This window comes from Orbicella franksi, chromosome 7 (genome assembly GCF_964199315.1).
Source record: "Orbicella franksi chromosome 7, jaOrbFran1.1, whole genome shotgun sequence".
NCBI classification, from domain to species: domain Eukaryota; kingdom Metazoa; phylum Cnidaria; class Anthozoa; order Scleractinia; family Merulinidae; genus Orbicella; species Orbicella franksi.
In genome coordinates this window covers 30,608,489-30,678,970 of record NC_138151.1, presented here as the reverse complement: position 1 = coordinate 30,678,970, position 70,482 = coordinate 30,608,489, and the positions used below count along the sequence as shown (strand labels likewise).

General features: G+C 38.2%; 5 protein-coding genes, 1 long non-coding RNA gene and 1 pseudogene across 9 annotated transcripts in view; 3 read left to right on the top strand and 4 right to left on the bottom strand.

Annotated features, from left to right (window-relative positions):
* LOC145493943 (uncharacterized) overlaps window positions 1–15,587 on the top strand; it is a 28,254-nt gene extending 12,667 nt beyond the window's left edge. The window contains exons 8-27 of one of the 2 annotated variants that reach the window (XM_081473438.1): window positions 2,055–2,097; window positions 2,522–2,556; window positions 3,013–3,058; window positions 3,913–4,001; window positions 4,252–4,294; window positions 4,963–5,042; window positions 5,894–5,933; window positions 6,013–6,152; window positions 6,312–6,342; window positions 6,989–7,053; window positions 7,854–7,914; window positions 8,087–8,259; window positions 8,656–8,683; window positions 9,311–9,384; window positions 10,148–10,311; window positions 11,002–11,147; window positions 11,614–11,669; window positions 11,793–11,829; window positions 12,338–12,482; window positions 13,165–15,587. In XM_081473438.1, coding sequence (XP_081329564.1) covers window positions 2,055–2,097; window positions 2,522–2,556; window positions 3,013–3,058; window positions 3,913–4,001; window positions 4,252–4,294; window positions 4,963–5,042; window positions 5,894–5,933; window positions 6,013–6,152; window positions 6,312–6,342; window positions 6,989–7,053; window positions 7,854–7,914; window positions 8,087–8,259; window positions 8,656–8,683; window positions 9,311–9,384; window positions 10,148–10,311; window positions 11,002–11,147; window positions 11,614–11,669; window positions 11,793–11,829; window positions 12,338–12,482; window positions 13,165–13,432 — 1,764 coding nt within the window. In that variant the 3' untranslated portion in view covers window positions 13,433–15,587. The remainder of the gene's footprint in view (window positions 1–2,054; window positions 2,098–2,521; window positions 2,557–3,012; window positions 3,059–3,912; window positions 4,002–4,251; window positions 4,295–4,962; window positions 5,043–5,893; window positions 5,934–6,012; window positions 6,153–6,311; window positions 6,343–6,988; window positions 7,054–7,853; window positions 7,915–8,086; window positions 8,260–8,655; window positions 8,684–9,310; window positions 9,385–10,147; window positions 10,312–11,001; window positions 11,148–11,613; window positions 11,670–11,792; window positions 11,830–12,337; window positions 12,483–13,164) is intronic. The other variant, XM_081473437.1, reaches the window with a different exon arrangement.
* A 6,325-nt stretch (window positions 15,588–21,912) lies between these two features.
* LOC145493722 (melanocyte-stimulating hormone receptor-like) lies at window positions 21,913–23,070 on the top strand. Its single transcript, XM_081473182.1, has one exon. The coding sequence runs from the start codon at window positions 21,913–21,915 to the stop codon at window positions 23,068–23,070; it is 1,158 nt and encodes a 385-aa protein (XP_081329308.1).
* Window positions 23,071–24,352: 1,282 nt separating this feature from the next.
* On the top strand, window positions 24,353–25,576 carry LOC145493721 (trace amine-associated receptor 5-like). Its single transcript, XM_081473181.1, has one exon. It carries the CDS (start codon window positions 24,353–24,355, stop codon window positions 25,499–25,501), a length of 1,149 nt encoding a protein of 382 aa, XP_081329307.1. The 3' UTR covers window positions 25,502–25,576.
* LOC145492000 (polycystin-1-like protein 2) lies at window positions 25,572–33,662 on the bottom strand. Its single transcript, XM_081471308.1, has 6 exons — window positions 33,517–33,662; window positions 31,763–32,482; window positions 30,874–31,110; window positions 29,161–30,420; window positions 28,288–28,456; window positions 25,572–27,924 (listed from the first exon to the last, which is right to left on the bottom strand). Exons 2-6 carry the CDS (start codon window positions 32,480–32,482, stop codon window positions 26,684–26,686), a joined length of 3,627 nt encoding a protein of 1,208 aa, XP_081327434.1. The 5' UTR covers window positions 33,517–33,662; the 3' UTR covers window positions 25,572–26,683.
* Window positions 33,663–34,355: 693 nt separating this feature from the next.
* Window positions 34,356–42,580, bottom strand: LOC145493720 (sperm receptor for egg jelly-like). Its single transcript, XM_081473180.1, has 10 exons — window positions 42,547–42,580; window positions 41,758–41,907; window positions 40,990–41,298; window positions 39,241–39,531; window positions 38,144–38,549; window positions 37,087–37,684; window positions 36,346–36,510; window positions 35,575–35,700; window positions 34,932–35,108; window positions 34,356–34,463 (listed from the first exon to the last, which is right to left on the bottom strand). The coding sequence occupies exons 1-10, from the start codon at window positions 42,578–42,580 to the stop codon at window positions 34,356–34,358; spliced, it is 2,364 nt and encodes a 787-aa protein (XP_081329306.1).
* Window positions 41,849–48,139, bottom strand: LOC145491999 (uncharacterized). 2 transcript variants are annotated; one of them, XR_014049908.1, is made up of 4 exons: window positions 47,592–48,139; window positions 47,417–47,464; window positions 44,175–44,226; window positions 41,849–42,881 (listed from the first exon to the last, which is right to left on the bottom strand). It is a non-coding gene; the product is annotated as an uncharacterized LOC145491999 (long non-coding RNA). The 2 variants fall into 2 exon arrangements; XR_014049907.1 differs by having other exon boundaries at window positions 47,417–48,139.
* A 1,763-nt stretch (window positions 48,140–49,902) lies between these two features.
* On the bottom strand, window positions 49,903–59,031 carry LOC145492741 (tyrosine kinase receptor Cad96Ca-like; annotated as a pseudogene). Its single transcript, XR_014050048.1, has 11 exons — window positions 58,784–59,031; window positions 58,095–58,161; window positions 57,436–57,584; window positions 56,656–56,772; window positions 56,282–56,472; window positions 55,476–55,604; window positions 54,524–54,612; window positions 52,392–52,432; window positions 51,955–52,054; window positions 50,887–50,983; window positions 49,903–50,172 (listed from the first exon to the last, which is right to left on the bottom strand). The product of XR_014050048.1 is annotated as a tyrosine kinase receptor Cad96Ca-like (transcript).
* Window positions 59,032–70,482: the final 11,451 nt, after the last annotated feature.

The following is a 70,482-nucleotide window of genomic DNA, read 5'->3' as shown; positions in this document are numbered from 1 at the left end:
TGCTTTTTACTTTTTAACTTTTTTAGCCTTGTAAACAGAAATTAAAGTAATAAATGTTTGTTTAATGCTCCACTCTTTACGATGTATCTCCTCCCCTTCCAATCTGTGGTTCGCTCTGTGAGCCTAAGTAAGGGCTTTTCATGAACCAGCGTTTGACAATTGTGGATCATTGGTTTCTTAGTGATACGTTTTGATTGCTGATCTTTGGTGTACATGACTTCCATTGCTTTCAGTTCTTCGTCCTTTATGGTAATTAATGGTTATGGGAGACGAACGTATTCAGGTCACATAATGTATCTGTGTTCTTGTGATAGTGCCCGGTGTATCCTATGGCAAGCTTGCTGTCGATAGCTCCATGTATAACCAAATTGTACTGCCTCTACTTACCTTTTGGACGCGTATACAGAGCTCATTTATTGGTTTTGAGCGTAACTAGTTTATATCTCTTATTATTAAATCGAGTTCACTGTCCGCACTTTAGGTCGAGGTCTTTTCCTGTAGATTTATCCTTCTGGGCTTAGAGCGGCGTGGCGGGGTTAGATTAACAGTGTTAAGCCCAAAGGCACAGCTCAAAGATAATTTTCAGATCTGATCACAGGGCTCCAACCATTAGCCCACTACGTTGTCCATAACTCTATGGCATTTACTCACCCAACTCAAGACTTTATACTCTCCTTTTGGTGTTATGTGCTTCTCCCTGAAATCGTCCCTTCGCCTTGTCATTTTATGATATTTAAGACGGCAGTTTGTATATTAGCCTGGATGGTCCTATATCAGACAACATGTATTTAGTCTTCATTAGTTTATCCCGGTGTTTTCAGTTTACTCGTAATCAAATAACTGACCAATGACTAAAATACCCAAGTGAAGTTGGAATGATACTGGAAGAAATTTCCAGCCTTCCGCACGACAGAAAGTCAATTATAAACTTATTTTTTAAATAAAATAATCCAGTTTATTTCTCGCTTACTTTCAAACAAAGGCAAAGTTGTAATGCGTGATACGCGACATTTGATAGGAAGTAAGATAGGCACGCGGAACCCAAACTGAAAGTCAGGTGAAAATAGTCGGCCTGGTCTATAGCTGAGGTATTACCAGATCATAGATAAAATAGGGCATAATTCAACAGTAGGAATAAATAAACCCTCTCTTGCGTTTACCTTATTTCCCGGCATGAAGAATTCTAAATGTACAGTTGCTTTCAGGTTATCCTTGAAAACGTTAGCCGGTGATAGTCTTATAAACTTAAACATATAATTCTAGAAGAAATGATTATGCTAGCAGCCTGGACACTTGATGTGCATCATAAAGTCTTACCGAGTATAAACCTCAGGCCAAAGAAGTAAAGTTCATATCAAGGCTCAAAAAATAGAACTTGAAAATCGCATATCACACTAAACGAATTTCGTCAAAGTCTTGACGTAAATTTATTGGCATTTCTTGCTAGATCGCAGTTGCCATTTCTTTAGACTTTACAATTAGATTATGAGCTCGAGATTTGTATCGCGCGATAGTTGACGAAGACGCAGCCCGAGTCAGCTATTACGCATAGAAATCGAGTTCAAATATCTAAAGTGAGACGATAGATAGCCTACGATGACCATTTCATTTCTAACAAGCGCAAGTGGAATAATCGATTTATTAAAAACGTCCTCAAAATATTGGAAAACTAAAATGAAATAAAAATAAAAACGCCCCAAAAATCACGCGCACGCTTACTATATTTGTAGAGCATGATATAATGGCTCGTATACTCTGATGGCTAAGCCAATGTTAACTCTTCAGTTACATTATCCAGTCGTCCAGTTTTTAACAATGTTCAGTACATATACATATGACAACCTTGCTAAAACTTATTATGATTATAGCCAACTCGGCTAAATGCGCCTTGTTGGCTATCTATCATCCAACATACGTTCGTGGAGTAATTATTAAGTCACATTAACATATATTTTAGACAGTTGTTTTTGTAGCAATATGAAACTTTTCAACTTTCAGGTACATGTAGAAGTTGCTTTGTCTTTTTCATTTCCGTTAATTTTATTTCGTTGCAGGATAAACAAACAACAGTGTTAAATGGTGCCAAGAAACAGTCAGGTAATACTATAATCTATCTTCATTTTTATCATATTTATCTTATTGACAGCGTTCAATTTGTTTAAAAACTATTTTTAAAAGAGTTTTGTTTTGCAACAAATGACATCATAACGGTAGCATTTCCAACTAATTGTTGCGAAGGAAACTAAGTAGTGTTTGTCGCTTACTCTGCATGTTAAACAACAAAGGCGAGGAAACCACAATAATGTGTTCAAAAGTATGCTTGGACTTGTTTTCTCTAAAGGACTAAGTAAAATGATATTTATTGTATCATCACGTTTGTTTTCCGAGTTATTTTCTAATTTCATGAACGAATTTTGTTGCGAATGTGTTGTTGCCCAGTTCCCGCTGTGGTTTTTGCAAATGATTTGCGATAACCTCTTGTCTTTTTTTGTTTTTGTTTCTGGTTTTTTTTTATTAACAGGAGCCAATGTTTGGTTGAAAAAACTGAAACGTAGAGTGAGTAACAAGTATAAATGGAATGTAACCTAGATTTGTTAAGTTAGTTAGTAGTTCATACATGAAGTTCGTTAAGTGAACTAAATAAAATTAATAAAACTATTTATTTATATGTACAATGTACCGTCGATTTTTCTATTTATTTTTCAACTAACATTTTCCCCTTAAAATTCAAGTGGCTTTTAAGTGGTTTTGTAGCAACTGGTGCGCAAAATCGCGCGAATATAGCCGGGCATAGTGCGATTAGCTTATTTTGTTAAGATTCGTCCTACATCTTTCAGAGTGCTGCTGAACCACAACTTGCATAGTGCATCTACAGGCAGCAGCAATGGGCTTCGTTGATGTTTTGTTGAATGATAAAACAAAATAATAATATTCTGCTCAATCTTGAGGAATACCTCATTAGTTTAGCCAACCAGTTTAATTTTTTTTTCTTGCGGGATTATCGTTTTGCAGAGACTGTGGTTTTCACAGCGAAGAAGCGTAACTGTTAAATCTACAGGTACTGTATTCACTCTACGAGTATTTTTCGATTATTGCTAGAAAAAATGTATTTCTTGTAATGTGGAGTGCACTCGAGAAATCAACGCGTATGATTGTCATTTTATTGCAATGTTTTAGTATTTGTGTTAGGGTGCACAGTTTTCTTGTAATGTCGAGATTTCGAAAATGTCTGTCCTGAATGATGCTATAATATCTCCCTCTATTTTACAAATATTATGATCTTTTGTGACTTTAATTTTCTCGACTTTTTCGTGAGTCGCAATATGGCTAGAATTTTTTGGGTCTTTGATCCGTGTATATTTCATGCAGTAAAACTCGTATTCACTTTCAATTAATTAACAATTGATTCGTGCGTTTAGATGTGCGTCATTAAGTTATGATGCACACAGGAAGTTTGAAGAGCACGAAGGAAGCGTACGAGTTCCTAGAGGTGCAGCTAAGAGTAACTCTAACTTCTTGAGCGCCAAAACTCCCAAGTGCATCTATAACTCGAAGCTGTACAACTAAGATCGCCAAATGATTGTTTATAACATTGCCAATGGTAGTGTTAGCTTTGTTCACGTCAAAAGCGTGTACCATTGGAATATTTTGCACGTTTGCGTGTACTATGTTTGATATTCAGGCTTTGCTGGCTAATTTACAACTGGTTGTAGTGCACGGCTATTGTAGTAATGTATGGAATCAGATTTGGACTCGGATTCGGGGCCCGAGCTAGGAACCGAATGAATAAATCGAGTCTGGAAAAAGTTTCCATTGTTTTAGATCCATGCCGATACGTAGTCATATTAACAAATCTTGTAAGCCATTCCTGTTAATAACTTGAGTTTGCTTTGTTTTGTCTTTCCCCGTTAGCCCAAGAGGATAACAGGACTGCAAAAAGTAGGGGACCTCAAGAAACAGTGGTTGTTAAAAGGAAACGTTTGAACTCGACAAATGCCAATGTAAGTTCTTTTCATTGCTTGTAAGACCATATTTGTTGTTGTAAAACGATTTGAATGACGAAAGTAATCAGGCAATTTGAAAGTAATTTTTTTACATCAGAGCAAGATTTAAAAATGTCGTAACATAGCCCCTTTAAAACCTCACTGAGATCTCAAAATTTAAATAAGAATTTAAGAAAAGCGAAATTAATTCTGGTGGGTCAAGTCATCATGCAAGTGTGCTATTTTAACATGTTGTTTCTTTTATTAGAAGGATGAACAACCTAAACGAAAAAGAAAACGCTTGGAAACAGGCAAGTTCTTTTCTTTAATTTGATGTTTGTAACTTAAAGTTGGGGCTAGGTGACGGAACATTGCTTGTCAAATTATCATTCTGGTAAAGTGTAGTATTCGGTAGGTTTCTTTTGTTTATAAGCCAACGCAATCTTTGCAAAGCGTTTCTTTCGTTAGGGATTCCTTTGAGTCACTGATACGGGCCGACCGCTGTCTATCAATGTTTCCAGATCGACGCTCAAAATTTCTTGTAGCCACCTTAACTGTTTGTGATATGATCGAATTTCTCGAGGACTAACTCAACTGTTTAGCTTAGTTTTATCGTTACTAATTTAGTTTTCGTCGCTTGGAAAGTGTAGTACAACTGCACAGAAGTAACAAGTATCCTGTTTTGTTGGCTTGCAAGAAAAGAACTTGTTGTCCCCTCGAGACAGAATTTAATTCTTTCCTTTTTGTAATTTTCTGCTAGTGAAGTCGGAGCTCGATATATACGTAGTAATGCCTTGCCAACAGGAAAGCTATTAAGAGACGTGTTATTTGGAAATTGTTTTTGTTGTCCTTGCTTTGTTTAATATCGTGTTGCGTGACGTGACTCAGTGTCGCCTTACATGTTGTGACAATTGCACCTATTTGTTGAAGCCAGTCATCACCTGTTCATGTTGTTAATATTTAATGATTTTCTTTTTAGTTACAGACAAACGAACCTTTGATGCCAAACCAGAGGATACTTCACAAACAACAGCGGTCTCACAAAGCCACAAACCCGCGGTAATGAGAACTTAAGTTTGGGATGTTTCATTTTTGATCTGCATTCTTTGTGTTTTCGGTGCACATTCGCGTTTTTCGAAAATGTCACATTTTTTTTCCTATTGCATAAATAGCCCGATAATCGCAGTTGTTTTGAGTTGGCCGCCGAACCGACAATCGCTCTTGATAACGTCATCACATGATATATATTGTATGGTTTTAGAACTTTACTTTGCGGCCATATTTGTTGAACACCGCTCCAATATTTCTAGAGATATTCTTGATTCAGTATTCTACTGTTTAAGTGGAACTGCTTATGACATCATCATTTTCCTCATTTGCATAATGCAGAAACGTAGATATTTCAAGAACCAAAGAAGGTATTCCAAAAAGAGAAACGCCATTCTTCTTTATTTTGAGAAGCCTTTCAAATAAGCAGCAATTATTTTTCACTGCATATGCACGAAATTTGATAGGAAATCGAGCAATTTCAGTTGCCATGTACCAGAATAACTTTAAGTTTATTTACAGTCCTTTTTGCATTTTCTAAAAGCTAAAGATACAAACAGTTTCCTGAGATAACACCAAAAACAATTTCCCATGGGAACTCGAGAAAATAAATTTCAGATTTCAGAGAAATTGTGCAAACACAGCGAAACTTTCATCACCAGTTTCATTTCACTAGTACTTTCAAGTGCTTCATATTAACTTCGAAATTTGTTTTCGACATTTTGTGTCGTTAGAAATGATTTTTCTTTAAAGAAGATATGTGAAACATCCACGTTTTTGTCTGCTTGTTACTGGAACTTAATCGATTCCTTCTTAGTTTCTTTGTTTTTACTTATATTTTATTTTTTTATTTGTATTTGTAGGATAATAAACCGGCCAAAGTGAGAAGACATTCCTCTGACAGTAAGTATTGTTTGTCTACTTTATTGATGTGTTTTCTGCCCTTAAAATGAAGTCTAAACTGTTTCGTTTCCATGTCTAGCGCGTGCTCCTCAAGAAACCAAAAAGGAAAACGTCCCACATAGTACTTCACATAAAAGGTCCATTTCTACTGGAGACATGGGAAGGAAGGTTGTTAAACGTGCAAGGGTAGAGATAGAACCACTGCGGGTTAATAGACAGGTCAGTTGATTGAGGCTTACATGAAGCTCCCAATGTTTGCGTGTTCTTGTTTCTTTGGCCGTGGTGTTTCTTTTGGTTTCTCGTTGTTGTTGTTGTTGTTGTTGTTGTTCTTATCGTTGCTTTCTTATTGTTGGAGTTTTGCTTTCTTTTCTTTCACAGGAAGTCGCTCTACCCAAAAATGCCGACGGCGGTAAGTTTAACCATTACTTTTCAATTTAAACATGAAAAATCACCTGACTCGTTACTCACGCTTTGATAATGAGTGTTCACCTAAGTTTGAACAAAATTTACTAAACAAAAACATAAACAAAACAGAATCTATTTGTCAAAACAAATTATTTCACGTCGTGGAAAATTTGGTACTCAGTGGAGTGTAGAGAACGGTGAATCGACTTTCATACCGTGTCGTTCAGATGAATGTGTACCCAGTCCTCTCTCTGTAAGGATGTAGAGTGAGCATGATCTGGTCTCCTGGTGGTGATCCACAATCTCGTTCACAGAGCCCGCGATCTTTTTGGTTAGCAGTAGCACCAGTCATCGAAAGGGTGCGCCAGCGTTAGTCACAGTGGTTACTCTTTGTGCGCATGTTCAGAAACCTTTATTGAACGTGAGCGCATAAGTACAATCAACCAGGAAACAGAATTCAATGGTGTCAGCTTTTGATTTTGTCCTGAAAATCGGAAGTTCGGTCATTGCTAACCGATTGCACGTGGGCTCTGGGAACGAGTTTGCTTGAGTATTGGACCGAATCTGCCGTCCTTTGATTAACCTGGCACGTATTCGAGGCCTTGCTTTTAATCGAGAAAGTATGATTTTAAATACGTCATTATTTTCAGGAAAAACAGACAGAAGTCACCGTGTGAAGACATACATGCTTGTTACTGCATATCAAGGCTTCAGGGTACGTGTTCTCCCTTCGTTAAATAACCAAGAAACTAAAAAGGCCCTTTGCCGGATCCGGTCACATGGTACGGAATAAATTATTCTGGGACGCAAGTTACACAGTGAGACTGCCAAAACAAGGCAACTCGTACCAACCCAGCCAGGCTTTCCTTTGTTTTGAAAGTCCCACTTTGTAACTTGCGTCCCAGCATAATTTATTCCGTACCATGTGACCGGATCCAGCAAAGGGCCTATTACTACAGCAATTTTCATGTTAGTGTCGTGCAAGCAAAATCAATGCACTCTGAATGGCCCATCACAGCAGGCGTAAATAACACAACGAACTCATGAAAACTCGAAGTAAATACACTTGACCAGCACCAAGCGTGGGAAAACTCTTGTGACCAACTCAGGATTAGTTTTGGTTTATATTTTGTATTCGTCGAATCATACAACGTAGTAAAGCAAATCCATAGAAATTCCAATTACTCTCGACACTTGATATCCTCTCGAACTTCGCCCTTGGTACCAATTATTATTGTTGTCATAGTAAGTTAAGCTGTTTTGTTATTTATTCAGAAGATACATACATATAATCCGCTCGATTACTAGATTCGGTAAATTGTTATTTCTTCTTTATACTGTAAAATATCGATAACAAGCCAACGAGCTTATATTTTCGTTTATCGAAAGTTTACGCTGTTTTCGAATTTCCTTTGTGCGTCGAAAAATGGTATTCGCCTTTTTAAAGCAGAAAGTAAACTGGGGTTTCATCAGCCAGATTGATGCATACTTAAGGCCCGTTTTGTTTTTAAATAGGATTTCAAGCCAATAGTTCTCGAATCTCGAACACGCGGGAAGTCGAAGCAACCAGACAGTGGTAAGTGTGCAATCATCAGGCATAGCAGCGCTTTTATGTGGTGCTGTTCATTTTAAAAACATTCCTTAAAATGAAATTTGGATCTTATTAACGGGCACTCGTGGGTGTGAACGGGTATCACCATGTCACAAACTTGCTTATTGATCTTGCTTCTTAATCTATCAATATTTAGAACCGCCACAGCAGAACACTAAACCGTCAGAGTTCCCTTTACTCGTGGTGGAAAGCGTGAATTCAAAACCTGTGAAAAACAGTATCATTGCCGAGAACGAAGAAGTCCAACAAATAGTAGAAAATTGCCTGAAGGCGCGCGGTAAATGGCGAGTTGATGAGGCACTGGAAGAGGTACACCTTTGCATGAAAAGTAACCCATTGTTTAAGTCTTGGAAGCGTTAAATTTATTTAACACAATTGCTTCTTAGGGTACCAGCCAAACACGAGAGAGAGAGTGTTTCATAACGTTTGAAAACACCGAGAAGAGGGTTAAATAGCATGCATGGGTGATAGTTGTTGCCGAGCTTCGTTGTGTAAAGAAACAGTGTAAAGTATTTGAGTGATTTTCTGAGTCGAATCAAAACTTGAAGAGAAAACGTAGAGGTAAACTCGTAAAAAGCTATGCCAATTAAAGATACATTTTCAATCACAGTAACGTTTCTGATCTCTCTTCCTGTAACTTGATAACTTGAGGTTTAGAAAGACGTTTTCTGTACGTGTAATTATTTTTAATCCCTTTTGCCACAGGATACCATTGAGGATGATATCCTAAAAGGTAAGACCAAACTCGCACCATTTCAAATGCTCAAATGTTATTTCCTAACCTCGTCGAATAGTTATGCAATTTAAAATTGTCTTCTTAGGTTGGAACAATAGTAGTTAAAATAAAGTATGCAACGGGCAAAGTATCCCGTACCCCGGTTACTGTAGCATTAAGCGACTATGGAGAATTTCTACTCCCTTCCCCCAGTCTCAATGTAATGTTAGTCCATCTCAGGGTTACCCCACAGCATTAAATTCTCCGATGTCCGTTTGTTTGCGTGGGTGGAGAGGGGTATTATAAGACTACTGTGTTTCATAAGAAGACACCACACTTTTACTGCAAGGCACAAATCTTGAGAATTGCTAGGATTTAGAGTTGGAAGATTTCTGAAGAAAAATGGGACGGTCTATAATTTGTATTTAATAAATTTGTCATCAAATAGGAGTGGGGTAGAATTAAACATATGGATAATAAAAATGTATTGAATTAGGTAATAACGCCAGTGAAAAACAAACAAAGAAAGAAACCAAAAGCAGAACAAAGCAAACAACAAACAAAAATGCCAGTCGCTCTCGGTTTCTATGTGAATTTTAGTAACCATTTTTTGTGTTTGTTTTTCTGAACAATCTTTGATTGTAGAAGCCAGGAAGCTTAACGTGAATCGCAACACAGGAGAAACCATTTTACACAAAGCGGCTCGATTAGGTTATCACGTGAGTATCACATGTACCACATTAGCACTGTTTGAATTGTGTTTTACATGTAGGTGATTCCCTAGTAACAGAACCCGTCATAGATTACCGATGAAACTTGGTAGCTTTTGTTACAGGACATGGAGATATTAAAAACGTAGTAAAAAGAGGGGGTCACCGTGCTTGTTTTCACGCCACAATGCTGACAAATACGGTTATTTAGGCAACTTTTGGTAATCTCCGTGCACAACAAATAAGCTCGATTATTTTTCAATGCAGCGTGTTATACCACACAGAGTTTGACTTTCTTTGATTATTTATTCATCTACGTCCCAGAAAAAATGTCTTCAAATACCCTGCATTTTTTTATCCTTTAGAGGAAACATAATTTGGACATGCGCTGTTGGGCCCGTTATGTTTCCCTCTGTAGTATTTATTTCATTTGCCAAAAATGTAGCCATAGATTTCTGCTAATTTTTTTCTCAGTTATTGAGGATATTGTCCTCATTGAAATTATGAAATAAAAAGTGGTCACCGTGCTCGTTTAAGAGAAAAGGAGCGTCTATTTCGCTATCGAGCTTACTTTGAGGGAAATCTCTCACGTTTTGTACGCGCACGCGCTCATGTGCGCGTGCTAATGACGCGAAAATCGTGCGCAGTATGGATGCGCAATGCAATACTAAGGAATCACCTTCAGTCTACTTCAGAGTGTTAACATTTCACCAGATTGCGAGGCCGACACAGTACTCAGTAGTAATGTTGGTTTTCCGTCTTTTCTTGGCAGGAAACGGTTCATCATCATATACATCAAGGTATCGATCCCAACGCCAAGGACAACGCTGGTTGGACGCCATTACACGAGGCTTGCTCCAGAGGCCAGATTGACGTCGTCAAGGTCTTGGCAAAGTACGGTGCTGACGTCAATGCGTGCTCTAATGACGGTATTCGGTGAGTCGTGTACGCGGTATAAACGTTTCACGGGGATGTTACAAAAAGCGTTGTAAAGAACCATTTTTCAATCCAACATTGTTGCATTAGAAGTCACAGTCAGTAACGTAGCGGGCTGCGCGATTGTCATTGCTATGTGTGTTGTTACATTCGTTGCGGCAGCATGCTGTAGTGTTATCTCCCCACCTCCATCTCTCTCCGCCCTGCAACATTGTCGCCAGCGCAGAACGCGATGCGGAAAAAATCGTCCTGCGCGACAAAGGTTGCTTCCGTAGTGTTGCCTCGTGCATCAGCAACTACATATTAACCGAAAGCGAGGTCATTACGGCAAGGCCGAGGTTTGAGTTATTTTCCCGTAAAGACCGAACGTTCGAGGCTAATACGTTGTTTACTATATGGCTTTATGTTTTATTTTTGCAGGTCCGTAATAATTTCCTAGAATGAGCCCATCATAGCGCCCGTTATGTTGGCTAATAACAAACACTATTAATAAATCCTTGTAAAATCCTTTGCTTGTTTACCTTTTTTGACTCACGGGCGTAGCATTTAACTTGATGCATGTGGTGGTCTCATGTACCGTACCTAGTTTCAAAGACGCATAACTCAACAAAATGTTGATTATTAGTGGATGATCCATTTCCAACGTCATCTGGTCTATGTCCCTTGGTAACTCGGGTTTTTCGTCACCAGACCCATTCACGACGCGGCGGAAGGAGGTCACGTGGACGTACTGAGAGTTTTGTTATCGTATGGCGCAGATCCCCTTCTCGCAACGTACTCTGGGAACACTGCACTCAGCTGCACCAAGGATCCGAACGCGAGGGCGTTCCTAGAAGGTGCGTGTCACATGACACAGGCTCACTGTCTTGTGCAATAATTTCTTGGGAATCAATGGACATATTTGGGTCGGCTTTTCAAAGTTATTTTGGATGACCAGTTTCATTATGTAGTTTGGTAAAAAAAAAAAGTGTTGATATATTGATAAGTTGCTGGTGAAAATTGATACGGAATAAGGTACGCACCATTATTTTTTTGAGGGAGGCATAGGGGATGGGCAATTTCAAAAAATTCCTACACAGCAAAAACGACTGAAAAAAATAATCGTGCAAGGGGAGCCATGGGAAAAAAATCGAGCAAGTGTTTTCTACTATCCATTTCCTATATTTGATGTTGAAAAAATTCTTGCCCAAGCTATTGCTATTGGGTGAGAAAAAAAAATCATGCCCCTGAAAATTGCCCCTTTCCCTCCCCAGTTTATGATCATTTTTCGTTGATATCTTCTTTTGTTTTGATTTTCTTCAGGTTTCCTGGAGGATGTCGACTTGAGGAGCCCTACGTTACCTTCAAATGAAACCGAGGTGACTAGAGTTAGTAAAATGTCGCAGATGACTTTACCAGGTTGTATCTCGGATGTATAATGAGTAAATGCACTTTTTAGGCAATACTATTTTTTGAGGGCTTTTGGTTCTTGTTTCTTTTAGGGATGTTGGGAATTTGGCGGATCTTGTCCCGTTTTGGGTAAGTTACAAGTAGTTAGAAGTAATGTATCAATTGCGAAAGACCGTGTTTGGCCACATTTCCAAACACCTCGAAGTTCATCTAAAATACCCCGCTAGGCGTCATGTTATCAATTCTTTTCTCAGTGTTTGGAAATGTGGTCAAGCACGGTCTTTCGTGTTTGATAAATTACCTATAGCACCAACTTCAACCAGTGTTCTTTGCGTGCCTCTGCTGTTGTTATTATCCGGGTTGAGCCTTAAGATCGGACTAGACATTTCAACGTTAAGCGAGCCGAAAGGTTAGTCAAGATACACACGACGAGTAATCGCGACGTTGGATGAAAGATTTAGTATCGAACGTTTCTTTTTTTCCCCTCGAAAACCAAACGCTTAACCGGCTTGGTTTTGTGTCACGCGCTCTCGCGAGACTGAATTAAGAAAAGTGAAGCTAACTTGATAAAGTGGTCGGGTGTTGTACAATACTGTTCGTTCTTGTTTTCTGAATCGTATTCATCTTATTCTAATAGATGCTTCGCCAGATCACACGACGGGTATTTTTGAAGCAGTTCCAAAAGATGGAAGTATTGTTGATGGGGAATTTGAGATATGTGACAGGCCACACCTGCCGACCTACAATCTGCCAGTGATGCAGAACGACGAATTAACATCCGGGTATGTAAGCACTTCCTTATTAGGGACTCGCAAGAGTGAATCAAGTGTAAAGCTCTTGTAGTCTTAAATTGATAATAACCAGAAAATCAGTTGAGTAACAATTGTAAGGGAGCCATTTCACGACAGGGGGGAATGTTTGTTTACAATAGTTGCCCCATTAGTGTAAGCACTTCAGTTCGTTATTGAGCTACGAAAATATCAGGTCAGAAATTCGAAAGGACATCGCTCGATTAACCGCCCCCAAGAAATTTATTCTGATATAGATGCGGGTGTAAAAACTGATAATTCTACAAAGACTTTTTGGGCTTATTAACGCTTTTACCACGCCCAAATTTTGCTGGGTTTGAAATATGATATCTCCTTTAACAATACTGCAAAGAGCTGAGTATTTATTTGGAAGCAATTTGTCCTTAGCAAAGCGCCTTCTCTATGCAAAGTCTTATGCTATTGAGGTCTTTCTACCGCTTTTTTTTTTTAATTTTTATTTTTCGTTAAGCAAGACCCGTTAAGAAGTTTATTAAAAATTTTTATGACTTCTTTAGCATATAACGTGTTCTCGTTTCTGTTCATTCCGTATTTCGTAATAGATGTTTGTGTTCATTCGCACTGTTTTGCGTACAGTGATTTGGTCGCGTTGATTAGTCTTGAACCTTCTTACCACATTTTTGTTTTGTCTTTCTAGGCGACGAAATTACGTTCTCCTCTCCGACATTCTAGAGCACCTCCGAATAGGCCGAGGTGCACTTTTGAAAAAGGCCAAAAGACTCGACATACGTGAAATGCCCTGGTCTCAGTTCATGAATGAAATCGCTGACAAACCCTTGTGTGTCGTACCCAAGTATTCCCCGCCAGATAGCAGCACACAAGAGGGTGTGGCGGAGCTTGTACCGATAAACTACAACCTTAGAAGGCTTCTAAACATCAGAGTGGAAAGCGTAAATATGACGTGAATCATTCCTGGATCACCCATCCCACCCTAGAATAAATCGAGGCGCTGGTGGCCCCCCCGTCTCTCCCCTCCATCCTACCTCCCCCATCAGGAATAAATGCCAAGCAGGAAGGAAAATTGTTATTTTTTATCAATCACCAAATGCAGCGAAGTGTGTAAGGATTGAGATTAAGAGCAGTGATAATGCATTTTCCGTCGAATGGAAGTTAAACTCGTATCGCTGTTATCTCTCATGGCAAAAAAGCTAACAGATACAATGAAATTGTCGGAGAATAGAGTAAGTTTCTGGAAATCGAACTAGTCGCGTTTCTCATTGTATGCAGTTGGTCCCCGATATGAATCCTCTCAAATGCTTTGGCTGTGTAACTCTACTAAGGGTAGCAAAATTATTTGTGGTGACGAACGAGTGTCTTTAAATGCAAGAATCGTCGCGCAAGGAACTTATCTTTTAATCTTGAACTGTCATCAGGGGCGATACATCTTTTCAAAGTACATAAAAGATGTCGTACTCAAATTATGTCTGTTCCCAAAGTTATCCCCTTGTACAACTTACAGATGCGACCTCCTTGTTGTTCATTTGTGATCGTACAATTTGAGAAAATTGTTTGTGATTTCAAGATAATTCTGTTTGGTGTTGTTATCTGGTCATTGGGTAATGAGGTTAAATTAAGGCGATAAATATGCTTTTGAGTTAAAATTCTTTGGTCCTCTGGAGTTAAAATTACTTTGAAATGTCAATAAATGTTTCCCTTCGTTTCTTTTTTTTTTTTTTAACAGTTTGTTAATGTTTCCATGGCTAGCCGTAGCCTCAAACGCAGTCTTTTTCAGGGCTCGTCACGCGCTCCTCTGCGGAGGGGAAATGGCGTGACGGGCCAAAGAGGGTCTGCTCGGAGGCTGTGGGCTACTTACAGCTAAGGTTTTTTTGAGGAATTTTCAAAGAATCGCTGATGTCAAGATAAATGTAGAAAAGTTGGAACAAAATGTTCTTAGTTTCTCGTAGTTCCCCTTTTAGCCTCCGAACGCAGTCGGTGTCGGTTGTGTAATACTGTGAAGGGCTAATTTTGTCTCATTCTTTTATCGCCTCACTCGGCTAAAAAGCAATACAATATTTATATGAGTCAGTAGATCAGACTGAGATTCTTTTACGGCATTGTTTACATCATCATCATCGTCATCATCATTATCGTCAAGAACGGTCGTTTCTAGTTGTTTAAAGGGTTCGTCGTCTTTAATTTCAAGGTGGTTTACACATTGTTATTTAAACAGCCTCTTAAGAAACTTGTCAGCTCTTTCTGAACAAGAGCCTTATTTTTCAAGGATTAAATAGTTGATATTTTTAGTAAAGTTTTATTTGTGTGCACTTTCTTTGTCTGGTGGGAAATGAACGCGAGTGCTGTTTTTCACGGGTGCTCCCACAATCTCAGCTAACACTGATGGGACATGGGGTATTATACGGTAAACTCCCCCTCCCCCCCCCTTCCTCCGTATATATATCAGACTAACACTGCCAATGATTAACATCATTCTGTTTTTCACCCGTTGAAGAGATGGGATTCTACAATCGAGAGATGAAGTTTTACGTTACAATTTTATATTTTGATATCCCCACAAAATCTACCCAGCTTCTACATGAAACGTTTTTAGACGAGAAAAATTACACTTCCTTTCAAGATGGCGGCCATGTTAGACTATCATTGCTGTTTTTTGGACTTCATCCTCTTTTCAACTCGTGAAAGAGATGGGGTTCTAATATCGAGAGATGAAGTTCCAGGCGACAATAGGCTGCCTTGATGTAAAGACAAAAACTAGCAAGTTACTAGGAAAAACGCTATTAGACCTGAAATGTTGGTCTTCGTCTTAAGATGGTGGCTACATTACACTAACACTGTCGATGTTTAACATCATTCTGTTTTTCACCCGTTGAAGATTTGACTACGGAAGCATTAAGTAGATTTATGAGTAAAACGAAACAACACCTGGCGTTTGGGGGGAGAAGGGAACTTGTTGCTTCAAAATGTTTTGCCTTGGGTGACAGCTTTCGTGTTCAGCATATCTATCTAGTTTTAGTATGAATCCACTAGTGCTCTATCACGAATGCCGTTCTCTGATTGGCTACGCTACTCACTTTCTATTCTGTTTTAGTGTAAATCCGCTTGCGTTCTATCACGAATGCTGTTCTCTAATTAGCTACGTTACCCACTATCTATTCTGTTGTAGATAGTGAGTAGCGTAGCAGCGTAAGCTGGGGGCCGCTTCTTTGTGTTCTCGAAGTGTCTTTGAAGAGGATTTAGATAAAGTTTTGAACTACTAGTAGATCATTATACTAAAACAATTAGATTATTCGCTCTCCATTCCTATGCGCGATAGAATCTGGAGCTCATAATCTAATTGTTAAATAGATGAAAGCGGAAGTTTCGAGGGTACGCAATTATTATTTTCACGCCTAAAAATGAAAAGCTATAGAAAAAAAATACAAAATTACAGGAAGACATTTTATTTATCAATTTTACCTTTAACGACATTTTGTAGATATCAATATTTCTCCATTTGTGTAAAACGTACAAGTTATCCGTGTCCCCAGTATGAACAATTCCTTATAGAAAAACAGGTGTTTGTTTCACTACAGCAATCGAACATGGTTTATAGTAATACGCTTTATAAGTGGATGGCTGAATTCGCGGTCGAGGACACTTTATTTCTACTATCTTGCATCAATAATCTCAAGAAACGGCTCCGAATATTTTTATAGCACCAGTGTTGTATGACTAACGTCCGTAAAACATTCAGAATTAGCCGAGGATAAAACACTCGTCATATGAGTTGCGAATAAAGTTTTTCAATTTTTTAAATCTAATTATCCATTTCCTCGATATGAAGAATTTCTTCGGCCTTGAAATGACTCAATGACAGTAAAACTGGTTCTTGCTTTGCTACAGCCATCAGCCATCGAAAAAGCCTCGCTAGCAGAGGGCTGAATTCCAGGTCGATAAAGTTGTCTTTCTATCAGTATCAGAATTTCTGATCATCTGTTTACTGTTGTCTGACATGACAAATCTGAAGGAAAACGCGCAGAATTTCTTGATTGCGCCAACAGTAGATGATGGGGTTAATAAGAGAACCCAGCAAGAAGGAGGCCGAGGCCCAACTCGAGAAAATGACTCAATTTGCCGGGTTTAATGTGTTAGGAGGGGCTGTTTTCCATAACATTAACGCACTTAAAATTATTCCTAGGGTATAGGCTGCCTTGATATTTTTCTTTACTCTTTTAGCTTCTTTGTGACACACCAGACAGCTTACGTGACGAAAACAGATACCTTGAACGTGTTTTTCACAAAAACAACTACAGCGCTGACTTTATTAGACGAAACATTTACCGACCTACTGAAGCTGACGCTACGAACAGGAACCCTACGCCTGTTACTACAGTGACTATACCTTACATTAAGGGCACTTCTGAGACCATCTCGCGGATCCTACAGCCCTACAACATTCGTGTAGCCCACAAACCTACAACTACGTTACGACACTTACTGACCAACGTGAAAGACAGAGACGAACCTAACGACAGACAGGGAGCAGTTTACAAGATCAAATGCTCCGACTGCCAGGCTTCCTACATTGGTGAGACTGACAGAAACCTTAACACGAGACTGACTGAACACAAACGAGCCACGAGAAATGGTGACGCCAACAATCACATTGCTGTACATCATCAACTGACAAACCACAACATTGACTGGGACTCTGCTCAGTGCTTAACCTACAGTACAAACTATTTTCAACGACTGACTCTGGAAAGCTGGTACACTAACCTAGAACAAACGCCTCTTAACAGATGTCAACAACTACCAGCGCCTTACAAACGACTTATCCACGACAGAAACGAAACCGACAAACGGACTTCTAACAGACCGACTTAACAATACACGGACCAAAACCGACCTACTTGACTAACAATAGACGGATCGAAACCCACCAATGACTGATGACAAACTTTACACGAGTCTTTCAGCCAATACCATCATGGCTATACTGACCAATCACGTTCAACGGACCAGACTTATAAGATCATCGACTGACAAACACTATTCACTTGACTCTGAAGATGACTTCCGCTCAGGTTGTCGAAACGTCAGTCACCAACAACAGTTCTTTTCAGAACTACACTCACCCGGACGATCACACTATACGAACTACTTTTAGCTTCTTGTTGCGTTAAGTTTTCGGTTAGCAGACGTTTTTTTCTGTCGTCGTGTTTCTGAGAAAATATACACATAATAAACAGAAACAGATACCACCACTGTATACCAAGCCGACAACAGCATATAATACAGCTGTGAACGTCAAAAATACTGAGAACATTTTTGTTCCACTGTCTATTATAGCCAAATTGCCCATGCCACAAGCACGTACATTTTTATCTCCTGGTACCTCAAAGCATGCTTGAATGCAATGTAGCGATCGGTGCTGACTAAAAAGATGATGACTGAACGAAACCCAAGCTTGCCGAGAAAGACTAACGCTGTGCACCGTTTGCAGTGTACAAAATGGTTCGATGCCAAAAGCTGCCTTCACGTTTATCGCGATAGCAATTGGTTGAAGAATTAGTCCAGCCGGGAAATCTGTTCCCGACAACGCCAGGAGTATATTGGAGTTGCTTCGCAGTGAACTTCTTGTTGCTACGGTAAAGATGAACAGCGCGTCCAACAGGATGGTTGGAATATATAATTGCTAGGCGATTGAAAAAAGCTGAGGCCATTATACTTCTAAACGTATGTTTTGTCACATACTCCTTTCGCCAGAAATATTCTTGCAAATAATAACAGTCTTCTCTATCTGAGCCAGAAAAAATCATCAACGGAGAAACGATCGTCATGTTGTGTTCACCATTTTCTTAAAATACTGCTGGTGAGAAAAGAAAAAGTGCATTGAAGTTTGATATTCAGAACAATATTTTGCAGCATTTCCGTTTCATATGTTTGTTAATATAAGAACATGAATATGAATACGTTTATGAATACTTTTTGCCATTGGTCACCTCAACTGTACGTTTTTCTTTTGTATACAAAACTATAGAAGCGTTGAAACAGCTTTTAAGATTAATTGAACTTTCTTGTCGGATTAAAATAAAGGATTTTAAAGGTGCGTGCAGCAAACATCTGAAAGTGGCCATTTCCTCGCGTTTGTGTTTATCCCAATGAGTACTGTTGTGTCCCCGAGACAAGCAGAGGATTACGCTGTACTTCTAGACAAAAAATTATTTGCAACTTTATTTAATTAAGTAAGTAAGTAATAGCACGGGAAGTATTTGCGAAATTTATCTCCCGAGCCAGCAAAGCTCAGTAAAATTTAGTTGGGAGACATTTAACTTAGTATTAAACGATCGAATATTGACACATCGCCGAAATTACCAAGAAGTAAGATTCTACCATGAAAGAGGTCTGTTAAGGGTAATTTCCGTGATTCACGAATCCCCTTACTTTTTTCCTGTAAAATATATGAATTCTTTTTTGTCGTGGCTCGCGATTTCGTTGGTAGACCACGAGTTTTCAAAATAAGTTTCGGTGAAATGATTTATAAACGTTTCATTCGTAAACCGTTATTTTTTTGTTTCTGTTATTTTCGACACCCATCGTAACGTAATCGTAACGTAATAGATCTGACGTACATCGTTTATTATTTATCAGCTCGTGTCCAACGAAGGTTAAATTGTGAATAACTCAATTTACAAATAAACTCCATAAAAGCGATAAGTTGATCACTATGATCACTATCAAATTAGAGAAAATCAATACGTCATTTTAAAAATAAGACTTTTGCGAGAATATCCAAAAAAAAAAAAAATAACATCCGTATCGTTATTCGGAACGAACGCTTACCTTTTGCTAAAATCAATAACTCCAAATCTAACCCCTGCTATTTCTGATATTTTGTCGTATTTATTATAATTTGGGCTTTACTGGTCCTACATCTTGAAATGGTTGTTTGGTAATTACCTTGTAATGCACATGTTCTTTTCTGAAAGCTTCTTCATTGAAAAGAATAATAAGTTTAAAAGCTTTTACTCTTTTGTTGACACTAAGCGGTTGTGGCAGCCGAATTCGATTTATATTTTGGCTTAGCAGATGTTCGGCTCTTACGTAAGAATAACATCTATGAATTTTTCTACTACACTGAAATACCGCTTCACAGAATTTACCCGACTTCTTCCATGCCGTCTAAAAAGAATGTCTTTATTAGCTCATGCGACTTTGATCAATGGTTCATGATTAATTGAGCATTGGGCAATTTGGAGTAAATGCACATGTTAAGTTTTCCCATAGAAAAGGGTAACCGAATAGCTGTCTTTGGAGTAAGGAAATAGCTGGTAGTAAGTATACAAACTTCTCTGTGTGGTTTGGTTTAGCAACACGATCAGAATTTATCACTCACATCGAATTGGATGCCTGAAATTTGATAAAGTTGAGACGTCGACCACGCAAACCGATTTCGTATATATATATATATATATATATATATATATATATATATTTTTTTTTTTTTTTTTTTTTTTTTTTTCGGAAATGAAAGGGGTGCTGGTGAGAACAAACTATGCTTCAAAATTTTATTTTATGTTTTAATTTCTACATAAGGTCACTCATTTGATACTGGAGGTCTTTTCTCACTGGATGTAGTATGTTTCGCTTTCTGAGTGAATACTATTGGAAATAATTATATTGAAAATCGTTTTGTAATTTTTACTGAAAGTTACTTTCGTGGAAAAGATCAATTTTCAACGCTTTTGGGCCTTGAATTCGTAGATACTGGATCTACAATATTGTACAACCGAATATGCCTGCACAGCTGTTCTAATCTCTTCTGCACCAGAATACTTGCCATTGTGATTTAAGTAGTAAATTTGCAAGTTGAAGTAAAAAACCTTCGTAGTTAAGTTTGAGATAGAAATACGAACCAGTTACTTTCTTTTGCCCAGTTGTGTTGTAGAAATAGCTATTACATTACCATTTTCCATGGCAAAACTCAACATGTGCAATTACTCCAAATTTCCCAAAGTCTAATTAACCTATTAAGCATTGATCAAAGTCGCTCGAGCTAATAAAGGCATTTCTTTTAGACGGCATGAAAGTCGGGCAAATTATGTGAAGCGGTATTACTGTGAGGTAGCCAAATACATCAAATTAATGTTATTATTACAAAATTATAAAGGGCCGGAACCTGTGCTTGCATTGTACACACAGGAGGCGAAATTTCCTATATCCAACCAGAAAAGAACTCCGGTGTCAATTAAGCGACCTCGGCTTATGTTGAAAATGAGCGCGGCAAGAGTCACTTAACTAGAATTTTTCAGCGGTGGACGAAATATGACCGAGTGAAAACAGCAGATTTGGTGAACTTTTAGCCTCGGAAATACAATAACGAGCAATACCATCCAGTAAAATTCAAAATAACTATTTTACTCAATCAGTGAGACAGAGTCATCGTAAAAAAATTCTTCTCAAGGCCAGAGTGAAATACATCAAGTTAGACCATGTGTTTTTATTGCTGAAAAGGAAAAATAAAGGTAAACCGAGTAAAATTTTGATTTCGTGGCGGAAGCTAAAAAATAGATTTTTTCATTGTTTGCTTATCAATAGCTGTTAAGAAGATAAAAATCTGATACGTAGTTTGTTTTCATTAGAACTACTTTCATTTCCATGAACGAAATTGAGACTTCGTAATCAACTTCTCAAATTTATCAAATTTCAAACCTTCAATTCGCTGTTGAACTCTTCTTGTGTTCCTAAACCAAATCACTATATGGCAAACCCAAACATATGCAGTAACTCCAAATTAATCAATGTTCAATTAATCATGAAACTGTCAGCTGTTCTGATCTCTTCTGCATCAGAATACTTGCCACGGTAATTTAACAGTAAATTTGCAAGTCAAAGTGAAATAAAAGCCTTCGTAGCCAAGTTTAAGACAGAAAAACGAAATATTTTCTCTCTTTTGCCCAGTTGTGTCGTAGAAATGACTATTATATTACCAGTTTCTATGGCAAAACTAAACATATGTAATAATTCCAAATTTCGCAATGTTCAATTAATCATAAGGTATTGATCAAAGTCGCTTGAGCTAATTATCGCATTTCTTTTCAGACGACACGGAAGTCGGGCAAATTCTGTGAAGTGTGTAGTAGAGGAATACGTTTATTTATTTATTTATTTTTTGTAATTTTCTTTTTTTTTTTTAATTTGAATAGGAATACGTTGATGCCATTCTTACATGAGGGGGCGTGCCTGTGCTTGTATTCTACAAACAGGAATCGAAATTTCCAATATCCAATGAGAAAAGACCTCCGTTATCACCGAAGTGTTGAACTTATTTAACCAAGAGAAAAAAAAAAAAAAAACCCATTGTTTTAACTTTGTAAGTATCTCATCACATTTGCTCATATATTTACTTTTCACGTTGTTTGTTGACTGTAATGCGACGTCTGGCATGGCTTCGTCGGCCATGAATTCATCTGACCAAGGTAGACAAGAATGCCCTTATTTGCAAGATTATGTCTGGCGAAAGACATACCTCACCGACAACACGTACAGAAATCTTTTGGCGTTAATTTGTGTTAATTCTGTAGCAATAACTCCAACTATACTGCTGAACGCGCTGGCCATCTTTGCCGTGACAACCAAGCGCTCACTGCAGAGCAACTCGAATATTCTCTTGGCATGTTTGGCGGGTTCAGATTTGTTCGCTGGAATGGTTGGTCTAACTATTGCTGTTGCGGTAAACGTGAAGCGAGCTTTTGTCATCGAGCCATTTTGTGCGCTGGAAACAGTACACTTCATAACTCTTTATGGACCAAGCTATGTTTCGTTGGGTCACCTTGTGTTAATAAGCGTCGATCGCTACATTGCAATCAAGGATGCCTTGAGGTACCAGGTAATTGTCACAAAACAGCGGATAAAAAAAGGTGTACTTGTAGCATGGGCCATTGGCGTTTATCTAACAATTCAGGAAACTGTCTTCGCTGTTATTGTAAAAAAAGCTGCCAAAATTTACGCAGTATACTGGACAGTTGGATCTGTCTCATCTTCTGTCATCGGATTGGCTTGCATTTCTGGTATCTGTTACTGTTATGTGTATATTTTCTCAGAAATACGGCGACAGAAAAAGCGGCTGCAAACAGAGCAGTTGTCCCAGGAAGAAGCGAAAAGAGTGAAGAAAGAAAACAAGGCAGCCTACACCCTAGGAATCATTTTGGGTGTGCTAGTTATAACTTACATGCCGTCAGTGCTATTGCTTTTCCTTGCATCAATTCCAGCGTATAGCAAATTGGACACTGGAACTATTCTTATTCGTTATGCTTGGGCGACAACTTCGGTCTTGCTGCGTTCTCTTTTTAACCCCATCATTTACTGTTGGCGCAATGAAAAGATTCGGAATGCTTTTCTCGAGAGTTTTCGTGTCAGAAAGCCAGACAGAGCAGCAGACATGCAAATGGTAGAAATACAAAATCATCGACCTGAAATCCAGCCTTCTGCTAACGAGACTTGTTGTTCAGTGGCTGTAATAAAGAAGGAACCTGTTTTGCTGTCAATAAGTCATGATCCCAAAGCCGACGAAATTGTTCACATTCAAGAAATGGATAATTAACTCTAATAAATTGTGGAGCGAAAATGTTAAGATGCTTGTCAGTTTTATCTAGGTAGATGTAACATTCATTAGTGAATGGATAAATTATGTCTATTATGTATAATAATTTTAACAACCCAGTAATCTCCCACTATAGTCGATAGTGGGAGAGTCAAATGTTCTTCGTGTTGGAAAGCAAAGACAAAATAAAATCAAGAAAAAAACAGTAAATTTTAGATTTCGTGGCGGAAGCTAGAAAAAAGATTTTCTTCATTGTTTGCTCATAAATAACTGTTATGCAGATAAAAACCTGATGCACACTTTGTTTTCACCAGAACTCCGTTCATTTTGCGAAAAATAACGAAATCGGTTTTTGCGGTGAAGGTCTCAAACTTTCCAAATTTCAAACCTTAAATTCGATGTGAGTCTAAACTGCGATCACACCTTTTCTCCCCTTTTACATCTGGTCGCGATCATACCCGCCTTCCCTCCCTCCCTCCCTAATAAAATAAAATAAAATGAAACGAAACGAAACGAAATAAAATATATAAAGTAAAGTAAAATAAAATAAAATAAAATAAAATAAAATAAAATAAAATAAAATAAAATAAAATAAAATAAAATAAAATAAAAGACGATTAATCAGAGGTGGCTGTGGATCATAAGCTCTTGTTCTTAAATAATAGTCCAGGCACTTTTTTATCGACAGAGAAACTTTTTCCTTATTCCAGCGAAACAACGATTTAGTAAACATTTTTCTATGTGGTAGAACTCCGAATTTTGTTATTTATTTAGCTTACCATGAAACATCGATCAAAGTGGCTGGGACCATTGATGGCACTCTTTGTTTAGTCGGCAAATTCTGCGAGCGATGCCAAATATTGTTTGGTTTTTCTTTTGTCTTTTTTTAATTCTAATGCCCCTATATCCCCTAATTCAAACACTTACTGTGTAATGGGCAAAGATATAATCTTTATTGTTATAGGAAGACCCGCATCTGCACTTGCATTCTCCAAAGGAAAGAAAATTTCCTATATTTAACGAGAAAAGACCTCCGGTATCAAGTGTTGAGTTTTTTTGCCCAAGAGAAAAAAGCCCTCACGAAATCTTTTAACGCCTCCATTCTCCAGACAGGAAACAAAATTTCCTACATCCAATAAGAAAAGACCCTCGGTATCAAGAAAACAAAAACCCTCACGGAATCCTTTAAATCAGCAAAAAACTTATCGCACTTGCCTACATATTCTCTTTACGCGTCGTATGTTGCTTGCAACGTGTGAGCGTATCTATGTGCTCTTCGACGATGAATTCTTCTAATCAAGGTAGGCAAGAATGTCCTTATTTGCAAGATTTTGTCTGGCGGAAGACGTACCTCACAGAACACAAGTACAGAAATTTTGTCGCTTTAATATGTTTTGATTCTCTAGCACTTATTGTGACTGTCTTGTTAAATGCACTGGTCATTTTTGCTGTGAAAACCAAGCGCTCACTGCAGAGCAACTCGAATATTCTCTTGGCGTGCTTGGCGGGTTCAGATTTGTTCGCTGGAATGGTAAGTCTACCTATTGCTGTCGCGGTAAACGTGAAGCGAGCTTTTGTCATCGAGCCATTTTGTGCGCTGGAAACAGTACACTTCATAACTCTTTATGGACCAAGCTATGTTTCAATGGGTCACCTTGTGTTAATCGGCATCGATCGTTACATTGCAATCAAGGATGCCTTGAGGTACCAGGTAATTGTCACAAAACAGCGGATAAAAAAAGGTGTACTTGTAGCTTGGGCAATTGGCGTTTATCTAACAATTCAGGAAACTGTCTTAGCTTTTATTGTCAAAAAAGCTTCCAAAATTTACTCAGTATACTGGACAGTTGGATCTGTCTCAGCCTCTGTCATCGGGTTGGCTTGCATTTCTGGTATCTGTTACTGTTATGTGTATATTTTCTCAGAAATACGGCGACAGAAAAAACGGCTGCAGACGGAACAGTTGTCCGAGGAAGAAGCGAAAAGAGTAAAGAAAGACAACAAGGCAGTCTACAGCCTAGGAATCATTTTGGGTGTGCTAGTTATAACTTACATGCCTGCAATAATTATTCTTCTCGTAGGGGCAACTTCTTCATTTAACGAATTGAACACCGGAATTACCCTAATTTGCTTTAGCTGGGCATCAACCTCTGTTTTGTTGCGTTCTCTTTTTAACCCTATTATTTACTGTTGGCGCAATAAGACTATTCGGCATGCTCTTCTGGAGATTTTTCATGTAAGACAGTCCGAAAACAGAGCACCAGACATTCAGATGGTAGCAATACAATATCAACGACTTAAAGTTCAGCATACGTTTCGCGAGACTTGGTCAACGGCTGGAAGAAAGCAAGAACCGGTTTTGCTATCAATACGTCATCTCAAAGCTGACGAAATTGTTCATATGGAAGAAATGGATAACAAACATTTGTGAATTGTGTAATGTTGTATGCCATATAATATATATAGTACTCTTAATATTTCTACCACTTAAAAGTGTCAGTAGAAAAATTAGTTTACTATTATATATTAAAAATTTAAAAAGAATGGAACATTTCATCCTTCAGTTATATATTTCGCTGATGCATAAAAGATTAAGCAATGTTTGCTGATGAAGTTCTGCGCTTTATAAAGACATATAAAATTTGGTCTGTCCACAGCCCCTATATTTTGTCTTTAGATCGCAAATAAAAGTATTCAGGCGAGGGTCTACATGAAGGCCGTATTTTGGCTGGGTATTATGGTTTTAATGCAAATACCTCGTTCACGTTTCAAGCAGTCAAGAATCTCTCAGCTCATCCCACATAGATGTTTAGATGAAATGAATTTGCTTCCCAGGTAACCATTTTTCGAACTCTAAATTTGGGCGTAAAAGTGGTGAAGTGTAAATCAATAATCAAATTAAACCAAGTTAAAATTTTCACAAGTACTCAGGTGGTTTTATTACCAAAGGTTTCATTTTGGATAACAGTTTATCACTTCAAACATCTTTTGTAACTGAACTCTCGTAATGATATTCATAGAACACAACTGAGCTATGATTAGTGGGTTTTTGTCTTTCTGTCTGTTATGTAGAATTTTACTTGGACTTGCTGATTTAATTAAAGATACGCTTTTTTGTTAAATGTTTTAAATGTCTGAACAGGTCTTGAAAAATTTCTTTGGGTCTGGACAATGGCTATCACTTGACGCTGGTAATTTGGTCTTCGTTTCCCAGTGCTATTAGTCTTTTACAGATGATTTAATTTCATCTGGTTGCAAATATCAATAAAAGTATCTTCCTCTTCCAAGTAACCCTGAACAATCTCATCTAACAGGCCAAACAATTCTGTTTCCTTCCTCCGAAGCTTGTTTATCTGCAGTATTGTAACAATCCCCATGCCACGCGCTTGCCTGAGCTGTCGAATGGCGTCACTGACTCCATCATAGAATGATTTCCTTTTCGTGGTACTCGGTTCTGGTTGGGATGATTCTCGATTTCTGTCTTGCCTCGACTCGTGAAATGGGCTTCTAACCGAGTCAAAATCAACTGTCGTGTTGACGCTGGAGTTGAGGGTGTGTTTGTATAGACCTTTGTCATACGATAGTGAAAGTTTGCGTTTTAAAGATCGCTGCTTCAGGAATTGGCTAACAGCCTCAAAAAAATCCTATTATTGTCATTGGTAGAGTTACGCTCATCTACAAGGGCATGAAGTTCGTTCTGAGTTACAGCGGTCCTCGCATCTGACAGTGCATCGTTTATTGCAGCAATAAAAAAGTTCATGAACATAATAGTGAGGCTTATAAGGAGCAAAGCAGCAAATATTCTGCCAAATGTATCATTTGCATCTGATAACTGGTTGATGGGTCTTGCCTTGACTCGGCCTAAGATTAATTCTAGTTGGAAATATGCGGCTTTCAGGATCGAGGAATATTTTTCAGACCCAGTGCCGAAGATAAGAACGCCAAAATGAAGAAATGCCATGAAGCCAACTGCAAGGACTGCCGTATAAGAACGAAGAAGCTTTGAAGATATTTTCAACGTTCTTGAAAATACAGCAACATGCGCGTTGAAACGGATAAGCCGTAAAAGTTTCAATGTTACTATGAAGACCAGAATACCTAAGACGCCATTTTCGGCCTCTGTCCAGGCGATGACTTCTTGGAAAGTTGCATTTGCGTAAACGTTTTCTTTCAGCTTTCTAACTGTCGAGACGGCTTTGTCTGATCGGACAATGTTCATTACCACAGCAAGTACTGATACTAAAACTTGAAAGATTTCCATCCAATTCCAGAAGGATTTGAAAAATCCTGATCGTAGCTGATAAACTCTGTAGCATGTTCTTCCCACATAAAGTAAGACGAATATGATGAGTAATAGTATACATACCAGATAAAATTGATGCGATCCAGTTTCCTTGGAATACACAGAGATAATGTTGATCTTCTCCAATGGTGCGCTGTAACTGGACGATTGGATTTCGTAGAAATAAGTGGCAACAACTATGAAATTTGTAGAAGGGTTAAAAGCGGCGAACTCTAAAATGACAGAGCGTGATTGCAGGTCCAACCAGTTTTGTCTTTGTAATGTCTCAAGTATGACGAGCGCGGTTTTAATATCATAGCCAAGATCAGCTATGAATCCTCCTCCAGGGTACAGGGAAAACTGTCCCCACTTCGGTACTACATCGGTTTGTCCAGGCTTCTCATATCGCCATGGCTTCGGACAGAGCCGGAATAGTTCGTCTTTCGTCGTAGAATTGTCGAATGGGATCCAACCCGGTTTGTGGAAAGGCGTCGTGTCTTCGTTTTTGTCTGAGTACACATCATAGCAGACAGGGAAGGTTGGCTTCATGTGGTCCAAAACTTCGCAAGGCTCTGTCAAAAATCATGACAAGGGATTTGCAAATTAATTCAATAAAGCCGAACAAGTTGCCAAAATGTTTTATACCTAGCAGGGTATAAAAAACAAGCGTAGGAAGTACTATTAACTTCTGCCGTTAAATTGTTTTCATGCCTTTAAATATAACGTTGCTTCTAACCCATTTTTTTATTCCGAGTGGTATGAATCCTTATTTGCCCGAGCTTTCATACTACTACTTATTTAGTATATGACCGAGAAAATTCGGAGTGCACCAGTATTAATCTACATCACAGTGCAAACTAAAGATTAACTATTAATATTGACCTGTTCTCAGCCAATAACTATGAAGTAGCTTTCTCATTCCCAAAGCTACTTACTTGGTTTGACTCTTAGTTGCCTTAATCGAGGCATTCCAACAAGAACTGTACGCTTGTTGCCAATGTATATACTTTGTTTTTCCACTTGTCTATTGTACCACACTCCAGCATAAACGCCAGGCAGGAAAACAGTACGCAGCCAATTCCAGTAAAGAGAGTTGCTGAAAACCTGAGGATTGAAGAATGAATGGGTGTGAAATGACTGAAAATGTTTTAAACTTAAGCATGGATCCCCTCCCCCCACTCGTCCCACAATCTTAGCATCCGCTTCACCAGTTCAAATATCTCCAGGACTATAAAGTCTGTTATAGCAGAAACTCTCCCACTTTGTAGAAACTGATGATGGTGGTTTTAGACGTCAGCGCAGTGTTCAGTTTTTGACTTTTACCCTCTATGGATTCTTTCTTTTAATTACAACTCTACCATTTCAAGTGGTATTCGGTCTAACCCGGGAACATTCATTTTACATAGCTAGGTTTACCGAAGTAAGCTACCTGCTACCTTGGGTACCTATTTTATGTCTATGTTTTGCCATGTCACCCTTGCGAATATCACTTTGGATTAGTCGCTGTATGCAAATATCAATTTAGATTAGCATGTGACATAGTTTTCACTTGAATTTTTATTGTTGTTATTAGAGTAATTGAAAAATATTTCAATTTGTAACGTTTTTAGCCTCCACTATAACTGCAAAATTTGTAATTGTAAAGTTTAGACTGTAATTATTGTAAAGCGCTATCGAGCTAAAGGGAAATAGCGCTATATAAATAAAGTATTATTGTTATTATCATTATCATTATCATTATCAATATTATTATTATTATTATTATTATTATTATTATTACTATTACTATTATTTTATCGAACGCTTACCGTGTGGAAACCTTGTAGGCCGTCACGGGTTGACTTCGCCAATAAATACTGGTGATCATTTTTACTTCCATAACATACCACCATCAAAATAAAAACAAACGTACAGTAAACAATGAGCTCGATGTAGAAACGAGAGATGTTCTGTTTCTTCGTCTGACGTCTTCTCATTGCCTCTACTTCGGATATATTTATGGTCCATATCCTTTCTTTTGAGCACTGGATATTTTGAGCACTAGTTTCTGCAAGGATTGAGTAACCTTCGCTGTTATCCCTCTTCAACCTTATAATGACTGCCAGCAATACAGCTGCAGCAAGTACTTTAGCAGGTTCATTGACAGTGACATCTTGGGAAAATGATATAAGCATCGAAGACAACCATTGTTCACTTAGGCTTTTTCCCCAAACAAGGCTATAAAATATCGAAAATGTCGCAGAAACAACACAGGTGCAAAAACAGAGAAACCAAGCAATGTAAACATTCAAATTATGTACACAACATCTACGCGGCAGTTGATTAGTCGTTCTCGAGCTCCCCTTTTGGAACAAGAATGCAATAAGAATGTTTATCGGTGCCACAACAAGGGTGCTTTGAACTCCAATAACAACCTGTCTCCAAGAAAACTTCAATGGCCCGACTTGAATGACTTGTTCGGATTTTCCGGTCAGATCATAAAACATAGCATTTGCAAGCATGGCTGACAGAAGTATTGAAAGACAGCATGATGCACGTTGCACTCTTGAGAAAGGATCTCTTGGTGGTTTCGCTAACACTGACACCCAAATGTGTTTCTCTGTAAGACCCTTCCACCATCGTTTTAACACATTGGTTTTGAAAGTGTCGTCATTCACCAATAGCTCTAACATTCTCTCTATTCGTCCGTCGCCTCGCTCAAGAGCTAACCACTTGTTGTTTGCAAATGTCCACGATGTTTGGGTTTGTTTGTCCATAATGACAATATCTTCAAGAAACCAGGACGGACTTGTTCCAGAGTTATCGTGTCCCACTCGCACGCCATGTATAAAACCCAGGGATTTGTCAACAGTGAGAACAAAGACCTCCGAGCTTCCTCGATAAAACAGTGAGTCATTCGAGCCGGATTCAGTACCAAGCTGTATAATCCAACTCCTTCCTTCGGCGCCATGTATCTCCATGGCAACCTTGGCTGTTGTACCGGAATTCCACCAGATCCCAGTTGTAACAGTTATTTCATATTCGTATGTGTTACTTGAAGACGTTGGAAGTTGTCTACTTGGCGATGTCTGAAAACAAGTGTTTGTTTCCTTAAACAGACTACATATTAACAAAATAGATTTAATAATTCATTAATAATTCTTTTTCTTTTTTTTCAACTCGAGTTACCTGATGTAACTAGAAGAGTGTAAATTTCAGTCCTGTCCGGCTGGGCACCTCCCCTTAGCTAAGCCCAATTTTTCAAATACCATTTAACTAACTGTTTTCTTTACATCGAAATCATATTTGCTGCTGAGCCATTAAGGGTCACATGATAACTGCTTTCTTCACAAATAATTCCTAAGCTTTGTGTGATAATTATTTTATTGTATAATGCTATCATTAATATTTAAGAATAACGACTGAAAAAGACCCAAGTTTAGCTAAAATGCAGTAACATTCTACCCAATTTGCTGAATTTTTTCATGTATGTGTTGAATTGTATCAATCACCGAGCCAACAAAAAACTCTCAAAAACTCACCCTTGCGGCATCCCTTTTGTCCGTTCTTCTGGCCAGAAGAAGTACAAGAAAATAAACCATAAATGCTACCATTACTGTCACAATAACGGCCACATTCCCCGTTTCATCGAGCTTCTTGAATTCTACAAGGACTTTGTCGAAATCGATTGGATTAGGTTTGACAACAAGGCTTCCTCCGAATGACGTCAAATGGTTACAGGAACACTTGAGAGATCCGTTCAAGGTAGCAGATAGAAACTGTGACAAAAAAGGCCAGAGTCAATCAAAGTTTACATAACATTAACATAGAAGGCAGGAAGAAAGTCTGGTGTTGAACAGTTTATATAAAACAAACGACTTTGATGCATGTCCAATCCCATGTTAACAAACATTTAGCATCACGTATTCCGGTAGCAACCTATACTGATGATATCATTTTAAAGTCATGCAAATTTGGCGACGACAATGTTGGTACATGTTCCTTTGTAAAGTCATTTTTAAACAGTAGTCTATCGTCCCAAGCTAATATTGAATTCTCAGTAGGACAAGAGATTGTTTACAATCACTTGAGAGGGCATGGATGGGGCTTGTATTAAATCTCAGTGAGGTAATATTTTCAGCCATTTTTCAGCTCTCAATAAAGTTTGAAGATCTCTACCTGCTATCGAGCAGTTAATTTACGCATTATTTTTTACTTGGTGGTTAAAATTGTGGCCAATTTCCAGCAATTAGTTAATTCCGGACCCTCCCTTTAGTTTGAAAGAAATGAAGGGAAGGTATGCGCTTTTTTTTCAGAAATGGCACGAATCACATGGGAAAACCCATTAACTCCGATGTTTTAAAATAGATTTTTCCTGATATAGCTTGCGTAAGTGGAAAGTGAATCATAATGCAATTTATATGGACTTACCCGGCAGCCGTCTGTTATCCACATCTGCTTCCTGTCTGACCAATAAACGCAGCTTCCCATTGCCACTCTCAAAGTGTAGTTGTGATCAGTGCTCGGATCATAAACAGGCACGACACTTACATTTTCACTTTGAGGTGGGGTAGGAGGGGGACTTTTTATATCAACACAGGCTCTTCTTTGCCGTCGTTGGCCAAAGCATGAACGTTTCTGTCTCTTTTGGGATTTAGTAATGTTGCTATCGCTTAACAGTGCTAAGTAGTATATTCCGGGTCTCTTGGCAAGAACTTCAATTAAACGGTTGGAATAACAACCATTTTTCCCTTCGAGGTTTTCCTTCATCTTCGTCCAAATACATCTTTCATAGCTGGATGCAGTGGCATTGAGGTCATGTTCTTTGAGGGTTGGTCGCTGACCAAATCTTATGTATAAAACCAAATTTACAAGCGCGTCGTCGGGTGCAATGTCAAGTTGTACCACTGTATTTTCGTAATCAACTTTCATCTTATGAAAGCGAGGAGAGTTATTATTTGTGAAGAAGGGCGACTTTTGTAAAGGGTAGTTCTGGGGTTTTGGTGTCATCTCGATGTCAACGTCACTTGAAAGTTCAGAAATTTCCATAACCTTTTGCTGATCATCTTTTAAGTCCAAGGATAATACATAGGAGTTGACTCGCTCTCTTGTGCGGTCCCAAGTGAAAGGATTAAATTCTATGGATAACATCTGAAACATCATAAACAGCAACGCTATAATTCAGATATATGTTTACTAATGTAAAATTAGGTTTTATAACATAATTAAAGCAAAGCGCTCGCTCTGATTGGTTAATTCATCGTCTACTATTAGCTCAGGGTGTACGGTGCTGACGCGTGTGCTAATGTGATGTAGCTCAATAAAAGAACTTCTTTTGCTCCAATGCGTCAAAGTTATGATATAAATCAAGTGGTAAACGCCACAACTGTACACTATTGAGTTATGGATGCACTTGGGAGGTTTGCTAAGCACTCAAGAAGCTAGAGTCGCACTTGGCTATGGCCTCGTGCGACTCTTACGCTTCTTTCGTGCTTAGCAACCTCGCGGCGTGCATCTATAACTCAATAGTGTACGCTATGGCGTTTACCATTTGTTAAATCTGTCGGTTAAAGCCGAAATTAACGAAAACGAAGAGAATCCAATACCTAAATAATTCACAGAGTCCAAAAGAACTATAGAATTTTGGGTACTGGAGAAACGCCACGAATATTTGGACATTAACGGTTAGATTGCTGTTTTATTTTGTTTCGATTCAGACCGAATTGACCATTTATTTAGTTTTTTTTGCTTATTTTCTTGGCGGTTTATGTATAGTTTGTGTGTTTTGCTGCTGCTTTTTTAAATGGAAGCACACCGTTATTTCATCAGTATAATGACCGGACGCCTTGAGTGCCATGATTCAAACATCACGACTCGAGAGAAAGGAAGAAATACAACAACAACAATAACAACAATTAAACTGTCTTCCACATTCATTTGAAACTCACCGTAAGTTAAAAAATCGTTTAAGGACCAGAATATACGTTTGCCTTCGACCATTTGTTCAACCTTTTCATTACCTTTTTGGCACATTTATGTTAACTTTTCTTAGCTTATAGCTTGGCAAATGGAAACTAAAGGTAATCTGGAAGGCAGGGTAATGTAGTGAAGAGATGTCGACCCGGGAAGTTAAATTTTTACTTATATTTTATTTAATGATCACGAGTTACAAAAGGTACTATTACCTGAGCATCCACAAAATCATTGTTGGCGACCTGGAAGACCAAAGCGTTACTATCCACAGGCAAAACGAAGTTTCCATGATCACTTTTAATCTTCAATCCACTAAGTCTAGCCGGTGTATACCGCCCTAATGTGAAGGACAAATCACTCGTCTAATAATAATAATAATAATAATCAATATTTAAACAGGGTGACCCCTTCAGTCGCAGGACTGGTATCAACGGGGGCCCTGTATAACGTAAAATAAAAAGAGCATGTATAAATAATATATATCTATAAAAAAAAAACTAACTACTTTAAAAGATACGCTGAAATGTTTAAAAAATTTAAAAGCTTAAAAAGGTAATAGCGTTCTCATAAAAATTGGATATAGAATTGAAAATGTTCTAAAAAATAACCTAAGAAAAAAAATCGGAGATAGCCTTGAAACGTTCCTTAGGTGGTAAAATCTTTATGTTCGTTGGAAGGCTATTAAATGTGCATGCACCATGATAATAAAAAGACTTTTTAGCGACATCTAAATGAAATTTAGGAAGTATAATGTCAGTGATTGACGATCTAGTGCATCTGTTAAAAACATGTTGGTTGTCGCTCTGGCAGCGTAACAGGAAATAGTCTTTAAAGTATAGAGGAACTTCTCCGACCAAGCACTTGTTAACTAACAGTGCACAGTGCTTTTCCATGGTTTTTGTAAGAGAGGGCCAGCGTAGGTTCTCGAGTATTGTTTCCGTGGCTATGTCAGGTTTAAAACCGTATACGATTTTCGCAGCTCGTCGTTGCAGGCGTTCAAGAGTCTTTCTGTTAGTGCTTCCCAGAGGGCAAAAGCACGTATCACAATAGCTTAATATAGCTGGATAGATATAGCTTCCTCATCTGGGAGTCTCACTGCAAGTATCGCATCACTTACAGTGTTTAGAAGCTGCATGCATCGTTTAACCACTTGTCGTCCCTAAAAAAAAAAAACAAAAACAAAAACAAAAAACAAGAAAATTAGGTGGATATGATATGACTTGTTTTGCTGTTGTTGTAAGGTTAATAATTATGCGTAAACAGACACCTTGAGCAAAAAACAACAGCAACAACAAAAAAAAGAGAACTCAATCATATTACACTTTAAAGGAAGCGTGTTTTCAAATCTAACTTTAAACTTTACAACTGTAAAAAGCAAATTGTCGTTATAAAAGGGAAAATAAAAACAACGTGACAGAAACTATTAAAAAAAATTAATTGATAATAGGATACCCTCATAACAACTATTTGTTTAAATTAAATATTGTATAGTCCTGAAGGAAATACCGTGTCTAAATAAAGATTTCACCTTTTACCTTACCTTTACCTTTAAGTTTTTTAAAAAGTTAGTTCTTTTAAGTTCAAAAACAAGAGGAATGTCGGCTAATCACATTTGTGAGCCACTTGCCTGTAAAGGCACGGACGTTCCAGACGCCATAACTGCTCCAATCTTTAACTTGTTGTTCAGACAGAAACCCAGGTTTTTAGCTGAACTCGTAATCAGTGGTATGTCATTTACATTCTTCGCTTTCGCTTTGGACATCAGGAATGAAGTCATCGAGTCGATTGCAGCTAACGAAATGAACTGAGTCATAAAAGAAATAGAGAATATTTTCGTTGTTAGCGCGAAATTCGCAGGATGGAAACTTTGAATGCAAATCAACCTGCCGTATGAAACTATCTGGACAAAAGTTTCTAAAAAAAATACAATCATTGGAATTAAAGCTTCAATCTGTGGACATGCCACAAAAAACGTCAACGCTGAATTTTGGAAGGGTATGACACGATTAATTGTCCCAAGAAATTTGTGCCTCAGGTAAGCATTAGATCTTTTTTTTGTGAAGAGCTACAAAATTCTTCAATCGCTTTAGACATTTAGAGTCCACCAATATATCACATAATTCCTATGTGTATGAAGATTCGTAAACCTGTGTGGTAAGAGAACACAGGCACGAAAAGCCACGTGACTCTTCTGTAGACTCCTGCCGCACAGCTTTATATTGAGTCTTATCAGATTCTAAGCTTGCCAAAGTCAATCAAAATGAACTCACCAGCGTTTTTGTAGACACTGTTTCTCTATCTCGAGTGGCTGAACCAAACACTGAGGAACTTTGCAAAAGGTCTGGGAGGTTTCTCACTTGAAAGGTAGCAATCTTCGCCACAATCAATTCTTTGGCCTGCAAAATTTTAAATCGTATCGTAATTTTTAAGATCCGACTTATTTGATTTTAAAGCTATACATATGACAATGTACAACTGCAATTAAGAGGAGCTTCAATATCAAAGAGCAATGTGCAAATTGTTATGTGCTTTAACATGGATCACTTTTATTTATTTTGTTTTTATAGTTTATGGAAACAATTTGTCCTTGATTTCATTGATTGAGCTCACAGCTTAGACCCTAGAGCATTAAACAACCAACAACCAACGAGAAGTTCATGACTTCAAATTCCATTGCATCAGTCCTTTTTTAGCTTTTGTTTTTGTAACACTAAATTCATACGGTTTACTAAACTGCAACGAGTTCGGTTATCATTTCTTTCAAATTCAACCACTAGTAAGGACTGACCTTAGGCTGAAGCTCTTTCCTCGATTACCTGTTATAATTTACATTCCAATGTAGTCTTACGTGCCCCTGTGTGGGGGGCAATTTCAGGGAGAAACTACAAAATCGACTGCAATTGCCTCACATACATCTTGGATTGTATTGTAATGCAACGAGAAAAGTTCACCGTGAAAAGGACTATTACTTCGTAGTAAAACTAGAAAGGAAAAAGACAGAAGAAAGAAAAACTAGTGCTAGGGAAAGACGACGTCTTTACCTTTATTATTTCGCTTTGCTGTAAAGTAGGCAAACTTGAAATTGCTTTTAACACGGTATTTGCGATTTGCACTGCTTTGTTAAGGTCATCTGCTTTGTTAAGGTCATCTAAATCATCCAGGTGCTTTTTGATGGTCTCGGAATTAATGTCCTTGAATGGCTTAATCTACATGTACAAAAGAACCAAGCAATCTGACATCAACAACAATGACAATGGTGATGACAAACAATGTTGTGCCTTACGTAATGGTGAACATTAACTCATGGAGGATCTTTGTCTACGTCATTGTTAACATTGCGCCATTAGAAATAAGCGCAATGAGAAAAAAAAAAAGAATAAAAGTTACAGGTAACATAACAGACAAAAAGGACTAATGGAAAACTTAATTTATGATCTAGATTTGAAAAGAAGTGGGTCAAAACTTGCTTCAAGCCATGCTAGTTGTGCAGCGGGGTCACGCCTGAAAATTGACATTTAACTAAAGAAAATAATAACCCGTTATTTTGAACGTATTCTTCTTCCATAACATACACATTATTTAGCTACAATTATCAGATGATAAACTTAAGCTCGCTAGGAATGCATGATTAAGGGACTCGAGATAAAACAAAGATCGCCTTTTGAGGTTCAAATGTTCACTTGCACATCATGGCCAAATTGCGACCTTTTGAAAATCATTTTAAATTACCCTCCAACAAAAAAAAAGTTTAACTGTGTGTGAATGGTGCAGCTAAGACCTACCTGGACAGACAAGTTTGCGTATGTAGCAGATGCACCATTGTTATCGATCACAGTAACATTTAACTTCAACGTGAAATCTTGTGACAAGTCTCCAGATGGCAATAGAGACTCAACTGATGTATTCAAACCATGGTATACCACACTGGTGAGCCCATGAAAAAGTTGTAATTGAAACTGATAGGACAAGGGGGTGCTGGAACTAGTCCACCCGCTGCAACTCAGAGTGAAGTAAGTTCTTAATGCTATCCCTGACGAAGGTTCTATGGAACATGTACCTCCCACTGGGGGAGATGACGTTAAAATGTCATAGGCACTGATTCCTGCAAAGCTGTTTTCACTTGTAACAAGTATTGCCAGTCGGTAGTTCATTCCACTGTTGAGTGAGTTCTCCTTAATGACAATCTTGCTTGAATTGAGTGGTGTGCTCGTCATCAAATGCAAATCATTACAATGGTTCCATACAGTAGGATTGGATTTGTCTCTTTGGTAGAGCATCCAATGATATGATGATATGTTGGAGCACTGGTATCCTTGGCAGATCGATTCAATGCTCAGTTTGACGGAGGGTACCACCTTTGGACCGCAATTGATGAGACATCTGAAAACAAACAATCAAGGTATATTTGTGCTTTTAATTACAGAATACTGTCAAGAAATTTAATTTTATATTTGGTGGTTTATCAGTTTCCAAATCCGGAACTTTAATAAGTATAACTTTCCAAAACTGTGTTCAAACCTAGCCATTTGCGCATCAAAAGTGCACATGGTATTTTGGTCACTTTTTCGTTTTCTTCCTGGGTGAAAGGCACTCGTAGTTTCCTGAGAAATCTATCGCACAAATATAATGTAAGAGAACATAACAAAATATTCCTTTGAAACGGTTACCGTGCAGTTTCATTAGTACGCCATATACTCCATAAGAAATAAATATAATATAGAAATGAATATAATAACACTCTCGGATAGGTGCATCCAGCCAACGCCTCAACAACACTGCACTCCATCGCTGTTACAGTTAGCGGTTCAAAATCTGATTGGAAAAAATAACGCTCCATACCTTTGATATATTCTAGGTGGACTTCCTTCCACAAGATGAACAACTTGAATAACGCTTGAGGTGCGATAGTCTTTAGCTATGGTCAATTTGATAATTAACGTATCATTTTCGTTTGTAAAATTAGAGTTGATCGAACTAGTGCGACCGAAGCTTGTCCCTATATTTTTTATGGTTGAACCATTTACATGCGTGAATGAGCCTTGTGTCAGGAACTGAAGACTGGAGTGATTGCTTCTTGGTATTGTACCGTAGCGCCAAGTAAAGTTCATTCCTTCGTTATCACCAGTTTCGGGGTCATAAGATAGTGAACCGTTCATCGTAATGTTTTCGGTGACCCCTCGGATGACTTCCACCCCTCCGTAGATGGCTGCCACGAGATTTTGTGTCCTCTTACAGAATCGTCCGTCTACAATGAAAATATGAACAGTGTCTCTGTATTCTTTAAGTGATTGAGATAGATATTTCTCAATCTGACATGGAAGTTTTTGGATGAAGAAGCCAGGGCTAAATGTAGATGCATGGAAACTGTACATGTAGAAACAGCGTATGTGGGCTGAATGTTGAATAAGCAAAAAAACCAAAATTTTTGAAGTCAATAAAATGATTAAATACTGCTGATTGGCTCATTGGTTTCTCGCAGGAAATTTTTTTTCTAAAAAGGTAATCTGCGTGTCAATTACCAACGCCACTGCGAAAGCTGGACTACAAACTGGCCTGTTCTAACTATTACGCCAGCGCGCCCCCCAACTACAGTTATTATCCCACCTTTATCGTATTTATAATAAGTTTACAACGTGCTCGAAAAACCGTAAAAGCAAAGAGTGACTAAGAATATCAAAACTCGGCAAAGGGAGTGAATATCAGCAAAGAAGGCATGATTGAACCACCAGCTGATGGAAGTCATCGGATTTGTCGGCGGAGCCGTCATGCATAGTGATTGCGACCTCGGCAGTGTTAGAGATGAGAAAAATCTTTTTAGCAAATTCATCTAACTGTTTAGTATGACAACTAAGGGGTTAAAACTCCTGTTCTGTACCGCTGTTAAAACATTGTTTCTTTTGGCATCATCTTCGATGCATGTAAAATTTTTTACATACCTGTATACTTCAGTTTGTTGCAAAAGTCAGAGTCGCAACAGGAACCATCACAGCATTCGTCTTCATTAGAACTCAGTACATCGTGACATATTTGAGGAAGCTTCTCGCAGAATCGTGCACTATGACATCCCATACCGAACCCGTCAAGGCTACTGTTTTTTCTTTGGTAAACCCAAACACAACGGTCTTTGTCGCCTTCACAAACCACTTGGGAGCTGCTATTTTTGGACAGCACTTCATCTCGGCAATCCTGGCCTGAGCCTACACATCTGTAACACTTTAATGGCGGGACTGAGAAAGGAAGGAGTCGAAAGTATAATTAAAATCACGAAAGAGCTTGCTGTATTGTATATTTTATAATTAAATAATTAATAGTCCACACATTAGGTGGACTATTGAATATTTCGATATCAAACCGGGTGAATCGATAAACTGAACGGCAAGCAAATGATTACTAATTTTCAAGGAAAATATTTAAAAAGTTTTTTGGCATTCCTGAACTGAAATATTTAGTCAGTAAGGGTTTTTTAAAACATTTGACAATAAAAATAAACGGTAAAAGTTTGCGACGTTTCGACCGCTCTTCGGTCATTATCAAGCAAGATGTAAGGAGTAAAATTTGCATAGATATATATAGCTACAAAGAGGTAAGAATGTGTGAAAATTATTAATGAAGTAAAAATATGTAAAAAGTATGTAAAAGAATTTACAAAGTAGTGCTTAAAAAAATAAAAAACATGTAAAACTAATTAATGAAGAAAAAAAAAGATTATTTAAAAACTTTCGCACGAATAGAGTCAGATTGTACATTGAGACTTGGTCTCAGTTCGTGAATAAAAAACATTTCAAAAATAAGACAGTCAAACTTGGTTGTACATCGCTCAATCTCGTGGCTGCCACAAGATTGAGCGAGACCTGAAATCACGTGAAGTCAAGCCGCCAATCGTTAACTAACAGTCCCTTGTGTACCATTTTAAATGTGACCTGTGCGATGCAGGTTATGTTGGTTTTACGCGCCGGCACTTGCACCAACGCGTCGATGAGCACAAAAACCCATCGTCATCAATTGGAAAACATTTTCGCGAGGAACATTCTTTGGCCCCTAAAGACCTTACTAATAACTTTTCGATTTTAAAGAAATGTACAACCAAGTTTGACTGTCTTATTTTTGAAATGTTTTTTATTCACGAACTGAGACCAAGTCTCAATGTACAATCTGACTCTATTCGTGCGAAAGTTTTTAAATAATCTTTTTTTTTTCTTTATTAATTAGTTTTACATGTTTTTTATTGTTTTAAGCACTACTTTGTAAATTCTTTTACATACTTTTTACATATTTTTACTTCATTAATAATTTTCACACATTCTTACCTCTTTGTAGCTATATATATCTATGCAAATTTTACTTCTTACATCTTGCTTGATAATGACCGAAGAGCGGTCGAAACGTCGCAAACTTTTACCGTTTATTTTTATTGTCAAATATTTAGTGTTTAAGAGATGTTATGCGATTTTAAATTTTGGCATCTCATTTCGTCCTCCTCCTCTTCCTCCTCCTCCTCAACAAGAACATCCAGAACAACGACAATAGCAACGACGACGACGACGACGAAGAAGATGATGAACGAAAACAAGGAAAACACAGAAGCAATTAGAACAAAAATAACACAAAATTCAAGGAGGCAACTAAGGAATATGCAACCAGGAAAGAAGAACAATGACATACAGTTAAAAATCGAATTTACAAACCTTTTACTTCAATGAGGATGTGATCCGTCACATTGTACTTCAATGTATTCCGCAACAGCGCTTCAAGAACACAGGTGTAGTTTCCTTTGTCACTTTCGTTAAGTTCTTGAAGAACGAGAGGAAAGCTGTCTAGAGTAACCGGATATCTGGTTGATTTAGACAACACCACTCCATCCTTAAACCATGAGATACTCGTCAGTGTGGTTCCTACCTTGTCGCCTCTCTCGCTAATGTTGCAGATTAAGGTGATGTTACCGTTATGTTCTAGAACACCAGCTTTAGAAACAACAACTTTGGGAATTTCTGATCCTGTATGAATTGCATTGCAGTATCAAGAAAAAGAATGAAAACGTTCAGCTGTATTCACCCTTATTGTCAAATACAATAGTTTGGCAACAAGATAATGTATTGTTTGTATTATGAGTTAAGCTTAAAACTTTCTCTCGTGTCTTCATTAAGAACAAAGTACGTATTTTCAAGACAAGTATAGTGAGTGTCTTAAGCAATCACGAACAAGGGTTTCTAGCAGCGTGAAACAAGTCTGTAGATTTTTTAAAAAGTTATTTGTACATCGGAAATGAAAGGTAGGGTGCTTGCCACATCACTATCATTAATTTATTCAACGACGACGGAGAGAGGTAAACTGTAAAATACTTGTCCTGAAGGGGGCTGTGTATAGGCTAGGTAAGACGATTTTGTTGAACTTCTGTTGCTAGAAAACACGAACTTGTAGAAGCCGAGAGGAACTATTTTAAACATAGAACTTACTTTGTATGACGGCAACGGAAAAGCCGAGTCGATCTGTAAATTTTACATCACCCTTTGCAAAAGCCTGGCATTCGTAATTTCCGAGCGCCCCATCATTACTGTCATCGTCAATCGTTAAACGTCGGAAGTGTAAGGTGACAAAAAGCTTATCTACAAGTGAAAGAAATGAAAGGAATGTTCATCTTTCTAATAACAAAAGGGTAATATATGAGAAAGCAGTGCACCAATTGTTAGCATACTATATTCAGGCGAAACCTGTGAAATGGTAACTTTAACAACAGCCTAACGACCTTTTACGCCAACGACCAGAATACTCATGAAATATAATAATGTTGCAATCGATCTTGACAAAATAGAAATAATAATAATAATAATAATAATAATAATAATAATAATAATAATAATAATAATAATAATAAATCCAAAACGCACTCAGCCTCCAGGGCTGGGGCACCATTTACGCCCTCCCCCTTGTTTGACGGTGGAGAAAATTCGAGTATTTTCCGGAGTTAATTTAAGATTAGAAGTTGTTTCCCAAAGTTAGAATTGTTTTTTGATTGGGAGGCACTAATATAATGGGCTTGACGCCATTACAAAGTACACTGTGCGGCGATAAATCGAAAAGAAACCCGGCCAGAGCAAAATTGGTGCAATCACTTGAGCGGAAAAGAGTCAATGTGATCAGGGTTAGTTTTGTGTATGCATGAGGAAGACTTAAACAATTTAAATTCAATTCTTTTTCTGACTGCCTGAGAAAAAGATGTTTTTTATGTACTAAATTAGACCTACAATCTGGCCAAGTTTGAGACTCTTCATTTTGCATCCCTCGAGGGCCGTTCGTAAGTATTAGTAAAGGATACTAATTTTGCTCAATTAAGGTGACTCAGAATGATCGCAGTCACTGTACTTTCACCTACTATGTTTTTGTGTTCGGTTGGTGAAGTACAAACTTTTACTAGCTTTAAGTTCATGTTCCCGATTGGAATCGTTTCTCCTCAAAAACTTGATTTTTTTGGGAATCGTTTCTCCTGACGAACCAGAAGCTACACACGTCACTTGTGCTGCTGAGAACTCTATTGCAGAAATGTTCTCAGGAAATGGCTCAACAATCCTAACGTTATCAGCTGCGAAAGAAAAAGAAAAGGAAAAAATTAGACGATGTCATGATATTTAAAGACATAGAGACTTTTAAAATGGTTGGCGTTCTGGGCTCTGGGTCGAAGGGTCTGGGATCGAACCCTGACCGGGAAGATTGTGTTGTGTTCATGGGTAAGACATTAGCTCTCACAGAGCCCTTCTAAACTCAAGTAAATCAATGTGAACCATCAAAAATCTGGGAGTGACTTGTGATGAAGTGGCTTACAATTTGGTAGAGTGAGGTAAAGTCTGCATACGAGCCAAGTGATCCATCCGGCCGGCGTTTATCTCCGGTTTCCGTAGCATGAAGCGGTTAGGAGTATTTCTACTCCTCCCTGGATGGGATGCTAGTCCATCGCAGGGCTACCTCAGCATTTAATACGCCGGTACCCATTTATACACCTGCGTGGAGAGAAGCACTGTGAGAGTTAAGTGTCTTGCCCAAGAACACCGTACAATGTCCCCGGCCAGGGCTCGAACCCGGACTGCTCGCTCCGGAGACGAGTGTACTAACCACGAGAGAGGGAGGGAATAGCATCAATACTCGTGGACATGAAACAGATATCAGATTTATGTGCCAGCTATGTTAGGCCACTGGCCTTCTCAAGGCCTATTCAGACCCATTATAAATTGACACTTTTTAGAGATTCAATCAAGGAACATGATAAATGTCACCTCTGTGGAGAAAGACAAACGTTAACCCATCTTTTTGTTACCTGTTCTGAGGCTCGGCTTTTTTGGTCTCTCTTTGCTAATTGGTGGAGCTCCAAAAACGGAGATAGGATCATTCGATAAAAATGAAATAATATATGGCGTGACAGATAACTTCGCTCGTCACTTTGGCTTAAACCTCTGCCGGCATGATTATAGCCAAATATTATTTATATACTGCCTCAAGAAGAGAAGAGTTTTATTTCGATACTTTCTTAGCGATTTTGACAAACAAAATTAAAATTGAGAAACATAAATCTATGTCACAAATTAATATGTGAGAAAGCCTCCTATTGTAGCTAACCCCCTACATGAAAGTAATGTAAGATATTAACAAACTGTAAATAATGTTAGTATTATAAGTTTTGTTAGTATCGTTAAATTGTAAGTTACGTTAACATTGTAAGTAGTAGGTAATTTTTGTATGTAATGTAATGTAAATTATTGCAATAAAAAAAAAACAAAACAAAAAAAAAATAAATTGACACTTTAAGCTGGAAACTAAAGATTGAAATCATATACATCATAATCGAAACATTTCTTTGTTTCTAAGATTATCTTTTCCATACCTTCACGGACGCACGATAACTTCAAAGCAAACACCAACAGAAACACTTTCATCTACAAATTAGTGATAAAGAATTATGTCAGCAGAATTTTGCGACAACAAGTATGGCGTACTGAGTATGAATACCAGTATCTTTTTATGGAGTTATAGTCGATCATGAAGTGTGACCTCATTGAACCTCGTTCTCGGCCCTTGGTGCATTATGCTCGAAAACAGCAAGAGCCGTGTATTTTGACTCCTCTTCCTTGATGTCGAATGGAAATATCATATCTCCAGCATGGTGTAAGGAGCGGGGAGGTGAGTGATTAGACCCCTCTCTTGAGTTTTCGAGTTGAGTTTTTTAAAGGCACATATAAAAAATGTATATGGGACGTATCCCTGAACTTGCCTTGCAAGATGACATTTTTGGTTAAATTTAACTTTAAAAGTTTCGGAAACTTTGCTTGTGGAGGGAAAATGTATACAGTTGTCTTCTCTTGACATGTTTCTAAATATGCCTCGCATGGAAGAACACGAAATGGCCGTACTTATATCTTCAAAAGTGCAGTGTCTGGTTCTTTTTTCAATATTGCACATCGTACCCAACAATCCGTATCATTTATCGTTTAGTTTGCAGGTTGGTTAATGACACTAAGACATCTATGTGAACCTTCTTATGACCATATTAGAAGGCATATAAATAACGACTAGCTCTGAATATAATTATGTACACGGTAAAGTGAAGTCAAGATGACTGGATATTGACAAAATATAACGAACGAGGCCAAACTCCAGTTATCGATCAGGCTAAGGTAGAATAAAACCTGGCTCGTTATGTATCTAAGCAATAGCAAAAAATACTGAAACAGTTTGCTTAAAGAGTCGCCTTGCCAAGAAGCAAAACAACGCTTTTTTAGAGAGTTGAGCGCGAGAAAGTTAAGACATTAGGATTAGAAAACGTTGAAATAAGAGTTAGAATAAAGGGAAGATACCTACCGGGATCATCTCTTGGTTGGCTCCGAAATATGGCTCTCAGGAAATCCACGGTATGAATGAGGGATTTTCTTACATGTACGTGCAAAGAGTCTTTATAAACCAAAATTAAAATGTAGTACAGTGCATGGACTTTGCTGTTCAGCCTGCGGGTGGCATAATTGAGCTTAAAAGGATTCCAGGGTGACTCATCTTATGTGACGCAGATCATATGACTACATAAATTTAGTTATACGTGAATAGGGTAGTCTTAATGTTTTTACAGATTTATGTCTCTTTTTGCGGTTACGAAGAGTTCTTCAATGTAATATGAACTACTGTTGTGTGATCAGAATTTCGGGAGAGAGCAAGTTAAAACGACTCTTTTGTTTAATAGGAAGCTCGTGGCAAAGGTTTATAATTACTTAACTGCATGTCATGGCAGTTTGACGGATCATACATTTAATTTTGATCACGTCTTTAAAGTTCTTCAAAAGGCAGCTTGTCAAAAAAAAAAAAAAAAAAAAATAATAATAATAATTTTACTCATTTTAATTTCGAGAGCCCCTATATTAATTCTTCATCGCATTTTGTGTTTCTATATCCCGGACGCTTGCTTTTTGGGCTCGTGCATAAAGCTTATAATCAAGCAATTTTATCAGAAGACATCGGCGACAATTTAATAATTGCAGAGATCGGAGAAGAAAGTTTCTCAGATAAAGAATGACGTATCGTGAGAGAGAAACCGTACGATTATCCTTGTTTTATTACTTTTTCTTTGTATTTCACTACCTTAAAGGTAAAGTCTGCATGCGAGCCAAGTGGTCCATCAGGCCGGAGCTTATCCCGGTTTCTCTAGCATGAAGCGACTAAGAGTATTTCTACTCCCCCCTGGATGGGATGCTAGTCCATCGCAGGGTTACCCCTAGCATTAAGTTCGCCGGTACCCATTTATACACCTGGGTGGAGAGAGGCACTGTGAGAGTAAAGTGTCTTGCCCAAGAACACAACACAATGTCCCCGGCCAGGGCTCGAACCCGGACCGCTCGATCCGGAGACGAGCGCACTAACCATGAGGCCACCGCGCCTCCCTTTTCACTACCTTAAAACACTATTTAATATTTGAGTTTTGAAAGTATTATTATAATTCGGTGCATTTTTCTACTCCTAGATACAACACTGTTACTTATGGGAAGCACTCTCTGCGTTATGTAGGAGCCAAATTATGGGGCAAACTGTCTATGGCTGACAGATCAGCCAAGACACTGCAGGCTTTTACAAACTATATTCGCAAAAAGGATATAACTCGCTTAATGGACACCGGCTGTACGGGCTGCATCCTATGCTGCGCATAATGCCCTTCAAGTCATTTATTTTTTATTGTATTAATATTAGTATTAGTATAGTTTTTTAGCAGTGTCCCCTAATTAGTATGGTGTATTATTTCCAGGCTATAAGGTTTTTGACACTTTAATAAAGTTCTCACTCACCCACACACTCACTCACTCACTCACTCACTCACTCACTCACTCACTCACTCACTCACTCATACTCATTGAAAATTCGTGTAGTAGCCAAAATGTTTTAAATGCATCTAATACAATTGTAAGCAATCAAAATATGAATATTAAAGAGAAAAACGTATAAGTATAAGATGATTTATTCATGTCGAAGAAAAGTGGAAATAAAAAAAGGGTATGATGAAAAGTAAAAGAAAAAGATTCTTTCGTTGTCATTTATAGCAGGTTATTCTTATGCTATTCCCATTTGGACAGGAAACGGGAAGAAATGAAGAAAAAAAAACAACAACAACAACAACTGTTAATTCTGGTGTATACTTCCCAATTAATTATGTTGAAGGTAACAACAAAATCAGCTTAGAACATTTACATTTAAGAGAAAATTTTTACAATGTATTCTACAAATTAATGGGAAAAATCTGTAATTTCACCGTCATAGCTTTCATGTTAACCTAACCTTAAGAAAGCAATGCCAGAAGTCTCCTCACTGATGAATAGAAATTGCACGAATAAATTAAATGCAACAAAGCTAAATAAAAAAATAAAGGAAAACGATGTCAAATATAGGCTCACATGGGATGGAAAAAAAGAAAAGAAAAAATGTTTCATTTATGTGTCAACAGCACAAAAAGCTGAGACTTGTTTTCATGTTCACGGCTATAAAAAGCCGTGGTGCCGAAAAGTAAATTGCTTTTTTTCTTATAAACAAATATAGTTAAAACACCATGAACACTTTTAATTTAAGGATTTAGAATAAAGCGAAGATACATACCTTTATGATCTCTTGGTTGGCTCCCTAGCATGGCCCGCTTGAAAGAGTCTGATATGATATAGGTGCAGTGAATCTTTATAAACCGAAATAAAATATAACCGTGCAGGTTTTTTCTGTTGTTGTAGTTCGGCTTGCAGGTGACATAATTGAGCTTAAAAACATTTACGCGACTCACCGTAAGTGACGCAGTTCACACTGCTAGATAAACTCAGTCCTAATTAAAGATGCTTTTCCTAAATTAGAAGTGCATACAGATTTGTGCCCAGGTTTTGCAGTTACGATAGGTACTCCAATGTTATATAAGCTTTATTTTGTTTAAAACCGTTGTAATAAGAATTTTTAGAGGAAGTCGACTCTTTTATTAACTAACAAACGTGTCAGAGATACTAATCATATAAGTGCACGTCATGTCACTTTGAGATGAATTGCAACTGAATTTTATCACGTCTTCAAAGTTTCTCAGGGGCAATCGGGAAAGATAATTTCTGTGATCCCGGGTACAGCTTCCTTTTTGGCTCATAACTTTTCGGGCAATTTTATGAAGCTTTTGCGACACGTTTTAATGTTCGAAGAAAGCTGAGCGTTTCTCGTTCTGCAATTTGGGTTCCATTACGACTTATCCTGAAAAAGATTCGACCATTAATTTCAGCTTGTTTAAAATATTTTCTTTGTGTTTCACTACCTCAACCCTCATACATAGCAAGGGTAGGCATTCTTCCCGCCTCAAAAAAGTATTTTTCAGAAATTTGAAAAGGGGATTTCTTCCTTGATACTGTAAATTTCAGCAGCTTTTTATTTATGCCTCGTCAAGACTTTGACCTGTCAATTATCTCTTCACGTCATTTGAAATTGATATAGCAACCGCATTTTAACACGTTAGTCATTTCAAATTTCGCATTGTTTGAGAGAATTCTTCGGGTTTTTTTCTGTTTTCTTGCAGAGGTTGTACCTTTTTATATTCTAGTATCATTTTTTTAACAATTTCCAATCAATTTATGCTATTTTCTGACTTCCTGTGACAATATTGAATCCAAGATGACCAATACAATATGGCTGACTTATTGACATAAAATTACGTTATCTTATAGCGCAAGTCGAGGGCTATCTATTGAATACAAAATAATTCGCATAAAACAGAGGAAGATGTCTCATGTCGTATGCCCATTTGGACAGGGGAGAGAAAGGGGTGAAGAAAAAGCCAACAACCAAGTGAAAATTGTTGAAAGATGGGTTCAGGGTTATTTTAATCAACAGCTGTTTTACAATGTTTACGTTATTGTCCTTAGTTTGTTTAAAGACTGATTGAATAGAATGATTGAATTTAAAGAATGATGGAATCGTCATGCAAAGCCAGATGCAGTTTTATGACAAGGTATTTTAGAAAATATGTTTTAAAGACTGGACATCCCTAACTAGTGTCTCAGAATTTACCAGCGCGGCACAAGGAGGTCTTAATCTCAATCTTAGTGTTTGTAGAATATTTTGATTAGTTTTAGCACTCTTTAGCCTTAAATAATTTATTCATTTTTGAACTATTGTTTTTTTTTTGTATTTTTTCCGCACATTTGAGTTTTAACATCTCTTTTTGTACGTTTTATTTCCGGAAGGCCTCTGTGTATAAAACAGGTTCACTGGTATTACGTGACTGCCGAGTCCGCTGAAAATATTATTTATTATTAGTATTATTATAATTGAAATGCCATTACCGTATTACTATTGGCCCCCGTTGGGAGAAAATAACTATAATCTTCATGTTGGGCGCCGTGGCTACGTACACTGTAACTCCTTGCGCTCCGGTACACTCTACCCAACTAACCGCCTATATATAACGTTGCATTCACATCTGAAGCTCCGGTTTAGTTTACAGTATAATTAGAAGGAAACTGTATGTAATTAAATATATTATATTTCTTTCTTAAAAAGTTTTAGTACTAAAGACAAGCAAAGTATCGCTGCTAGAGACAAATCAGGCTTATCATATCATTAGTAACACAACACGGTCGTTAGAGTAAAACTGACAGAAGAATAGGCCATTTCCGAGTTGCCCTCAGCCTCTGTGTCAAAACCAGTCTTCGTTGGATACCATTCATATGAAAATGTTTTAAACCTATACGGTCATTTCCATGGAAACAAACTCAATTTCATATGAAGGGTTTTGAACTAGGACTCATTAAAGAAAAAAAAAACAAAAAAACAAAAAAACAACAACAACAACAAAAAAACAACAACAGAGGCACAAGGTAACTCGGAAATGGCCTATTCCTGTTTTTCTTTTCCTTTTTTTGCGTTTTGCTATTTATACTTTGAAACCACAGATTGGCTTAACCAAAACAATGATTCAGTTTTCGTGAAATTAGTTCCCGCGAAAATAAATTAAAATAAATTTTGCTTGTCATATTGACAGTTGATTAAATGTTTTCTTTTCGTAATTATATCATGAAAGCAAATCAGTTCAAAATTACTACTGTAGTTTTATTGTTCGTACCCTAACGTAACCTTATGCACTACCTCACTATTGTCCTTCAATCTGTTTAATGTTTGCTTCACTGTTCATTTTTGGAAAAAAAAACACTTTTCCAAATGGCTCTGAGCCAGTTCTAAAGTCTGCTGTCCTGTTCCTCTGTCGGCATGGTTACCATTTCGTCAGAGAGTCCTCGTGTCTCCAAAGAGTTCGCAGGACCCATGGTAGCCTCGATTTCTTCCAAATTTGAGTAAAGATGTGCTTCGTACTTTGACATATCCAGATCAAGGTAGTGCTGAGAAAAGAATATTGTGAGCGACAACAGGCAACTCAACCAGATACAAAATAGCCTATCGTGACGAGATCGATCGTTTTCATAGTCATTTGAATTGGATTACCTGCATGATTAAACATAACTAGTAACCCGTAAAACATTGTTAGCCCAAATAAAAACTCACTTTCATAGCCTGAGACATTGTTCAAATACTGCTGAGTTAGGTAGTCTGTCTTTAGGCAATAGCTGTGCTCTTGTGACAAACTTTTGTACGCAAAAAAAGCCACCAAAATATTATGTTTGCATTCGTGGTAGAGCTGCTAAATTAGACTTCCTCTATTCATTAAGTGAATTCCTTAAATGTTGCGTTGCGAGTCCTGGGATGCTAAGGACGCACCGTGAAAACTGCTCTGTGATCTATCCTGAATAGTCATCGCCGCCGTTAGCCTAAACTAAAAATGTTAATGAAGCTGAGTTTCATCATTGCGCGATGTTTACTTGGCAATATCTGAAGACAAATTTCTTAAGGCCATGATTGCTTTGCACTGCCGTGCGTAAATGAAAAATGCTTCTGAAAAGGGGTTGGTCGTCCTTTACAAATTTATCCCGAAAAAGACCTCTCTCTGGATCATTTCAGATATGGTTCAGTTCATTTCAGATATGGTTCAGTTCATTTCAGATATAGTCCACTTGAATACAAGCCAAGACAGGTTTCATAATTTTACATAACCTTACCTCTACTTCCAATAATTCTGTTGTGACCTGGTAAAGACGTTCAAAGGTTGGACGAAGATCCGGGTTTTCATGCCAACAATCTAACATGATCTGATATCTGTTTGTGAGAAATTATTAACAACTACTTTAAAGAGTGAATCATCAGTGGCAAGTAGATTATTTATTCTCTGGTAAATTAATTGTTTTTTTTTCAGATTATTTTTTCTTAATTTCAAAGTATTACTTTCCGAAACCTTCGGCTTCAGAGAAAAATCAATAATTGTTCTGCGTGATACTGTCAAATGGCGATATTTTGCGACAACCAAACTCAAGAACAGCGCTTTTCACGATTAGCTTTCCTCTTTTGTTTTACAATGTAAATCCAACTTGGATGCGAGGTAGAACTTTGTCTCACATACATATTGAATTATATTTTAATGCAAATAAGAAACATTAACCGTGAGAAGTGGAGTGGTATGCCCTTGTGGTTAGGGCGCTACATTTGTAATCCTGAGGTCCCGGGTTCAAATCCTCCTCCCTGTCAGTGGATGCATTTCAGTGTTTGGTGGTTCCAGACTCATCTCCTCCACGCTTTGTAAATAACCAACCGGTCAGCCTCCCGCCAGTTGGGATTTTTAACAAGTTTCTGTTTAATTTACAATATTTGTTTGCTCATTTCAGAGTCCACAATTAGTACAGTAGAGCTAAAGACTCTGACACTTAAATAAAGTGATTGATTTATTTACCTATTTATTTATTTATTTATCTATTTAAAATGGTTATTGTTGAATCATTCGATCACCGTGTTCGTCTTTTCAGAATGGGAAACGACGTGTGTTGCCTTGGTGAAGTAAAAGAGAAGAAACATTTTTATTGTGTTTACATTTTGTTACTGAATTCTTGCTGTGAATAAAACCAGCAGTGGACTCGATTTAAACCTAGCCGAATGTTTAAAATGGAAAAGAAATTCTGACCTGTTTAGGGTCTTTGTAAGATGTTTTGGGCTAGAAACAATCATTTTGAAAGATAAAACAAACAAATAAATAAATGAATAAATAAAATAAAATAAAACTTCTTTTCTGCACTTACATCTCATCGCTGATATGATCCGGCTGATCCATTCTGTACTTGTTGACTTTCAGTTCGTACACTACCTTCCACTCACCCCACCCGGGATAAGGAAGGCCTCCTGTGACGTAAGGCAGTATGCATCGACGTTTTAAGAATGAATGCAATTATATTTGTACAATAATGTTTTCACTGAAGTCACCAAATAATGCAAAAATATCTTCAGAATTTTTCAGCTAAGCGACCTGTTTTAACCTATCTTTATGTTTATTTTTAGCATTAACAAAATCAACAACGGTTAACACTCGAAAGAAAAGTAACAGCTAAAAACAACAACAAAATTGATTAAGTATTAGCCCGGCTGTTTTTGTCACAAAAATCCTTGTCTACAGGAAAATATTAATCGAAGGTTAGAATAAAAGTGTTTGTTCGTATTGAACATGATTGGTAAATCTCACCTAAAGTGAAGACCTCATACAGAACAATTCCATAAGACCATCTAATGGAATTAGAAAATGTTTAAATAAAATTAGTTTTATTATACACTAGTTTTTATTATACATTATAATAAAGTTTCCATATAACACGCGCTCTGATTGGCTGAAAGAGCGTGCTTTATCAGAGAACAGAGCACGGGTTGATGACGGTAAGCTGGCTTTCAAATTTTTGCTTCGGAATTTTGACAAATTTGACCCAAATTAAACATCCCCTGTGATTCAGACAAACGCAATGGAAACGAGCTATTTGTCTGTAGTAAATATGGCTCACAGAGACCATTGTTAACAACAGTGGTGTTAAAACTGTACCAAAATAAGAAGTTTTGCTAGATTCCCGCCGACAAAACACGTAGCGAAATAAACAAATTCTCAACCTAAACAGTGCTTCGATAAAAGACATTATATTTGTTACGAAGGCAGAAATTATACTTAAGAAGTAAAACAACGACAGAAAACAACAACTGAACTGTCTCTGTTTACGATGAGAAGCTTTATTTTTGTACTGAAAAATGCTCAATTGCTCAAACAACACTTACATGTAGTGTAGTAATGCTCGTTCTCCCGTCATCTCAGCGAAGTGAACCGACGAGTGGTCAGTGCAAAGCTTGCTCTGATATTCTCTTCTGTGCTCGGAGTAGAACCAGTGGGAGCCGTTTAGTCTTTCTAACTTTTACGCTAGTTCGGGCAATCTTGCTGCATGCGGCTACAAGCCGTAAATAACTGCAGCTCCGTTCAAATTCAACTCGGCATTTTGCATTTTCATCCGCGGGCTTTGAGCTCAGCGTTTCGTAATTTCCACTGGAAAAGTGCACGTTTTCATGGGCCATAATACGGCCGGATTCCTCTGGACTATAAACCTTCACCTGCCTTTAGATCAGTATTTAAAATTTAACTTAAAAGCGAACTTCGAAGGCATCGTTCTTCTCTCGAAAGCCGCTCAAACTACTCGAAACTGAAAGCTTAGCTGAAGGCCAGTTTGTGATTGACAACTGTCGCTTCGTTAGCCAATCAAATTATTTGAACAATTCTAACAAGGATTGTGATTGGCTTATTTTAGCGTGCTTTATCAGAGAACAGTTCACGGCTGACGCCACTTTTGCTCGTTTGGAAAATAAAGTTTGGTTTGAAAATTCTGCCAAATTCGTGGGGAAATTATCGGATCCTTTATCATAAAATAAATAAAGAAGCCTCGACTGTGCTCTGTTCTGCTGTAAAGCACTTAGGAAGCGGTAGAGCACTCAAGAAGTAGGGAAAAACACTCGACTACGTCTCGTGTTTTCCCCTACACTTCTTTCGTGCTCTACCGCTTCCTGCGTGCTTTACAACAGAACAGAGCACAGTCGAGGCTTCTTTATTTGTTAATTATAAAACTGCACATTTAACTCCAGCAACAATTCCACGTTTATTTGAGTAATTTCGAGCAACGTCAATTCACAATAATTCCAAGTATAATATTAATTCTCTCAAATCAATTTTAAGCTTCAACAACTTTCTCATACAATGTAGGATCTCATAATAGTAACAAAAGATTTCCTGTTGCAATTGACCCTTTTTTGGATGTCCCACGACAACAGGGGGATTTCCCCCGAGGTACTTCATGAGTATTTATATTAAGCAAAGAAAGCAAAACTTGGACGGTGCATAATAACTCCAAACATGTTTTCTTTGCGGTAAGCAACAAATAATTATGACGGCATATGACGATGAAATTACGTAATGAACTCTAAACAGCAGACACCTTGGATCCGCCATGTTGGATTTCTCTGATTTTTCAAAACACCAAAAAATCAAAAGAAATGACTCTAGAGTAAGCTCAATCAATAAAAAGATGGTAAAAAGAGCCTAATAATGTAAAAATATTTGCAAGAAGTCGAATTTTGATATAACAAGAAAACTACAAAACTGAAAAAAAGCATACAACGGCCATGAAAGCGCACAAGTCCGAGTAAATGACATGCGTAAGGCTGTACGCAGGTAAATTCCAAATATTGATAACGGTATAAACGGTGAAAGTTAGAGTAGGCACCGCCCCTCGCCCCTTCCCAGTTCCCTGGATTAAATGGAGTTAAAAACAAGTTTTTCTAGTTTCTTACACGTCGCTTTTCTCCGACACTCTGATATCATTTTCCTCGCAATCATTAAACAAATGTTCAGGAGCGGTCCACTTGATTGGCAGCCGGCCCTATTAGGGAAAAACAAGATAAATTACACCTAGTACAAAAATTTAAAGGGGCAGTATGCCAGCCGATTGTCCAAAGTTCTTTTCTTTATTTCCATATTTTACTGTCAAACGCCTCCAAATATACAAAAACATTTAGATATAAATATTCTTCAGAGCAAATTAGATCCAGTATTTTGGGTTAATAACAACAGAAATTTCAAGGATAGAAGAAGATTATATAGTTCATGAAATTCTATTTTAAGAGAGGACGCCAATAAAAAAATAATTCTAGAGAAATTTTGAATGTCATATTTCACACTTTGTTGATAATTCATTAATTTTCATATAATTCGTTCCCGTTGCTAGAAAATAGAACAAGTTTATAGCCAGATCCCACTCATGCTTACAGGGAATCTTTGTTTACAATACTTTCCTTATAATGCGTATAAGGGGTCTAGTTTCTGCTCAAGCTACAAAAATATCAGTGCTGAATATTGAAGGGGCACAGTACGATTAATCTTCCTGCGGAATTTGAGTGGATGTGTTGAACTCCTTTTGCGCGACCCAAATTTAAAAACTCGATATTTTACAAAGATTGTATGAGCACATTAGCATTTTTTGCCACTCGGAAACTTTGCAGTTTTTAAAAGCCAGTTTCGTCTTGAATTTACACCCAAAGAGCCAAACTTCTCAACGGTTCCACAAGTTATCTAAATTGAAATTATTCAAATGTTGTCAACTGGTATCTAGCATTATGCTTTCTCTCTGCAAAATCGATTATGTTAATTAGGACCAGACCCAACATGAGATTCCTGAGGTTGTTAGTCGATACAGAGTAGACACGTGGTAAAAGATTCAGTTTTTTCTTTAGATAATGAAGTTACCTTTCTGATCGTCGTACAGTAAAGATACTGATGTTTATCTCGTAAGAGCGCCAGTCCAAAGTCTGTTATTTTACAGGTTCTTCCTTCACCTACAAGTACGTTTCTAGCGGCGAGATCACGGTGAAGGATCTATTAAATGTATGCCAATATTAAAATAAATAATAGAAATCAATTAACCGAACTGTACTGGTGTCATGTTACATTTAACCAGCTGTTCAAGTTGTGGCATTCCAAGGGAAAATTCAAAAAATAAGGCGAAAAGAAACAGTTCTGTTCAAATTATGCAAATTGAATAGATATATATTTTTACACCCAATCGTAGCTTTTTGGTAAGCTTCGGCGGCATATTAGGCGAGTTTGGTAGAGCCATGGTTCGTAATTTGGTGAGATAGTATTTACCGTACCCAAATTGGCCAAGAGAGCATGATATCGTAGCCATAACAGGTCAGTGACTTGATATCACAGAATATTTTTGTCTATACGCATTAATTGACACGAAACAACATATTCCAATATTCAGTTGAATAGATTTCTTTCACATAGCTCCTCTATGGCTAATTGGGAATTTGGGTACGGTAATAAAGAAATATCGGTTATAATGCAGTTATGTTATACAGCAGCGCTTGCATGGCAGAAGAAATAATTGGCGAATATCGGTCAGTACTTATACCTGTCAGCTAACTTGTAATATAGTCTAATCGAATGGAGTCGGGTCGAATCCGGTAGAGTCAAATCGAAGTCCAGTTGAGTCGAGTTGAATTTAATTGAATCTAAGCTATAATTGGATCCAATTCGATGATTCATACTTTCTTAGATGCTAGGAAGCTCATGCCGGAAGCAATCTGCTAGGAGAACGAGAACAGATCATATGATGTCACTTCCTGTTGACAACACTCGGGGGAACTGTAATACTTGTCTTCTAGACCTCGGCTTTTTCTTAGGTAACCAAGCAAATCTCCGTATGGTGCATATTCAAGAAGCAGCATTAACGGAGCATCTGGTAATAAGAGGAATTATAAGAATTATAACACAATGCTAACGCGGTCGTAAATTGTAGACAAGAAATGAGACATGAGACAACTAAGTGTAACCACGTGATAGGCCAGGTCATTAACCCAAATCACAACACGTGACTCAAGCAATCAAAGAGACAAGTATTTAACTGAATGGTCCTAAGAACCTGAGGCGGAAACGCAACCAAGGAAGTTAACAATGTTTGGATGTCTGTCTCCTTTGAGCGACCGCCCCAACTCTATTTCTTGTGCAAGAGATTCCTTTTCTGATTCCGAGCTGTTGTCTGTTGAGAAAACGAAATAAAAAATAGAAATCATAAAAATCATAGTTAATATCACTATTACTGCCTTCAAGTTAGATGATTCTGTGAGGCGTAGTTTCTGTACATTGAAAAAAAAAAATTGTACCAGAGAAATTGCCATATAACTTATGATTAGGAGGCGCGGTAGTCTGTGGTTAGTGCCCTCGACTCCGGAACGAGCCGTCCGGGTTCGAGTCCCCACCGGAGACACTGTGTTGTGTTCTTGGGCAAGGTACTTTACTCTCACATTGCTTCTGTCCACCCAGGTGTAAAAATGGGTACCGGCAAATTTAATGCTTTGCATAACCTTGCGATGGACTAGCATCCCCCCCGGGAAGGGGGGTGGGGGACGGAGAGTAGAAATTCTTCTATTCGCTTCATGCTACAGAAACTGGGATAAGCTCCGGCCTGATGGGCCACTTGGTTCGTATGCAGACTATCGTTTTACCTGTTCAACTTGTGACAAGGGGCAAATAGTTATTACAGGTTTCCGTTGGCGAAAAAGTGGGAAAAAAGTCTCCAGCTCTCTCCATCAACTTGATGGATCAATACTAACACTCTTTGTCATACGATACTAGATACAATAACGGTATAATCACTCAAATGATCCATTCAGTACAGTCATACTAAAGAACAGTTTCTCACGTTTCAGCTTTTTTACAGCAACAATAGCATGTCCTGGATATCCATTCAAACCCCACACAACAGCTTTCCACACTTCACCAAATGTGCCGCTTCCCAACACACTTCTCAGGTTGATTTGTTGTAGTGGGATGTCCCAACGGGAAAGAGTTCTAAATAAATAACGGTGAACAAAATAAATCGTCAATGACATTGCCATTAAAAAAGCACGCACACAACCCTTGAGCAAATTGATAAAAATAACAAAGACGACAATAATATCAATATCAATAACGAATCTAACAGAGAAATAAATTCATCGTAGGAAAGAAGAAGATGACTTGTACATTTTACCCATGCCGTTAGCGCACGAACTGACTTTAAGATCGCTCATAAAAACGTACCAAAAAGTTCTAAAATCTTGAAACCTAGCATACACAATGTCATTAGCACAAGGGCAAGTATTGCAAAAATATGGCTTTCCTTGTTCTTTATGGGCTGCGTAAGTCACGCATGGTATTGTGGTAAAATGTACAGCCCCCATCTTTTTTTCCTACACAAGGTTGTAAGCAAGTAAAAAAGCAAGTAAAAACCAATGATATAATGTCGTGATGATCCAATTTTATAAGAAAATTCGTAATCTTAAAGTGTACTTTTGCACGCGCATCTAAAAGAACACTTACCCTTCTAGTGCCAAGTTTTCTACTAACGCGCAAGGGACATCGTCTCTTTGAACTTTGAAACAACACACTGTAAGTAATTAACTTGCTTACCAGCAAACTGCTATATAGACTTATGAAGTTTTAAAGGGGTTCTTAAAGGGAGAGTGCTGATTTCAACGGTCACTTTCGTCCTCTAAAGAGCAGAGCTAGTAAGACCCTCGGAAACATTCACTAGCTGCCAACTCATCCCTCATCGAAATTTTCACTTGTCATTGCAGCTCAATTCGCGTTATTTTTAGACTTTCTGGCAATGAAAGGATGAGTGAAGTTCCATCTAGGTTAAGGTAAGCATTGAACGCGACAAAATTGGAGAAAATAAACCAATGAACTTTTGTATCATTTATTTTCATGCTGACCCTAATCTCGAGTGAGTGGATCAATATATTGATATGCCTACAACGATGACAATTTTCGTTTGAAGTGCAATGCTTGTTTCATCGTGCAAATAGATAAAAACGGGGGAACCAGTCAGATTGGTGAATTTCCTAGACACCAAGGGATTCAACATTGTAATGCGCTTTACAATATTTTATAATTTTAGCGCTATATAAATCTAATATTATTATTATTATTATTATTATTATTATTAGAATGATCAGATGTAGCAGATGATTAAGTAAGTGTCAATGTGAAAGGTTTTGTTTACATACCTGAAACGGGTCTCCTGCGGAAAACAAAACAGAGGACGATACAGAGGCAGAGGAAGCCTGATATGACACTGAAGATGATCACTGTAGTCAAGTTGTTTTCATTTTCAGAGCCTGCAGCTTCACCTTCGGAAAACAGTACAAGCGAAAGTGTTATATCGATGACAAATGCGAGATAACTAGTAGAGTAGTACTTGGCCTTCATTGAATAAGTGTCTTTGCCATGCTTATATGAGTCAACGTCCTCAACCATTCACTGGCTGTGAGGAGTTAAAGTAAACCGCGACGACGGCAACAACGAGAAAATCAATGTTATGAGCAGAGCAATGTCTGTGAACAAATCTAAGTAATGCATGTCTTGTAAGAGAAATATTTATCAACATTTACCTCTCACTTGCAACATGTACCAGGCATCTACTGGCCCATAACCAGAGAAACTAGCAATGCATCTGTAAATCCCTCTGTCTTTAGTGGATACTTTTTTGATTACATAGTTGAAATGATGCTCTTTTAAATGCACATTAGAGCGGGAGAAATGAGCGGTCTCCAGGGTTTGCTTGCTCTCTTCTCGAATCCACTTTGCAGCAATGAAAACCCCTGTGTCTTGAATCTTGCACTGTAAATTCACTCTAGCGTCAACGGTAAATGCCACGTTGTCTGTTGCAGTGTAAACTTGCGGTCTATCTTTGTCTGGGTCTAGGTATGAACCAAATAAACATTAGACATCTTTATATTGAGCACTAGTTCCCAAGGTGTACAATAGACTATGTTCGTATTCTCGGTATTGGACTGGAACTAGCTTGTATTGGAGGCTCATGCGGGGAAATATCATTAAAAATAGAGAGATTAATGTCATTTGCATGTGAAAAGATTCCTCACATTAGCCTCATTTGGAAGCAAGTTCCAGTCCAATCCCGAAAAAACGGATATTGTCTATTATGGAAACAGGCTAGTAGCGAGTCCTAGGTTCATTGAATACATAAGGTTGTTCCTGGGATATTTTGACGGGGCGCTCACTATATATAATGAGACGTATCGCCCAAAAGAAGTAAATTTTTCAGGTCGGAGGCTAATAAAGAGGCAGTGATTCCATTATATTGCGGAAGATGATTTAACTACAAAAGGTTATCCCAAGTCGGGCTGATAGTATATATAAAATATATTATTAGAAAGGTTACTTTTTAAATTCCAAATGGAAAGGAAGAGATGTAGCTAAATCTGAAGAGTACAAAGTCCAGCCGAGAGAAACAGTCATCTTGAGCGGAGTAAAGAAGCGTTGAGGACAGAAAAAAAGATGACAAATAAAGCTGCAACTCGCAATTGTAGGTTATGAAAAAGTCAAGCAAAGAATAAAGGAGATGCAAAAGGAGAAAAGACCGATTAGTAAAAACATCAAATACATCAAGAGAAGAGGTATTAAGGGATAAACAACATGCCGAGAGAGATGGCACAAAATAAGAGAACCGAATTGCGTTGAGTAGTGAAGGTACACGGACAAGCAGGCGAGAAGAACAAAACAAGTACGGTTGTAGTACAAGATAAAATCAGAAGACTGACAAACGAGCAGAGTAAAAAACTAAAGATCTGTAAAGAAACCATTTACCTGCTACTTGCAACTTGTACGATGCATTTTGGCTCCAAAAATCATCGAAATTGACAACGCAAGTGTAATACCATGCATCATCAGTAGATACTTTGTAGATCACCTGGGAGAACTTATGGTGAAGAAATTTGAAATGCTCATCATAGGAAAAATTGGCGGTCTTAAGGGTCCGCTTGGTGTCTTCTCGTATCCACTTTGCAGTAGCCAACAACCTCGTGTTTTTTAATCCAGCATGATAATTTTGCTTCCTCGCCAACTGTAAAGGACATATTTTCTCTTTCGATGTAAACATCTGGTGGTTTCAAAGTCCCGATTCGTTCGTTTATCCCAGGTTTTATAAATGACGTCTTCTCTTCACTTGACATTGAATTTGAATGAAGTAACTTACAAATTTCAGAGAAAAAGTTAATCCTAACTTCTCCTAAATTGTCTGAATTCCACAAAAAGCAACGAAACCTACCGCAACGTCCGTTTTGGCTCCAGTAAAACAGTTATTTTATCCTACGATGTCATAACGCCCAGTCTCGCATTTACCATTCGTCACCCCTAAAACTGATTGAGAACGACATTGACAACATCGATCTTGGAGAAGTAACAAACGTGCAGGCTTTCGAGGGAAAATAATTACCGGTCGATCAGATTTTTGTATTAACTGCCCTTTGCAATATAATAGAGCAAGTCAACGAATGAAAGGCTATTCTGTACTTCTATATATTTTGCTAGACTTTACAATCCGTTTGATTCTGTACATGGAGAGAGCCGCTTATGGAACATCATGTCAGGAGTATCTCGGCAGAGCTGAAGGCAATGTACAACAACTCCGAATGCGTTACGACATTGTGAGGCCAGAGGGGAAGAGAAGGACTGGACAACCAAACACAACATGGAGGAAAAACGTAACAACAAATGGCAGTAGACGGAAAACGAATGCAAAGATTTATGTGTCTTATGGCATGACGAGATATGGATGAACAGGGGTACTGAAATTCGCGTTTGGAGAACTCTATCTTTCGCGAACAACAACAACAAAAAAAAATGAACTCAGAAAATCGTCTGCCCCCTTTGCAAGGTAGACCCTCTCTTATCCCTGTTTTCTAAATCCCCCAGCGTCGGTTAATAATGAGTTGTAGCAAAACAATGAGGTCATCAATTAACTGATACTAGTTGAAGAGTATTTGTTATAATGAGTGGCACTGATATCCTTACAAACTTATTCATTTTCATATAGCAAATTACCAAATTAAAGCCGGTCTCGATAAATGACCCGTGAGAGATGAGAACGCATTACCTTTACCATTGTTATTGTTAAAGGAGTTTCTAGATTCAGGGAAATTAAGGCCATCGTTTGTAGCATGTTGTCCACCCTCACACGAAATATTTGCACAGTTGCCTACAACATGAGAACTGAGGTTAGTCACAAGAATTATTAAGTAAGTTTAACTATAAATAAAATATTGTGTGAATAATAGCGACGGATATCATTCGTCCTCGGGTCCACGCCAAATTTGTTTTCCGTCGTTGCGCAAACGGCCGCTAGTCAATAGAAGTAAACGTCAATAGAAGTATGAGTTAAGTTATGATGTACATGTAGTTTTCATTATTACCTTTGCAAACAGCAACTGTTTCGTTCGAAACATTGCAGCTACTTGATGTCTGTTTTTCGAAAAAGTCACATGTGTTGTTATTTTCTTGATTGGAGACACAGGAATCATTTCCAACAAGTTTATCTCCCTGAAGAATACCTTCTGCTTCAGGAAATCCCTGAATGCGGCAGACTGCATGAACCATGTTAATGTCCCAGGCTGAATGGCAAAGCGGCGTCCAATTGCTAGATATGTTGATCTCAAGCTTGACTTTGGACCAGAATTTGGGATAAGGTGAAATACGTACTTTGTAGGCTACAATGGTAGAAATAGTAGGTAATAAAGAACTTCAATCTGCTAAATGTGTATCTTATATATAGCTCATGGGCACGACAGGACAAAAAGCTTTCTTTATTTTTCGGGAACTCAACAGCTTAAGAAGAAAAATCACAGTAATAAATGCCATTAAGAATTTCGTACAACGCTCTTAATTAAAATTTTGGCCAAATTAGCTTCACCTGAACAAACTCTGAGTGCGTACGCATGTGCAACAACCACGGGCGCGTATACTAAAAGCCCTCTCGTCTGCAGAGACAAAAAATCGCGACCTTCAGGCGAGTCCAACACGGGAAATCCGCGATTTTCCGACTTCTTTCCAAATCTGACAAATCTGATTGTCTTAGAATACTAAACGAGTACTCTGCGGGGGGGGGGGGGGGGGGGAGAGGGGGGGAGGGGGGAGGAACAGGGGGTAAATCCTTCTTCTCCCTACTTTTTGAGCGAATTTTACCCTCCTCCCTACTTATTTCTTAAAATTATTTCCCTATCCAGTTCTCCCTACACCCAGCATTTCCTTTCCTCTCTCCTCCCTACTTTTTCCCCCTATTTCTGCATCTTCTTCTTCTTCTTTTTTTTTGGGAGGGGGGAGGGAAGGGGGGGGGAGTGGTATTTCTCCCTTCTCCCTATTCTGTTCCTCCCATATCTCTGCGCATGCTTAGAAGTTCGTGCCCGGCCTGTCGCCTTACCAGTGTTCGCAATTGTTGGTGTTGGCCAAAAGTATTGTGGTCGGCTTGGCACGAGAATGACAAAATATAGTATAATGCATTGAGTGCACACGTTTGCGCCGAATGTCATCTAAATTATATTTGTGTGACGTAGCTCTACAGCATGAACGATTAGCTGTTACAGAAAAGACGTTGACTAATAGGTCATATTGGAATTCTTTTTACCTCTGTTTCAAAACGAGTCTTGGTGCACAACCTTTCATGAGGAAATGAGTTTTCTTGCACGCTCATTGTCTTGCAAATCAAACTCAATTTCCATACGAAAGGTTGTGTACCAGGACTCGTTATGAAAAAGAGGTAAAAGCAACTCGTAAATGGCTTATTAATGAATTTAATTAAAATGAAATAAAGGTTCAATACAAATAATTTGCCATCTATTTTTTGCGATAGGACTCATAAGAAATGCCTGCCTACCTTTGCATTTCAGTTCCTGACTTGTTGAACACTGTCGAATCTCCAGTTTGCCTTCCCCACAATGTTGTCGACACTCTCGCATTTGCATCTCAACACCACATCTACCAGAACATTGCGTCCAGTTTGTCTGGTGTGGAGTTAGTGATTCAGTCACACCTGTAAGGAATATATATATATAAAGCTTAGCTGGTCTGGGTAATAACGTACATCGCTGGTTCTCTGCGCAGGGTCCTAAAGGTCGTCGTGAGATGGTCATCGAGGAGGTACGCGCCATCGACGAAGAAAGAAGATCGGCTACAGCAGCTGGGTTCGCTAAACAGTGTGCCTGGTCGTGCTGGGAAGAGGCAGAACAGAGAAAACTCAGCTGGCCAACCCTTGCCCAGATGGAACCACTGAGGATCAGCTTCCTACTGAGGTCTACGTACGACCTCCTTCCTACACCTACAAACCTCAAACAGTGGGGTATTATCGACGACGACATTTGCCGCGCGTGCAACCAAACGCATGCCACTCTAGAGCATGTGTTAACGGCTTACAATAAGTCACTTCAATAGTACACCTGGAGGCACAACAAAGTGTTGCGGGTTATAGCCGAAGCCACACAGGACCAATGCGCCAGTACTAATAAGGGACCAGTTAAGGAGGTAACAAATCAAGGAATCAAGTTCCACAGGGAAGGTGAGCAGCCCCAACCAGCCGCTGGGAAGAGAGCGAAACAGTCGAGGCTACTTAAGGGTGCCCAAGACTGGCAAATGCTGGCTGATCTATCTAATGCCCTGCATTTTCCATGTCACATTGCCATCACAACTGTGCGCCCAGACATCGTAATCTGGTCCGACTCCCGTAAATGCGTGCATCTGGTCGAACTAACTGTGCCTTGGGAAGGGAACTTCGACTTTGCTAACGAACGCAAGAGAACCCGTTACGAGCCTCTCCGTGCTAGCTGTGAAGATCGTGGCTGGGCCTGCAGCGTTATACCCGTCGAAGTCGGTTGCCGCGGCTTCATTGCAAGATCGACCAGGTCAGGGAGATTGAATGGAACAGAGCAAGAGAAGGATGACTTCTTGTATAAGCACTTTTGTGGGGACGGACAGAATGGCTTGAGGGATGTCAGGATTCAATTGATAGATCGCGTGAATGGACAGGAAGAACTGAGGGACAAAGAAGGCCAATGGGCCTATAAACTGAACACTTTGCGCCCTTATGGGCTTAATGACAATGATTTTTTCGTTGCTCAGAACAGGCGTTCAAGACGCACGTAACTTATCGTGTACTTGTGTTGGCGCGCGCGGTAGATTAGTTACGCGCGCGCGCGTTTGTCAAGGTTGTTACTTTTAAAAGTAGAATGACGCGTGCGGTTGTAACAGCTCATTCACCCTGAGGAAGACTGTTGTAGGCAGTCGAAATATAGGTGTGCAACTAAATTGTGCAGTTTGTCTTCATTTGTGATAGTATATATGAGTTCATGAAGATCGTTTATGTGTGGTCAATCGTCAGTACAATGTGGCGGCATATAAGAAAAACAAAGCTATTTTTATGGTTTATGTCAGTCGTTTCGAAAATTCTGGTGTCTTCAATCGTTACTACTGCTTACACAGGTCCAGTGTTATCAACGGCTTTACGTCACTGCAGACCCTCCAGATTTGAGGATATCATGAGTGCTTCCAAGCTAGAACTCGATCGGGCTAATTTTTTGTTTTTTTCCGTTTAATTTTACATGTTTAGAGAGGAAGCCAATCGGTCTTAGCTGGTCCTCTACCCTGGTCGAATTGCGGATCTAGATGTTGGTTTTGTGGAGGGAGGAAAACCGGAATACCTGAATAAAAGCCGTCGGAGCAAGGCGAGAACAAACAACAAACTCAACCCACATATGGCGCCGGGTCGGAACTGAACCTGGGCCACGTTGGTAGGAGGAAAGCGCTCTCACCACTGCGCCATCCCTCCTCCTTGTTCTTTACTCAATTGGGAAAAATCAAGGCTTTAATGGGAAAGGTTGTCTTCCCCGGTTGTGTCAGAGGTTTAAATCATGTTTAGCCTGAAGAAGAGGAATTAGTCTTAAATGGAATTTTCCAGATTAGTGCTGATCTGACGCTATATTTTACACTAAAACATAATAAAAATGTTTTTGCGCAAGTGAGCTTTACAACACGATTTTGAAGCTCATCTGCTGCCTTAAACATCTGCTTTCTGAGCAGCTTTTACTGATTTGCATAGCAATACGCCTTCAATCATGAAGGTTACCTTAGAGAACTCATAGTTAAATGCTACAAAATATAGGGAAGCATCAGGACACTTCTAAGAGGTTAAAGAAATCAGTTTTGTAATGTTCTTTCACTACACGAAATTTGATCGGTTCTGCACTTACCCGTTTGACGCAATAGGGCAAACCCAATAGTTGTAAAAAACGCTGCAAAACATATAATCCGGAATAGGAACCAAAGCATTTCTCTTCTTTTATCTTGTATTTTGTTGATTGTTATCTTTTGATGCTTAGATCGGTGTTTTTCTCTATCAGGCACTGGTGATTTTTAATCTGTCGTTTGATATACCTGATATCTAGTCTTTGCTAGTTTAATTTGGCTGTAGTGTTTGTCTCACTTTTATGCAAATCTTTTCATGTTTGGTATAGCGAATTAAAAGGCCACGGAAGCAGTTGGTTTTGTGTATTAAGTGCCCGAGGACAGTTATAGACAGTTTCTTTGCTTCAAATTCTTATTTTTGTGTTTTCCTGGGGAGAGAAAACAATTAAATACAACACCGTGTATATAGCCTGCTAACGTTTCCAATTTAACAGCTACAGCTACCTCAAATATGATTTTTAATAGTTATTCCATGACAGGACCGTTCATGTTTAAACTAAGAAAAATAAGGCGAGGCTTACTCAAATAGGAAATCGCTAAAGAATGTCAAAAAGCTTCCTAAAAACTTGCAAAAAACAACGTTGGTGATACATGCAATGGCCTATACTCTTTTTTTGATATTTCAAACTGCTGGGTTTCTTTAAAGTATTGGAACAATTAATGCACAAATTGAAAATAAAATTAGTTTGGCTTGTCATAAAAAAATGCTTCAGCTCATCCCACCACAACAATGTCTCCAATCGTTTCAAATGTAATTAAAGAATCGGTTCATGCTAAGCGTGCGTATATCGAGTTATGGATGCACTTGGGAAGTTTGGAGAGCACTAAAGAAGAGTAAGAGTTGCTTTAGGCGATAGTCGAGAGCAACTCTAGCTTCTTGAGTACTCTCCAAACTTCCCAAGTGCATCCATAACTCGATATACGCACAGCTAAAACGCATGAAGCAATTCTTTTATAACATGGCGACAACAACTTGGGCGCTAAAACATGTTTTATTTGTGATTGACTACAAAGTTCTCACAATGCACGGCCTAGTGAAGGAAGACAAAGGTCATTAGGATCCTAACACGCCGCAATAAGTTGAGCAACGGTCGAACGAAAACGCTTAACCTGGTTTCTAAAATTGTCAACGAAAAATTCGCCTCTTCGAATTAATTATAATGAAATTTAAAATGTAGGCAAACAAAGCAAAAGTACTCAATGTAAATGTAGACAAACAAAGTCAAAAATACTCAGGTTTAAGTAGACATCTTAGCTTGCCGAAAAGTGAAAAGTTTGAAGTAGAGTTTGAATTGTTCAGAATAATCTTTACTTTGCCGAAACTTAAGCAAAAGTTGCACTAAACTCGACGGAAATTTTGCTTGTAAATTGAAACTGCACACGTCACGTTATATACGCACGGCCGTGCGTACATAGAGAGTTTCGTTCATGATGGCTCAAGCGCGCGCTATGTTATAAACTCTTTTCGTGTATATTTCCTTTCGCGCACAGGCTGACGGCCAAAACTTATGTTTTTAATCTTTTCAACCAGAGAACGTTTTTACTTCTTTTAAATATGTATTATCCTGGTTACAGCTCTATTTTTTAGGCTTCTCTTATCTGCGCCAAATTATGTTCATTATTGTCATCCTTCATTCTTATTTACCAAAGCTATTTTTGGAACACGTGCAGATGTCACTCCCCGCTGATTCAATCTAATTCGATCAGCTGTTATATTACTTTGCTTTGCCATCATCTGTTGTTTTTGTATACCATGGTTATTTGTTCTTTTGAAATTGTACGCTATGCATATCAGCTTTTGAGCCTAATTAACAACACTTCTTTAGCCTATAAACAAGCATTTCCGGCCAGGTTTACCGATTTTATCGATTTTTGAGCCAAGTTATCATTCTCGTTTGTGGACATCAGGGAAATACTGCTGTGCGTACTGTAAATCCTTCCAGTTAGATTGTTAGCGGAACTTCGGTGCTCATTCAGCCTTGGTTTACAGCATACATCATTAAGGTATCTGCTGAGCAGTATCACGTGACCATATTGCGGGCTCAAGTTTAGAGCCCATCGAGGTCACGAGTTTTTTAAGTTGACCGCTGATCAAGTACTGGGTTTCGATTGGATCGTGGGCTCAAGCGAGGTTAAGCCGGTTAACGTTAACCCAAGGTTAAAAGTTAACTGAAGTATAACTTTTTCTTTTATAAAAATGTTTTTCAATGCTTATATTTTGTGTAGTTTGAAGATATTCAAATTTAAAAGAGAAGACCAAACAATACAAACAGAAAACCTCACTGCAAAGTTACAAAACTCAAATCAAATTTCTTGCTTAACCTGGGTTAGATTAATCGGACTTTTGAACAACCCGGCCCAGGAGCTCCGCTTTAAGGCTTAGCTAAATCTACATATTGTAGCTCTAATACTCTACCAGCGATGCGATTATACGATTCATCATCCACGGCCAAAGTAGCCTTTACAGTGATCATGTTATCATGGCTACAAAGAGTATTTAACAAATAAAGAAGCCTCGACTGTGCTCTGTTCTGTTGTAAAGCACGCAGGAAGCGGTAGAGCACGAAAGAAGTGTAAGGGAAAACACGAGACGAAGTCGAGTGTTTTTCCCCACTTCTTGAGTGCTCTACCGCTTCCTAAGTGCTTTACAACAGAACAGAGCACACTCGAGGCTTCTTTATTTGTTTTATGATAAAGAATCTAATAATTTCCCCACGCATTTGGCTGAATTTTCAAACCAAACTTTATTTTCCAAACGAACAAAAGTGGCGTCACCCGTGCACTGTTCTCTGATAAAGCACGCTAAAATAAGCCAATCACAATCCTTGTTAGAATTGTTCAAATAATTTGATTGGCTAACGAAGCGACAGCTGTCAATCACTAACTGGACTTCGGCTAAGCTTTCAGTTTCGAGTAGTTTGAGCGGCTTTTGAGAGAAGAACGATGCCTTCAAAGTTCGCTTTGAAGTTAATTTTTAAATACGGATCTAAAGGCAGGTGAAGGTTTATAGTCTAGAGGAATCCGGCCGTATCGTGGCCCATGGAAACGTGCACTTTTCCAGTGGAAATTACGAAACGCGAAGCTCAAAGCTTGTGGATGAAAATGCGAAATGCCGAGTTGAATTTGAAAGGAGCTACAGTTATTTACGGCTTGTAGCCGCATGCAGCAAGATTGCCCGAACTAGCGTAAAAGTTAGAAAGACTAAACGGCTCCCACTGGTTCTACTCCGAGCACAGAAGAGAATATCAGAGCAAGCTTTGCACTGAGCACTAGTCGGTTCACTTCGCTGAGATGACCGGAGAACGAGCGTTACTACACTGCATGTAAGTGTTGTTTGAGCAATTGAGCATTTTTACAAAAATAAAGCTTCTCATCATAAACACAGACACTTCAATTGTTGTTTTCTATCATTGTTTTACTTCTTAAGTATAATTTTTGCCTTCGTAATATAATGTCTTTTATCGAAGCACTGTTTAGGTTGAGAATTTGTTTATTTCGTTTCGTGTTTTGTCGGCGGGAATCTAGCAAAACTTGTTATTTTAGTACAGTTTTAACAATGGTCTCTGTGAGCCATATTTACTACAGACAACTAGCTCGTTTCCATTGCGTTTGTCTGAATAACAGGGGATGTTTAATTTGGCGCAAATTTGTCAAAATTCCGATGCAAAAATTTGAAAGCCAACTTACCGTCATCAACCCGTGCTCTGTTCTCTGATAAAGCACGCACTTTCAGCCAATCAGAGTGCGCGTTATATGGAAACTTTATTATAATTCCTTTTAAACAAAGCCGGGTAAGGCACTAGCCATTAGTATGCCATCGTGGTAACCGTTAAGTTTAAAACACAAATCGACAAAACTGCGAGAAAAAAAAAGAAGGGTCTGTCTCGAATCTCATCTCATCCCTCATCGTGCCCGCAGGACACCTAAGGCCATTCTGTCTCGAATACACAACACAAACATTAGATTTAAGATGGAGTCCAATTCAGTAACCGTTATGCAATTATGCCTCACTCAATAATCGTGTAACGTTTCAATTCTAATCATTTTTCTTGTCAATATAACTAGAAAAAGGCAGGCGATGAGGATAAAAAGTAATACTGAAGTAGTGGGAAATACTGAAGTAGTCTTGATGAAGCATGAAATTCTCATAGCTGAAGCTAGAACAAACTTATGACAGTCATCGGGAGGAATTTAAAGACAAATCAAGTTTGGGTGTAACGAGATAAAATTTAAGCATTTTCAGTCCAGGAGTCGTTCGAGAGAAGTGGGATCATTTCAATTTCGCTTAAATGCAGGAGACATGAAACCAGTCTACACGTACTACTGCGCGAAATCTAGATGCCAACACGTCACAAATGACAATCCACTGCAAAGAAACAAAAGCTGTTAACCTATTTAGGCAAAATCCAGTTCACTATCACAAATTTTCTTCGTAGAACTGAAAACATGATGAAGTTTCAGGTGTGCGAACAAAGTGCAGAGAAATCATGAACAAAACAGTAACGGAGGGATTATCAAAAGTCCTCCAACTCATATATAATTCATCAATTTTAAGCAAAGGAAATCATGACTGTGACAGTGTTTGGATATCTGATCTTAATTATCATAGATTTTTGCCATCCTATTTCTTCCTTTTTTCTCGTTAGTCCTAGTTTCGATTGAGAAGATATATTAAACA

Bases quoted from the DNA above. Each gene is read 5' to 3' on its own strand.
- LOC145493720 (XM_081473180.1), bottom strand. From the start codon at position 42,580: ATGCAAAATGAAGAGTCTCAAACTTGGCCAGATT. The intron at 35,109-35,574 runs GTGAGTTCATTT...TTTATGACTCAG, and splicing joins CAGTGTCTACAAAAACGCTG to TTCATTTCGTTAGCTGCAAT. The intron at 34,464-34,931 runs GCAAGTGGCTCA...TTTTTTTTTTAG, and splicing joins GAACGTCCGTGCCTTTACAG to GGACGACAAGTGGTTAAACG.
- LOC145492000 (XM_081471308.1), bottom strand. From the start codon at position 32,482: ATGTTATCCATAGAATTTAATCCTTTCACTTGGGACCGCACAAGAGAG. The intron at 30,421-30,873 runs GTGAGTTTTTGA...ACTTGTTTTCAG, and splicing joins ACAAAAGGGATGCCGCAAGG to ACATCGCCAAGTAGACAACT. The intron at 28,457-29,160 runs GTAAGCGTTCGA...TTCAATCCTCAG, and splicing joins GCCTACAAGGTTTCCACACG to GTTTTCAGCAACTCTCTTTA.
- LOC145493722 (XM_081473182.1), top strand. From the start codon at position 21,913: ATGGCTTCGTCGGCCATGAATTCATCTGACCAAGGTAGACAAGAATGC.
- LOC145493721 (XM_081473181.1), top strand. From the start codon at position 24,353: ATGAATTCTTCTAATCAAGGTAGGCAAGAATGTCCTTATTTGCAAGAT.